Raw genomic sequence first — 72,089 nt, 5'->3', positions numbered from 1 at the left:
TTTAATCTGAATGTTAATTCTCCACACTGTATCGGTATGATTAGTTTAGTGTAAAAGTCAAGGGATGTGGTCCAGACTGTCCTCACTTTGGGACGTACAAATGTACTTATGGATTGCAGAGGAACACTGTCAGGGACAGGAATGTCAAATGTGAAGAAAGAGGGAAGAGGATGACAATGGAGGGAATATAGAGATGTACAGTTAAATTGGGAGACATTTGAGGCATTGAATGGAAACCTAATGGAACAGAAATAAAAAAATATTTTTTTTAATTTTTTTGTCGAGGTAACCAAAGATTTATAGCTACAAGGACAGAAGATAAAACATTGATTGGGGGTATCTATGTGAAATTTCAATAATAAGAAACTCACAAAAATTATGGATTTAACTTTCAATAAACCTATAGTACAGATAATGAAATATATAGTCCTTAAGGAGAGAGATGTGAATATCTCTGTTGTAAACATAAATGTATTATATTACATACATTATATGTGTAAAATAATCTATTTATTTGTTTACATTTTAAATGCCATTTCCCAAACTGGTCTTTCTTTCTTGAATCCCCTAAGATACTCTGATCCTCATTTTTCTAATATCTGTCTTATCTGCAGGCACATCTTGACATCTGGAATAGTCTGAGGATTTGGAGTCTGTGGATGAATTTGTTCTTCTGGTCGAGTGGTCTCTGGATTGCTTTTCCTTCAGTCTCTGCTCCTTTTTTGTCTTTGCATTTTTTTAGTCTATGGACATTTATAGGTTAAAGATTTTGAACTGTGTGGGCATCACCTGCTCTCCACAGGTGGGCATGTCTAGCTACAGGAGGCAGACTCTTGTGGTTATATCTCTTTGCTGCTTAGTATTTCAACTACCATCATCCCAGGAAATTTATGGGCCCCTCTTGCATCCTGGCATCTGCGACTTTCCTGGGGATACCCAAGTTCACCATGCACCACTGATGCTTATTGCTATTTATTCGAGTTTTCCTCTAGAATTCTCTTTTTTCTCTTTATATTGTTTCTACTCCCTCCATTTTGTCCATCCTTCTCTACTTCTAGCAAGGTCACTCCATCCCTCTGTCTTCCATTATCATTTTGTTCTCACTTCTAAGTGGGTTGCAAGAATCCACAGTTTGGCCTTCTCACATTTTACCCTCCATGTGATAAATGATTTGTGTATTGGGTATACTGATCTATGGAACTAACATCCACTTTTCACTGAGTACATCCCATGTTATGTCCTTTTCGATCTCTGTTACTTCAGTAATTTCCAGGTCCATCTCTGCCTACAAATTTCTTGGTTTCCTCATTTTTAATACCTGAGTAGTATTTCTCTGTTTAAATATAGCACATTTTCTGTATTTATTCCTCAGTTGAGTTCACGTATATCACGATTGTTTCCAGCATTTGACTAATATAAGGAAGGCTGCCATGACATGTTCAACCACATGTCACTGTTATACGTGGATCAAGTTTGAATATTTGCGTTGAAGTGAGTGGTAAAGCCGGGTCTTCAGGCAATGATATTTGCAATATTCTCTGAACCTCCACATTGATATCCAAAGTGGTTGTACAGATACCAATCCCACCAGCAGTGGAGGAGGGTTCCACTTTCTCTACATCATAGCCTACTCTGCTACTGCATTAGTTTTTTGTCTTGGTCACACTGATTGGTGTAATGTAGACTCTCTAGTTCATTTCAGTTTGCATTTTTCTGATAACTGAGGATGTTGAACATTTCTTGATATGCTTCTCAGCTATTGAGATACCTCAGTTGAGAATTCTTGGTTTAGCTCTCTAACCCAGTTTAAAAGTTGGGTTACCTGGTTGTTGGGGAGTTTAACTTTCTGAATTATTTCTATATTTTTATTATGGGACTCTACCAGATATAGGGTTGGATAAAGTCTTTTCCAAATGTGTAGATTTCTGTTTTCTCCTATTGGCAGTCTACTTTGCTTTGAAGAAAGTTTTCAGAATGATGAGATTTCATATATTGACTGGTGATCATAGAGTCTGATCCTTTGTTACTTTGTTCTTAAAATTTTCCCCAGTGCAACTGTTTTCTAGGCACTTTCTGACACTTTCCCTTCTATTGACTTCTCCTTATATGGTTTTATGTCAATTTCCTTGATGCACTTGGACTTGAAATTTGAAGAAAGAGATAAAGTGGATCAATTGGCATTCAGCTACATCCAGATCAGCATTTGGGATACCATCATTTCTTAAAATGATTTCAGTTATGTACAATATACTTAGTCATCAGGGAATTGGAAATCAAAACAAACGTAAGATTCCACCTCACATCAGACAGAATGACTAAGATCAAAAACTCAGGTGACAGCAGATGCTGGAGAGGATGTGGAGAAAGAGGAACACTCCTCCATTGTTGTTATGATTGCAGACTGGTACAACCTCTCTGTAAATCAGTCCTCAGTTTCCTGAAAAATTAGACCTTGTAGTGCCTGAGGAACCAGATATACCTCCCCTGGGCATATACACAAAATATGCTCCAACGTACAACAAACACACACGTTACACTATGTTCAAAGCAGCCTTATTCATAATATCCAGAAGTTGGAAAGAACCCAGATGCCCTTCAACGGAGGAATGGATACAGAAAATGACATATATTTACCCAATGATTACTACTCAGCTATCAAAAACAATGAGTGCATAAAATTCATAGACAAATGGGTGGACCTAGAAAATATCATCCTGAGTGAGGTTACCCAATCACAGAAAAACACACATAGTACACAATCATTGAAAGGTAGATATTACCCTAAATGCTCAAATTACATAAGATACAATGCAAGACCACATGAAACTCAAGAAGGAGGACCAAAATGCAGATGATTCACTCCTTCCTTAAAAGAGGAACTAAAATATCCAATGTTTTAGAAGACTGAAGGAATGGCCATTCAGAGTATGCCAGACATGCTGTGCATATATATATATATATATATATATATATATATATATATATATATATATGTGTGTGTGTGTGTGTGTGTGTGTGTGTGCATATATGTATGTATTTATGTATATACCAAAACATGATAAGATGGATGAAGCTAAGAAGTGCATGTTGACTGTAACTGGATATAGATCCCTGTTGAGATACGCAGCCAGAACATGTGAAACACAGAGGAGAATGCCAGCCGCAAATCAATGAACTAAGAACGGGACCCGCTTTGGAGGGATTAAGGAAAGGACTGATGGAGCTGAAGGAGCTTGCAACCCCATAAGAAAAAACTGCCAATCAACCAGAGCTTCCACGTACTAAACCACTACCCAAATAATTACATGAACTGACCCAGGGCTCCGACTGCATATGTTGCAGTGGATAGACTTATTGGGGCACCATTGGAAAGGGAAGCCCTTGGTCCTACTAAGGTTGGACGCTTCGTGTAGGGAAAGTACAGAGGGGTACTCTAAGGAAGGGGAATGGCTGTAGAGGGGATAACCATTATAGAAGGGGAGGGGAAGAATTTAGGACTGAAGGACAGGAAGCCCAGAAAGGAAATAACATGTCATATGTAAATAATAAATACCTAATTTAATAAAAATGGAAAAAAGTTTAATCTTACAGTTCTAAAATCTTACTGTTCCATAAATATAGCTTTTGAGATTTTAAAACATTTATTTCCTATGAAAATTAATATTGTATATGCACATGGAATACAAGTGCTCACCAATATATTAGTTAGTTATATGGAGCCTGAGAATTGAACTCGAATATTCTAGAACTATCTTTCAGAATCATTTTAAAAAGTTTTTGAATTATTTCTAGCTCTTATCTGAGCCTGAAACTTCTTTATTGAGTATGTCCAATTGTTTTTAAAAAGATACAGAAAAGTTTCTTATTCTTTGTACAAATCTTGTTACACATATTCCAGCACGGACCCATTATGAATTAGGGTGGTTATTATAAAGATATTATTAACCTATTGTCTTCATATAAAAATAAATTCTGTAACTATTTATTTATTGGATCTTTTGGTTTGTTTTATTGTATGAAATATCAAAATCTACATTTGCATCGCATTATCATTTACTTAAAATATTAATTTCATTGATTGCAATATGGCCCAGATGCAGGGGACAATGTGAGATATGTGAGGACTGTTGAGAAATGTACAGTCTCCTCTTTGTTAAGCTTGGCATGTATCAAAATCAGAAAGGTAGAGTGACTGATATTGATATGTATAAATGAAGTAATTACATATGGTGTCCTATGCTGTGAAAATGATAAGAAAGCTCAATATTTTAGATTTTTAATATGTAAAGGAAACAAAGTTATTTTAGATTGCTTTTTAATGGATGTCCTTCCGAGGAGATAATTGGGCCTTAGTAATCAATGCCCACAAATATGATACACTGCACTGCTTATTATTTGAAATTAATAATACCTGGAGTAGGCAAATCCTGGAAGAAGTTTCATCCATTATACTCCTGTCTGTTTAGAGATTGGATATGCCAAAGATGAAAAGGGTTATCTTTGGTTCCTTATCGAATTTTATTTAATTAAATGAACGCTTTCAAAAAGAAATATTAAAGAACATAGCAATACCTGAACAGATTTTTTTGTCACATGTTTATGTTATTGTTCTCACTCTGTGAAATTTGACTATAGGGGCAAGCGATATTGTTAGTATATATGAGTCATTCATCACACTTTATCATCCACTAAACTTCAGCAAGTCCAAATTAACAACAACCATATTGAAACCTGTACCAAATTTTAACTGTATTTACTTTTCTGCCCTAATACAATTTCATGACATTTTTTCTAGTATTTACCATGGATTTGTAAATAAACCTGCTTATGTAGCCCACTCAGAATCACTTGTAAATATTCTTCAATATTATGGAAGTTCAGGTATTTTACACTTTTTGTTTACAATTGCATGAAGCACTTCCCTGCACGAGGTCTTCTGCAAGCTCTGCTTTCTCTTCCAGAAGTGTTCCTCCTGTGCTTCCTGTCACATAGACAGCTTTCAGTTCTAGGTCTGAGTAGAACTAGCACTTTGTAACAACTTTGTTTTTCTTGTCTAAAGTTTCAATGGAACAAACTGTTGGTAGATAATTTATTAGGGGAACAAATAGAACATTTTATTTTCTCGTATAAAGAGCAACTATAAAATGGTTGATGTTGAAAATGGTACAGAAAACAGAGAAGTGGATAGTGATCCCATTGGTGACAGAGGAATAATAGTTACCTGTATGAGAGCAATGTTATTAAAGAGAAAAAATGATTCATCGTGATTAATTTTCATGAGAACACATAAGGATTTGTTAGAGACTTAAACATGGTGATAGGATTTGAAGGAGAATGCAGAGCAGTGTGGAAAGTAACTGAAGATTTGAACTTGGAGACAAACTATGAACAAAGTAAAAATATTTGCATTTATGTAACAAAGACAAGATGCTGGGAGATTTGACAGATTAATGTAAAGGAAGTTAAGTATTTAATGTCTGTTAACTACCTGAGGGGAATTTTTGAATAGACATTTTATTTTAAAGATTATGGCTGATAAGCTCCCTTTAGGTATTAAAATATGAACATAATTCACATTTAAAATTTGCTTCAAATAAGAATGTATTTTCACATTTTAATACTAGTTATTTCATTATCGATGATTCTGAGTATGTGTTATTTGTCTACTTTTCTTTTCTTTTCTTTTTTTTATTAACTTGAGTATTTCTTATATACATTTCGAGTGTTATTCCCTTTCCCGGTTTCCGGGCAAACATCCCCCTCCCCCCTCCCCTTCCTTATGGGTGTTCCCCTCCCAACCCTCCCCCCATTGCCGCCCTCCCCCACCAGTGTAGTTCACTGGGGGTTCAGTCTTAGCCGGACCCAGGGCTTCCCCTTCCACTGGTGCTCTTCCTAGGATATGCATTGCTACCTATGAGGTCAGAGTCCAGGGTCAGTCCATGTATAGTCTTTGGGTAGGGGCTTAGTCCCTGGAAGCTCTGGTTGCTTGGCATTGTTGTACATATGGGGTCTCGAGCCCCTTCAGGCTCTTCCAGTTCTTTCCCTGATTCCTTCAATGGGGGTCCTATTCTCAGTTCAGTGGTTTGCTGCTGGCAATCGCCTCTGTATTTGCTGTATTCTGGCTGTGTCTCTCAGGAGAGATCTACAGCCGATTCCTGTCGGTCAGCAATTCTTTGCTTCATCCATCTTATCTAGTTTGGTGGCTGAATATGTATGGGCCACATGTGGGGAAGGCTCTGAATGGGTGTTCCTTCAGTCTCTGTTTTAATCTTTGCCTCTCCCTTCCCTGCCAAGGGTATAATTTTTCCTCAATTAAAGAAGGAGTGAAGCATTCACATTTTGATCATCCGTCTTGAGTTTCGTTTGTTCTAGGGATCTAGGGTAATTCAAGCATTTGGGCTAATAGCCACTTATCAATGAGTGCATACCATGTATGTCTTTCTGTGATTGGGTTAGCTCACTCAGGATGATATTTTCCAGTTCCAACCATTTGCCTACGAATTTCATAAACTCGTTGTTTTTGATAGCTGAGTAATATTCCATTGTGTAGATGTACCACATTTTCTGTATCCATTCCTCTGTTGAAGGGCATCTGGGTTCTTTCCATTTTCTGGCTATTATAAATAAGGCTGCGATGAACATAGTGGAGCACGTATCTCTTTTATATGTTGAGGCTTCTTTTGGGTATATGCCCAAGAGAGGTATAGCTGGATCCTCAGGCAGTTCAATGTCCAATTTTCTGAGGAACCTCCAGACTGATTTCCAGAATGGTTTTACCAGTCTGCAATCCCACCAACAATGGAGGAGTGTTCCTCTTTCTCCACATCCTCGCCAGCATCTGCTGTCACCTGAGTTTTTGATCTTAGCCATTCTCACTGGTGTGAGGTGAAATCTCAGGGTTGCTTTGATTTGCATTTCAATTATGACTAAAGATGTTGAACATTTCTTTAGGTGTTTCTCAGCCATTCGGCATTCCACAGCTGTGAATTCTTTGTTTAGCTCTGAACCCCATTTTTTAATAGGGTTATTTGTTTCCCTGCGGTCTAACTTCTTGAGTTCTTTGTATATTTTGGATATAAGGCCTCTATCTGTTGTAGGATTGGTAAAGATCTTTTCCCAATCTGTTGGTTGCCGTTTTGTCCTAACCACAGTGTCCTTTGCCTTACAGAAGCTTTGCAGTTTTATGAGATCCCATTTGTCGATTCTTGATCTTAGAGCAAAAGCCATTGGTGTTTTGTTCAGGAAATTTTTTCCAGTGCCCATGTGTTCCAGATGCTTCCCTAGTTTTTCTTCTATTAGTTTGAGTGTGTCTGGTTTGATGTGGAGGTCCTTGATCCACTTGGACTTAAGCTTTGTACAGGGTGATAAGCATGGATCGATCTGCATTCTTCTACATGTTGCCCTCCAGTTGAACCAGCACCATTTGCTGAAAATGCTATCTTTTTTCCATTGGATGTTTTTGGCTCCTTTGTCAAAAATCAAGTGACCATAGGTGTGTGGGTTCATTTCTGGGTCTTCAATTCTATTCCATTGGTCTATCTGTCTGTCTCTGTACCAATACCATGCAGTTTTTATCACTATTGCTCTGTAATACTGCTTGAGTTCAGGGATAGTGATTCTCCCTGAAGTCCTTTTATTGTTGAGGATAGCTTTAGCTATCCTGGGTTTTTTGTTATTCCAGATGAATTTGCAAATTGTTCTGTCTAACTCTTTGAAGAATTGGATTGGTATTTTGATGGGGATTGCATTGAATCTGTAGATTGCTTTTGGTAAAATGGCCATTTTTACTATATTAATCCTGCCAATCCATGAGCATGGGAGATCTTTCCATCTTCTGAGGTCTTTTTCAATTTCTTTCCTCAGTGTCTTGAAGTTCTTATTGTACAGATCTTTTACTTGCTTGATTAAAGTCACACCGAGGTACTTTATATTATTTGGGTCTATTATGAAGGGTCTCATTTCCCTAATTTCTTTCTCGGCTTGTTTCTCTTTTGTATAGAGGAAGGCAACTGATTTATTTGAGTTAATTTTATACCCAGCCACTTTGCTGAAGTTGTTTATCAGCTTTAGTAGTTCTCTGGTGGAACTTTTGGGATCACTTAAATATACTATCATGTCATCTGCAAATAGTGATATTTTGACCTCTTCTTTTCCAATCTGTATCCCTTTGATCTCCTTTTGTTGTCTGATTGCTCTGGCTAGAACTTCAAGAACTATATTGAATAAGTAGGGAGAGAGTGGGCAGCCTTGTCTAGTCCCTGATTTTAGTGGGATTGCTTCAAGTTTCTCTCCATTTAGTTTAATGTTAGCAACTGGTTTGCTGTATATGGCTTTTACTATGTTTAGGTATGGGCCTTGAATTCCTATTCTTTCCAGGACTTTTATCATGAAGAGGTGTTGAATTTTGTCAAATGCTTTCTCAGCATCTAATGAAATGATCATGTGGTTCTGTTCTTTCAATTTGTTTATATAATGGATCACGTTGATGGTTTTCCGTATATTAAACCATCCGTGCATGCCTGGGATGAAGCCTACTTGATCATGGTGGATGATTGTTTTGATGTGCTCTTGAATTCGGTTTGCCAGAATTTTATTGAGCATTTTTGCGTCGATATTCATAAGGGAAATTGGTCTGAAGTTCTCTTTCTTTGTTGTGTTTTTGTGTGGTTTAGGTATAAGAGTAATTGTGGCTTCGTAGAAGGAATTCGGTAGGGCTCCATCTGTTTCAATTTTGTGGAATATTTTGGATAATATTGTTATGAGGTCTTCTATGAAGGTTTGATAGAATTCTGCACTAAACCCGTCTGGACCTGGGCTCTTTTTGGTTGGGAGACCTTTAATGACTGCTTCTATTTCCTTAGGAGTTATGGGGTTGTTTAACTGGTTTATCTGTTCCTGATTTAACTTCGATACCTGGTATATGTCTAGGAAATTGTCCATTTCCTGAAGATTTTCAAATTTTGTTGAATATAGGTTTTTATAGTAAGATCTGATGATTATTTGAATTTCCTCTGAATCTGTAGTTATGTCTCCCTTTTCATTTCTGATTTTGTTAATTTGGACGCACTCTCTGTGTCCTCTCATTAGTCTGGCTAAGGGTTTATCTATCTTGTTGATTTTCTCAAAGAACCAACTTTTGGTTCTGTTGATTCTTTCTATGGTCCTTTTTGTTACTACTTGGTTGATTTCAGCTCTGAGTTTGATTATTTCTTGCCTTCTACTCCTCCTGGGTGTATTTGCTTCTTTTTGTTCTAGAGCTTTTAGGTGTGCTGTCAAGCTGCTGACATATGCTCTTTCCTGTTTCTTTCTGTAGGCACTCAGCGCTATGAGTTTTCCTCTTAGCACAGCTTTCATTGTGTCCCATAAGTTTGAGTATGTTGTATCTTCATTTTCATTAAATTCTAAAAAGTTTTTAATTTCTTTCTTTATTTCTTCCTTGACCAGGTTATCATTGAGTAGAGCATTGTTCAATTTCCACGTATATGTGGGCATTCTTCCCTTATTGTTATTGAAGACCAGTTTTAGGCCGTGGTGGTCCGATAGCACGCATGGGATTATTTCTATCTTTCTGTACCTGTTCAGGCCCGTTTTTTGACCAATTATATGGTCAATTTTGGAGAAAGTACCATGAGGAGCTGAGAAGAAGGTATATCCTTTTGCTTTAGGATAGAATGTTCTATAAATATCCGTTAAGTCCATTTGGCTCATGACTTCTCTTAGTCTGTCGACATAAATGTTTAATTTCTGTTTCCATGATCTGTCCATTGATGAGAGTGGGGTGTTGAAATCTCCCACTATTATTGTGTGAGGTGCAATGTGTGTTTTGAGCTTTAGTAAGGTTTCTTTTACGTATGTAGGTGCCCTTGAATTTGGGGGAGAGATATTTAGGATTGAGAGTTCATCTTGGTGGAATTTTCCTTTGATGAATATGAAGTGTCCTTCCTTATCTTTTTTGATGACTTTTAGTTGGAAAATGATTTTATTTGCTATTAGAATGGCTACTCCAGCTTGCTTCTTCTGACCATTTGCTTGGAAAGTTGTTTTCCAGCCTTTCACTCTGAGGTAGTGTCTGTCTTTGTCTCTGAGGTGTGTTTCCTGTTGGCAGCAGAATGCAGGGTCCTCGTTGTGTATCCAGTTTGTTAATCTATGTCTTTTTATTGGGGAGTTGAGGCCATTGATATTGAGAGATATTAAGGAATGGTGATTATTGTTTCCCTTTATATTCATATTTGGATGTGAGGTTATGTTTGTGTGCTTTCATTCTCTTTGTTTTGTTGCCCAGACGATTAGTTTCTTGCTTCTTCTAGGGTATAGCTTGCCTCCTTATGTTCGGCTTTACCATTTATTATCCTTTGTAGTGCTGGATTTGTAGAAAGATATTGTGTAAATTTGGTTTTGTCATGGAAAATCTTGGTTTCTCCATCAATGTTAATTGAGAGTTTTGCTGGATACCGTAACCTGGGCTGGCATTTTTGTTCTCTTAGGGTCTGTATGAATCAGTTCAGGATCTTCTGGCCTTCATAGTTTCTTGCGAGAAGTCTGGTGTGATTCTGATAGGTCTCCCTTTATATGTTACTTGACCTTTTTCCCTTACTGCTTTTAATATTCTTTCTTTATTTTGTGCGTTTGGTGTTTTGACAATTATGTGACGGGAGGTGTTTCTTTTCTGGTCCAATCTATTTGGAGTTCTGTAGGCTTCTTGTATGTCTATGGGTATCTCTTTTTTTAGGTTAGGGAAGTTTTCTTCTATGATTTTGTTGAAGATATTTACTGGTCCTTTGAGCTGGGACTCTTCACTCTCTTCTATACCTATTATCCTTAGGTTTGATCTTCTCATTGAGTCCTGGATTTCTTGTATTTTTTGGACCAGTAGCTTTTTCCACTTTACATTATCTTTGACAGTTGAGTCAATGATTTCTATGGAATTTTCTGCTCCTGAGATTCTCTCTTCCATCTCTTGTATTCTGTTGGTGAGGCTTGTATCTACAGCTCCTTGTCTCTTCTTCTGGTTTTCTATATCCAGGGTTGTTTCCATGTGTTCTTTCTTGATTGCTTCTATTTCCATTTTTAATTCCTTCAACTGTTTGATTGTGTTTTCCTGGAATTCTTTCAGGGATTTTTGCGATTCCTCTCTGTAGGCTTCTACTTAATGTTTTCCTGTGTTTCCCTAAGTGTGTTCATGTCTTTCTTGAAGTCCTCCAGCATCATGATCAAATATGATTTTGAAACTAGATCTTGCTTTTCTGGTGTGTTTTGATATTCCATGTTTGTTTTGGTGGGAGAATTGGGCTCCGATGATGGCATGTAGTCTTGGTTTCTGTTGCTTGGGTTCCTGTGCTTGCCTCTCGCCATCAGATTATCTCTAGTGTTACTTTGTTCTGCTATTTCTGACAGTGGCTAGACTGTCCTATAAGCCTGTGTGTCAGGAGTGCTGTAGACCTGTTTTCCTCTCTTTCAGTCAGTTATGGGGACAGTGTGTTCTGCTTTCGGGCGTGTAGTTTTTCCTCTCTACAGGTCTTCAGCTGTTCCTGTGGGCCTGTGTCTTGAGTTCACCAGGCATCTTTCTTGCAGTAGAAAATTTGGTCTTACCTGTGGTCCCGAGGCTCAGGTTCGCTCGTGGGGTGCTGCCCAGGGGCTCTCTGCAGCGGCAGCAACCAGGAAGACCTGTGCCGCCCCTTCCGGGAGCTTCAGTGCACCAGGGTTCCAGATGGTCCTTGGCTTTTTCCTCTGGCGTCCGAGATGTGTGTGCAGGGAGCAGTCTCTTCTGGTTTCTCAGGCTTGTCTGCCTCTCTGAAGGTTTAGCTCTCCCTCCCACGGGATTTGGGTGCAGAGAACTGTTTATCCGGTCTGTTTCTTTCAGGTTCCGGAGGTGTCTCAGGCAGGTGTCCTGCCGCTCCTGAGCCCTCCCCCACGGGAGCCCAGAGGCCTTATACAGTTTCCTCTTGGGCCAGGGATGTGGGCAGGGGTGAGCAGTGTTGGTGGTCTCTTCCGCTCTGCAGCCTCTGGAGTGCCCACCTGACCAGGCGGTTGGGTCTCTCTCTCACCGGGTCTGGGAGCAGAGAGCTGCTGCGGGCCGGGATCCGCGGGTGTGGGACTTCCTTGTCTACTTTTCAATGTGATCTTTCATCTTTTAACTATGTATGTATGTATGTATGTATGTTTGTATGTATGTATGTATGAATGTATCTAGTTATCATTTTCTATCTATCTATAACTCTGATCTATCACATATAGCAATCCATTTGTTATATTTTTTACCTTACGTAGGTCTAGTATCCTGAAATTATATCACATGCTGGAAAAACTAATTAAGATATGTCACATGCTAAAATATATACAGTGACATTACTAAATTAAATCTTTGTGTTTTTATGAAATAGATGAGGAAATTTGATTGTATAATAATTAACTACCTAAATTGAATCTATTTTCTGAACTGTGATTTTAAAATGAATCAAAATGTATAAAGCAGCTTTTAAAATTCTTCAGTACTAATGTATTTAGCAATAAAGTTTCATAAAATTAGAAAATTGAGTGCATTTGTATGTTACATATTTATATGTATATACATGTACATATACACATACAAACAAACATATATATGTTTAATTGTGTCCACATACACATATAAATGTATATACATACACACATATATAAAGATATATATGTATGTCCATATGTACACATACACATATAGACTTACATACATACATACATACATACATACATACATGCTTTTTCAAATTAAAAACCATGCTTTTAAAGGAATTAGCCTAGGCATGACTTATATGGTTTAGCCAAAGAAGAGAAAAATGATGTTATTGCTAAGTGGCTCTGTCTGAGTACTCATTTTTGCTTGTTTAACATGATGATAGTTTTAGCGATCTGACTTCTATGTACTTGGGGATTGATAGGATGTCCTTTGCTTCTCTAATTCACTCATACACTTACTCCAAAAATAAGTGATTCCTTATTATGTATCCAGTACATGTCTAGGGAATAGACTTATAAAAATAAATTTGTCGTTTCTGCTTTCTTTCAAGGGATTCACCATCTAGTGAGGATATAATCAAGTATCATTATTTATTAAGTCTATAATCTGCACAAATTATTTTCTTCCTATTATATCATTCTGATCATCCAAAAATTCATTTAGTTATCAGTACGTTTCTCTTTTATAAATACAAGAAACAACAGTGTGAAAAAGTCCTCTTTAAAATAAGATATAATGGAGTTAAAATTCAAGTTCACATAATATATTGCTCCAAGTCATTTTTAAAAATTTATTATACTTGCTGCCTTGAGTCACCAAGTTCAATAAATTGTAACTATTTTGTTAGTAAAATATAAACCAAAATAAAATCTAAGGGAAATATATTAATAAGATGCAATTACAAATTGTTTTTCCACTCACATATTCCCTACTATATCTTTACATTTAACATAGAACTAGACGGGTGGAGATTTAGCTCAGTGGAAGAGTGCTTGCCTAGCAAGCACAAGGCCCTGGGTTTGGTTCTCAGTTCCAGAAAAAAAAAAGCATGGAACTAGAAAAAAATTAAAACCTTTAAGACAACTCCCACCACCCTGGGATCATGGTTTGGAATGGAATTTTATAGATGAAAAGTGAAAAAAAAATGAAAGTATGTGACCCTGCTACTAGATGCTTGAAAAAACATGTACACTTTGGTTGATGTTCTACAATATAAACCTGTCTTATCCCTACAACTAGATGGCTTGTGCTTTTGGCCAAACAGAACAAGAAAATTAACAGAGGAGCTCCATGTCTTATACACATTATATTGTAAATTTGCTTGAAATCGTAGTTTTGATAATTATCATATTGACCAAAGGCACCATCAGACTTACACATTCAAAAACACCTTGTTGTCACCTTCTGTTAACTAACTGTATTTTATTTCATGCAAGAGTAAGAATAAGTAACTGCTATTGAGGTGGTTTTAAGAGTTTGCAGTATCATTACAGCTCATAGGTTGTAAGTGTTTTTAAACTTTTTTATATTGGAAACATTGTCAAAGGAACTACACTGCCTTGATTTTTCTCCTCTGATCACATATTGGATTACCCATGTCAACATTAGCGGCAATAGCTGTAAATGATTGCAATAGTCTCTATGCCTCTGAGGAGAAAATGATGAACAGGATTACTCAGCTACAGTAATATATTTGTAGCAGCAGCAAACGTTTCAAACATCTTATACTTTTCCAAGGGAAATCCTGCTATATAGACTAAGACAAACAAATAAAGCAGCAGCAACAATGTTTGTGCATCTTGAGTCTCTGATGATCGTCAATTCCCTGAGAGAAGCACAGCATAGACCTTCTCTCTGTCCAGGTTACTGACAGAAGCCTGGCTGTTGTACTAGGTTGTGCCACTGCTGCTGTTTCCTGTTTGTTATGACAACTCTACAGAACTGAACTCCTAGTGTATTCATGAAATGTTTCCTAATGGAACAAGCTGCCTATTCCAACTTGAGAACTGAAATTCTGCTCTCCAGACAACACAGATGGGAGTTGCTCCAATGAACCTTTCTAAACAGGGTCACCACCTCACCCCAATGCCCCCCCATCCTTTCTCTTACCTTTGGTGCCTGGAGGGCTACAGGGAGGTCAAAGCTTTTAAGAGTCATCAGCAAATATTGATATTTGGAAAAAAATAAAGTTTTAGTTTGAAGAGTTATCAGCTGTGGGCTCTCCTTGGGGTGTAATATCACTCAGACATTTGACATATGCTGCATGGAAGGACGATGAGGATGCAAAGTTAACAGCAAAAAGACAGGTATTTTCTGGTTCTGCATATATCAGTGTATATAAAGTTTTTATCAACAATGGTAAGAAGCAGGAGGTGAGGGGTCTGGGAGGAGAGAGATGAAGGTGGTTACTATGTGTCAAATGCATGGCATCTCACCTCCATAAATTCAAAGTGATCTGGGTCAGAGAGGGAGTGACAGGCACACACTAGTGACGCTGAGCACTATACCAAAAATGGTAAAGAGCTAAGTTTTGTGCTGTATATATTTTGATACAAAACCAAAGGGAAAAAAAACAAATAAAGAACCATGAGTGTGTATTAGATCTGCTGGAAGAACTTTGTCTGAGGCCCTCAATTTTCAACACTAAATAAATAATCTAAAATAAATGATGACCCACTCACTCATGGAGCTGGCCACCAAGTAATATTGGCAATAGTATTGGGAAACAGCATTGAATCCCACGGAAAGTGTTCATTGCACAATATGTTGTAAATAATTGCATGCTTTTTTTTCTCAGTGCGAACCAAGCTCTGGTTACATGTGTGCATGCATTTGTGTGAACATTCAGCTTCCTGAGGTCCAGGCTCACTGTACATTGATTTCCTGCTGCAAGGACAGCACTGACCGCAGTGAATCATAATAAGCTGTTGTCCAGTGAATGAGGAATGAAGTGAGGGACTAAATCCCAATCAAAGAGCACACTGGAGGCATCCATGGCTTCAGCCTCATATATAGAAGAGGATGGCATATACCGGCATCAATAGGAGGAAAGGACTTGGTCCTGTGAAGTCTGGTTTCCCTGGTGTAGGGAAGGCCAGAGTGTTGAGGTGTGAGTGGTCAGGCAGGGTTGGTAGCAAACTCACAGAAGCAGGGGGAGGGTGGATGGGAGAGAGGGGAGCCAGGAAAGGGTATAACATTTGAAATGTAAATACATAAAAAATCCAATTAAAAAAGAAGGAAATGAGTGAGAAAAGGACAGGAGGCTAACCTCAAAGGAATGAGAGAGATTCTAGATGCTGGTTTAAGTTAAAGATTAAAGCATTTTTTTATGTATGAAAGGCAAGGGTCAGGAGACTATAGCATTTCATGTTTTTCAAGAAAAGTCATTGAAATAATGGTTCCATTTTCTTATATGAACACACAGAATCATTGGAAAGAAAAATAAACAGCTGGTTTTATTGGTTTTATTACTTAAAGAATCATTGGCATATCTTCCAACATACTTAAACCACTCTCAGAAAGATTTTTATGGGATAAGACAGCAATAGAGAATATTGTGTCAGTGTTGGGATACAGGTATCTTCCATGTATTTTCAGTCACATACAAACATCCATTTAACCTGGAAAAATATAAAATTATTAATTGATTGAATGAAATCCTAAGAATATAATTCCTTACATGAAGCAGTACTGTCTGTGTATGTGACTTTCACACTTATAATAATATTAGGAGATGAATTCATTTAAAAATTGTTAAAAGTGCTGTGGTATAGTGGTGGAATACAGCATCTAAATTCTTACTGTCTGGAATGGAATCCTGGCTCTCCATTATCTAATCGTAAAGCAAATAAGAATAGAGACAAGTGCCTCTGAGAAAACACTCACTATAAAAAATAAAATGCCCTTATACTTTGAAAAGAATACTATAAATATTTTAGATATTCTAATATGTCATAAGGATGATCATTTTATAATGGGTTCACATTGCCATACGATATATTTTATTTAAACTTTAAAGATCAAACATGTGAAGTTTTGTTTGGTCAGAACTGTTTTCCAGCTAGCATGCATTAATCTTCTACCTGACTTACTGCTTTAATTCTAGTTGACTAATTTTTATTGCAACCTTTTCCATTGTCAAATTTTTGTCTGCTCTGGAATAGCAACAACCATATGTGTGGGTGTGTATTTGTCAAATATGAAGAGCCAGAATAAATCTGATATGTCATGGTGAATGGAAATGCAACAATAGCTAAAGTTTACCAGATATATTTTGATATTAAGTACTGGCATAAAGGAAACTCTGTAGTACATTGATTTTTGCTAAATTGTTTGGAAATATTTTGAGATAAAAATGTAAAAGCATGTTATTTGAGAAAATGAGAATACCAAATTGCTAAAATGCCAGAAAATATAAGATACTTATTCTGAATTGCAAGGGAATGCAAAATCAAAAGTAACAAGAGTAATTTGATGGGATGGCTACTGTGTATGCAATATTTCTATGTCACAGAATTATACCCTTGCATTACTACTCCTTGGTACATTAAAAAGCAAAACGACCAAACTGCATTTTATTTCTTGTAGGACAGTTAAAAAAGAACCCAGAAGCTATCCTTTTAAATTATTTTAAAACTTATATTGCATTAGATAAATATCTCCTTTAATAAGAGTAGAATGACTTTTTTCTAAAGTACTTTGGCTAACTTGAGACATTAAAAAATTAATTTTGCTTTCTTTTTCCAAAAGCCAATACCAATGTACATGAAGAAAGTCCATCACCAGTGAGAAAGATAATTGCTGCAGTTCTTCAATAATCATTTCCTTAGGTAAGTGAAATTTTATCCAAGTGTTTCAGAATTAATCTAACTATTGTCATTTCCATCAGTAGATATAGAAGAAACAATGATGTAAAGAAATGGAATCCACAACTACAGTAAACTCATTAAAGGAAAACCACATCTGGAAGCTATAGGAACTTTTCCAAGCAATTCCAATTGACATTCTTACACAAACACTTTTTATAATAAATGTAGTAAACAAAATACTCCCATACAAAGAGTGAAATCTTTGGAGTTAAGTTCACAGTAAATTCAAACTTTCTCTCTAGATATAGAGTCTTATTAATTAATCTATTATTACTTTGGAAGGAATAAAAGAGAATATGGATTGTGTTGGATAGCAGGCACCAATCAGAAGCATCAACATCTTTGTGGTAATCTAATAGATATGAATTTCATTTCTTCCATGAATGTTTAAACACGATTCATCCCTTATAATATTCCCAGTCTCTTGATTTGTTTCTAGATATCACAGATCCCATAAGGGTTGGATTAAAAAGTGTTCATTATGTCATGATAATAAACTTAGTCTTAGAAATTCCTTATTTGTTGCTACTTCTGAATAAGGAAGTTTGAATCAGATCATGCTGCTTGACTGCACAGAGATGTCATCCTTCTCTAATTAGGATTTGCACACTTTTGTCCATAATACTGTGTCTTAGTGAGAGTTTCTATTGCTGTTATGAAATACCATGAACAAAGGGAAAAAAGAAAGTTGGGGAAGAAAGTGTTTATTTTTTTTTTTTTTTGTTCTTTTTTTCGGAGCTGGGGACCGAACCTAGGGCCTTGCGCTTCCTAGGCAAGTGCTCTACCACTGAGCTAAATCCCCAACCCCGAAAGTGTTTATTTTAGTTTACATCTTCTTTTTTTTAATTTTATTTAATATAATTTTAGAGTCCAGATTTCATCCCTCTCCCAGCCAATACTCTGACTGCTCTACATCCCTTACCTTCTCCCCTCATGCCCATCTGAATGAAGGTGTCCCCCACTCCACCCCAGTCACCCAGACCTCTCCACACCCTGGGGACTCCAGTCTCTTGATGGTTAAGTGCATCTTCTCTTGTTTCCAGACTCTGCACTCCAGCCTTAGAGGCCTCATATTAGCTGGTGCATGATGCCGCATTGGTGGCTCAGTGTCTGAAAAAAACACTGGGGTCCAGGTTAGTTAGCACTGCTGGACCTCTTGCAGGGTTGCTCCCCTCCTCAAATTCCTCCAGCTTTTCCCTAGTTCGACCACAGGGCTTAGCAGCTTCTGTTCATTGACTGAGTGTAATTGTCTTCATCTGACTCTTTCAGCTGCTTCTTGGGTCTGTCAGAAGGCAGTCATGTCAGGTCCGTTTTGTGAACATGACAAAGCATGAGTAATACTATCAGGAATTGGAGGCCTCTACTTAATGTGGTTCCCAGATATGGCGGGTCACTGGAATTCCTTTTACTCAGGCTCTTCTCTGGTTTTGTCCCTTTAGTTCTTTCAGACAGCAACAAATATGGGTCAGAGTTTTGATTTGTGGATGGCAACCTTATCCCTCACTTGATGCTCTCTCTTCCTCATGGAGGTAGTCTCTACAAGTTCCCTCTACCCACTCCCGGACATTTAACTGAGTCCTGTTAGTCTCTGACCTCTCAGGTCTCTGGAATATTCTAGAGCCACCCCCCACTCCAACATTTTAACTCCTGAGGTTGCCTGTTTTCATTCATTCTGCTGGCACTCAGGGCTTCAGTCCTTCTCCCCACCAATACCTGACCATGTTCCCCTCTTTCCCTTCCTGTCTCCTTTCTCACCCAGGTCCCTCACCCTTACCTCCTGTGTTTCATTTCTTCTCCCTCTCAGGTGGGATTGAGATTCCTCTTTGGCTGTTCAGCTTCTTAAACTTTTATTTATCCTTTATAAAAATTGGATATTTTTGTTTACATTTCAAATATGATACACTTTCCCAGTTTTCCAGTCATAAGACTCCTATCCCTTCCCCCACCAGTTCTTCTGTAAAGGTGTTCCCCCTCACCAACTACGCCCTATCCCAGCACCCCCTGACATTCCCCTACACTGGGGTTCCACCTTTGGTAGGCCTAACAGCTTCTCCTCCAATTGATGTCCAACAAGGCCATTCTCTGCTACATATGCAGTTGGAGCCCTAGTTCTGTCCATGTACAGTCTTTGAATATTGGTTTAGTACCAGAAAGTTATGGGTCGTTGTCACTGTTGTTCTTATGGGATTGAAAGCCCATTCAGTCCTGGTAATCCTTTCTCCAAATTTACTAACAAGATTTTCATTTGCTTTCCACTGGTTTGCCAAAAACCTTAACTTCTGTAGTTGGCATGCTCTACCTGGGTCTCTCAGAAAACATCTATATCCATTTCCTGGCAGCATCCACTTCTTAGCATCATCAATCTCATGTAGTTTTCTTGCAGATCTATCTATCTATCTATCTATCTATCTATCTATCTATCTATCTATCTATCTATCTATCTATCTCTATCTCAATATCTATCTACCTATATCTATATCTTTATATCTTTACTTATATCTATATCTATATCTATATCTATATCTATATCTATATCTATATCTATATCTATATCTATATCTATGTCTATATATGTGTATATTTGGTGGCTCCTACAGCTATGTGGTTAGGTGGAACTTTAAGATGGATTGTGTGCAACTAGGTAAAAAATGGAGAATAAGCAAAGGCCAATGCCTATCAGACTCCCTCCTGTTATTATGAACCTATTGAAGTTGAGGTTTCTCTGGACAACAAGTCAATCCTCTTCCTGACCATCTTCCTGATTCTTGTGTTTTACCTGAAGAAAGAATAATGGTAAAACATCCAAAACCCTTAAGTCTGGCCCAGGGAACACAGGATGATAGATATTATAGAACTGATATCTAATGGGACTAGAGATCCGCATTCTATAGTCCATGATTTCCTTTGCTTTACTGATGTTTCATAAATTTTTGGTAAAATAAGGATTTAGGAGTTTATCATTTGAATTAGGTACACAATATTTACACTGTTATATTCACTCTATAGCTGGGCAGCTTTTGTTGCTAATTCATTGCAAAAAATGGAATTGCAAAACAGAATTTTTGAGTAATCATATATATATATATATATATATATATATATATATGTGGTCTCCTATAAAGCAAAGTACAATACAAAAATGAAATACAATATTCAATCAAATAAATGCCTGTAGGGAAAATACTGGCCTTTGGGAAACAGAGAAAACCTAGGAAATTGAAGTGTATGTCACAGGAATGGACCTGGGAATAAAATTATTTTCCAGAATAAACTCTTCCACCCCATGTTCCTTGAACTTTTTTACCCATGCCGAGCCTCTGACTAACTTTCTCCATTCAGAGCATGAAACCACTAATGAAGAAAAAAGAAGTCTCTAGCTTCAGAGAGATGGAGTACATAAAAGTGTCTTCTGAGTCACAGGAGACATACCTGGAAAAGGCACTCTCAAAACTGGTCAATGTAAAGAAAGCTGTTTAGAGGTAGGCCATGGTGCTTCTCAGTGACATCAACATTAGGCCCTCCCTGAAAAATCTATTGTATCCTGGAGAGCCCTAGCTTCTTCTGTGATGTCACAAGTGTTGTCCGGACATCAACTGCACCTCAGATATTCCTTCAGTACCACTAGGGTTTACTAATTGGCCTCTAATGCATTATAAACAGCCATTTGAGAGGGAGAACACAGAGGATGAAGTGATCAGACATGGGGAGTAGGAAGCTGGTCTTCTGTCTTAGTATAAAAAGGGAAGAAATACGTGGTCAATGGGAAAGCTCCTTGAGTCTTGGGTAGGGGTTGAGTAGGTTTACTGAAGAGATAGCCTTGATCTGAGATTTCCACATATGGAATCAGGAGCTGGGAGCCTCTCAGAAGCATCTGGACTTCCTTGCTTGTTGTTTTTCTTGGAATTCAGATAGTTTATATAATTCATTTCTTTATCCCAAATGCCAGGTGTTGGGAACGGCACTATAATTTTTCCTGAGAGCTCATAGCTTTTACCGTTTTACCAAGAAGGAAAAGGTCCTAAGGAAGAAAGATAAGGCAAGTATTGTATTTGACATTCTCTAGCTCTGCCTCTCAGTAAATACCTATATCTGTTTCTTCTAATCACGCAATTCTAAAATTCATCAATCTTATCTAGTTGTGGTGGCTGATCTATCTATCTATTTCTATATGTATATCTATCTATCTATCATATATATATATATATATATATATATATATACATATATATATATATTCTATAGCTATGAACTTAGATGGAATTTTAACAAGGATTCTGGGAAACAAGGTCAAGGAAGTAGAATCCACAATTGACAGTGCCAAATAGATTCTCTCCAGTTCTTATGAACCTAATGAAGCAGAGGTATCAGTAGACCTCAAGCCATTCCTCATCCTGCACATCCTCCTGAATCTTATGTTTGGCCTGAAGAAAGAATCAAGTTAAAACATCTAAAAACCTCAAGTCTGGGAACACAATAAGGTAGATAATGCAGAACTGATATCAAATGGGACTAGAGAAACAGTGAATTCCATTGTCCATGTTGTCCTTTGCTTGCTGATGTCTAGTAATTTTGGGATGAAATAAGGATTGGGGAGTTTATCACTTCAAGTAGGTACACCATATTTACATTGTTATACTCATTCTATAGCTGGGCCACATTTGTGGCCAAAATCATTGCAGAAAATGGTATTGGAAAACAGAATTTTTGAGTACACATTCAGCAATATTTATAAAGTCCCATATCGAGGAATGTGCAATAAGAAAGTGAAATACAATATTCATTCAATTGACGGTCTGTAGGGAAAATACTTGCCTTTGGGAAACAAAGAAAACCTACAAAATTGAACTGTATTTCATGAAGTGTACTTGGGAATAAAATTATTATCCAGAAGAATTTCCTCCACTCCATGTTACAAGATCTGTTGTACCCATTCCAAGCCCTTCACTAACTTTTTAAATTCAGAGCATGTAACCACTAATAATCAAAGAGGAGTCTCCAGCTTTAGAGAGATGGAGTACATAAAGGTTTCCAGTGTGTCACAGAAGACATACCTGGAAAAGGGCACCATCAAGTCTGGTCAATGTAAGGAAAGCTGTTCAGCAGGTAGGCCATGGCAGTTCTCAGTGACATCATCATTAGGCCCTGCCTGAAAAATCTCTTGTAACCTGGAGAGCCCTGGCTTCTTCTGTGATGTCACAAGTGTTGTCCTGACTGCAACTGCCTCACAGATATTCCTTCAGTACCTCTAGGGTTTAGTAATTGGCATCTAATTCAGAGAAAATAGCAATTAGGGAGCAAAAACAAAGAGGATGCAGATATCATAAATGGGGAGAAGGAAGCTGCCTTCTGTCTTTGTCTAAAAAAAGGTAGATATATGTGTGCTTGTGAAAGCTCAGTGACTCCTTGGTAGGGGTTGAGTGATATTGCTAAACAGATAGCATTGATCTGAGCCTTCCACATAAGGGAATCACGAGCTGGGGACCTCTCAGAAGCATCTGGACTTCTCTGTTCTTATGGTTCCTGGAAGTCAGAGAGTTTATATCATGCATTTCTTTATTCCAAAAGCCAAGTGATGGGAAGGGCACAGTTGTTTCCTGAGAGCACGTGGCCTTTACTCTTTTTGACCAGAAGAAAAGGGACCTAAGGAAGAAAGGAAGGACACGTATTGTGTCCCTAACTCAGAGTAAACTCCTCCATGCTTTAGATATCTACTGTGCAGTTTGTGTTTGACACTGATATCTGGGAGAGAGAAGTGCTCCTAGTTGAAACTTCACGATCTCAGTCTTTCCATTATTATACCGCTATTACCATTCCCTGACATTGACCAATTAGATTTCTGAGTCAACAGCTCTGTATAGGTGGCAGTTACCTTTTCATTTATTTCTTAAATTTTTATATTTACATTTTTTGTTTTTTTAAACAAATAAATTTCTATATTTGCATTTAAAATATTATTTCCTTTAAGATTTTGCTCCAATAAGATCCCTAACTGGTCCATTTCCACTTCTTCTATAAACCACCTTACTGTCCCTTCATATTTCCTTTATCTGCGAGTCACACCAAGGGAGGATCAAGGCCTTCTACTTCCATTGGTGCCAAACAAGTCCATCCTCTGCTACATATGCAGTTGTATGAGTAGGTCTGTCCAAGTACAGTTGTTGAATATTGTTTTAGTACCAGAAAGCTCTGGTTCATTGGCATTGTTGTTCTTATGGGGTTGAAACCTCCTACAGCTCTTGTTATCCTTTCTCAGAATCTACCAACAAGAGGTCCATTTCAGGTCACAGGTTTGCCACTAGCATTCACTTCTTTATTTGACATGCTCTAGCCCTGTCTCTCAGGACAAATCTATACCTGTTTCTTGGCAGAATACACTTCTTAGATTCAACAATCATATCTAGTTTTGGTGCCTGATCTATATCTATATCATCTATATCTATATCTATATCCATATCCATATCCATATCCATATCCATATCCATATCCATATCTATATCTATATCTAATCTGTATCTTATCATCTATACATATATATATATAATCTGTATCTTATCATCTATACATATATATATATATATATATATATATATATATATATATACCTTTGGTGGTTCCTACAACAATGTATTTTGATGGAATATTTACATGGATTCTATGTAACTATTTGAAGAATATATTATCCAAATAGGATCCATTCGACAATGTCAAATAGATTCCCTCCTGTTCTTATAACCTATTGAAGTTGAGATTTCACTGGACCTCAAGCCATTCCTCTCGCTGCCCATAACCCAGCAGCTGATGTTTGTCCTGAAGAAAGAATCATGGTAAAACATCCAAATTCCTCAAGTCTTCTCCTGGGAACACAGGAAGGGAGATATTAGAGAACTGATATCTAATAGAACTACAGAACCCCATTCTTTAGTCCATGTTGTCCTTTGCTTTACTGATGTCTGGTAATTTATGGATAAAATAAGGATTTGGAGTTGATCATTTTAAGTAGCTGCACAATATTTCCACTCTTATATTCATTCTATAGCTGGGACAAGTTTGTTGTCAAATTCATTGCATAAAATGGAATTGGAATAATGAATTTTGGAGTACTCATGCAGGAACATATATAATGCTGCCTGTCCATGAATTTACAATCAGAAAATGTAGCACAATATTCATTCAATTAAAGGTCTGTAGGGAAAATACTGGCACCTGGGAAACAGAGAAAACCTAGGGAATTGTACTTTATGTCACAGGATTGGACCTGGGAATAAAATTAATCGCCAGAAGAATTTCCTTCTCTCTGTGTCCTAGATCCTTTCCACCCATGATGAGCCCCTGACTAACTAACTTTCTTCATTCAGAGCATGTAACCACTAATGAGGCAGAGAGAAGTCTCTAGCTTTAGAGAGATGTAGCATGTAAAGGTTTCCACTGTGTCACAGGAGACACTCCTGGAAAGTGTTCCCCCAAATCAAACCAGTGTAAGAATAGTTGTTTGTAGGTAGGTCATGGTAGTTCTCAGTGACATCATCACTAGGCCCTCCATGAAAAATCTCTTGTATCCTGGAGAGCCCTAGCTTCTTCTGTGATGTCACAAGTGTTGTTGTGACTGCAACTGCCTCTCAGATATTCCTTTCATTCATCTATGGTTTACTAATTGGCCTCTAATTCAGAGTAAAGATCCATTTGGGAGGGAGAACAAATAGGATGAAGAGATCAGAGATGGGGAGAAGGAAGCTGGTCTTTTGTCTTGGTATAAATGAAAAGAAGAAATATGTGGTTCTTGGGAAAACACCCTGGGCAGATGGCTTTAGTTCTTTAGTTCTATGGGTTAACCGAGCTCTTGGAGAAGTTGCTGAACATCCTAAAGACCTTTTGGCAGATGGTAAAGTTTCTAGATACCCCTTTTTAGATTTTGTTGGTCCTGGGAATTTTATGTCTGATGGTAAATGTTTCCAGGGAAGAGTGCTAGAGCCAGATTGACTTTTAAATGCTTTAGAAGACATGGAATTTTTCTGATATACTTTGGCTAATGTCACAAGGTCTAAATGATAATTTCTATGTGGACATTCCTTCAGACCTTTGGGAATATAAAAATGGTATTGTATTTTTGAAGTCTAATTTGCACAAGGACAAATCACTTTGAGCATGGAGAACACTTTCTAGATCCCTAGAGAAGGGTGCAGATATTCCCTGAAAACCTAGGGCAGATGGTGAACATGCCATTTTGGTAGAAGGAGGAGTTACTTGAGCATCTTGGGACAATATGTAATGTCCAGCATGCCCTTGTAAAGATTGGCAACATTCCACAATTCCATCATCATTTTTGGAAAATTCTATGGTCCTTTGGACAGAAGGAGAAGATGTAGGACTCACCTGAGGAGTAATTGTAGGTTTTGGTGTCTCTTTGGCAGCAGAAGATGGCACAAGGTCCCTTTTACCAGAAGGGGGAAGGTTGAAACTGTCTTCCTTAGAGGATAAATTTCTCAAGACTCCATCAGAAGGATCAAATCTTAACCCTTTGTTTCTAGAAACTGGATGCCTGTCATCCACTTTGGTAGAGGGAGAATGTCAACTATTTCTCCCCAGAGTGGACATGTGAAATAAATCTACTTGGGTAGATGGGGATAGTTGTAAAGCATGCTGTTCAGATGGAGTAGATCCTAAGAAATCCTTCTCAGATGAGGAAGGTCTTAATGTACCGTGTATATGTGTAGAAATCCTGACTGTGATGTCAGAAACGGGAGTAGGTATTAGAGCTAACTCTGAAGATGTGACCTCTCCTAGAGCATCATGGACTTTTGTGAAAGGTCTGGGAGCCTCATGAACAGATAAGGATGTTTCTAGATATTGTTCTGTAATTGTGGAAGTTCCAAGAAAAATTTATTCTGCTGGAGAAATTGAAACAGACTTTCGTATAGAAGTGTCAGGTTCCCTATCCTGCTTGATAGGCAAAACAGGTTCCAAGGCACCTTCAGAAGATATGGTAAAATCCAGAGCCTTTGAGGTATTTGGCAGATGTTCTGGGTCTGCTTCTGGGTATAAAGAAGGACTGGAAACCGTTTGTGAATATTTGGATTTGTGTAGCATCTTCTCTATTTGGGGAAGACGGCTGATCTTGAGGAGATTAAGAAGTTCCTATAGTCTCCTGTGAAGCTTGCGGAGGTCATATCCATTCTTTTGCACAAAGGGAATCCATGGAATCCCTTTCCTCAGATGTCGAGGATGCTACAGACACTGGTGTTTGCATATCATGTTCCCCCACTCCTCGTTCACATATGGTTGGATCCATAATCTTCTCTACAGATGGAATATGTCCTAGAACATCTTTTGTACATGTGTCACATCCACAAGCCATTTCCAAAGATGTGGCTGTGGGTAGAACTCCTTTTGTAGATGTGTCTTGTCCCACAGTCTCTTTATGAGATAGAGTACTACTCAGAGAAACCTGTTCAGTTTTGGGAATTTCTAGCATCTCTGATGTATATGTGGAAAATTTTGGAGCCTCTCCTTACAGGACAGAATGACCTAGACTCCCCTGAGGAGGCAGGGGATGTTGTATCTTCTCTGCACATTGTATAAATATGGTGTCTGCATGGCTCATTGACTATGTGTTGTGATAAACTTGGCTCTTTTGGGCCTGATGACATGTCAGGAGGGTTCTTTTTGGTGGTAGAGAATATTTGAATAATTCTCTGTTGTATAGGGACATTGGAAGTACTGGGGGAGATGGTGAGGGTGCTAGATCATATTTATTATGTGCAGAAGGCACAAGAGTCCCTTGGGAGGACTCAGAATTTTCTACCACATCTTGTGTGGGTGGGAAACTCTCAAGAGCACCTTCTGAAACTTTCAATGGTCCTTGATCTAATGGTGTACATGAAGAAAGGTTTGTCTCTTCTTGGGCTGGTATGTGTGTTATGAGGTTCACTTGGGGATTTGTGACTCCATTTTGTCACCCTTGGACCATATATGATGATTTAAATCCATTTTTTAATAGTGGAGGACTTTGAAGGTCCTCTTGGTTTAATAGGGAAGTTCTGAAATCCCCTTTGTCAGCAGAACCAGGTTTCAAACTCATTTTACCCAAAGCAGATTGCATAAGGCACTTTGTTGAAGATGTGTGACATCTTTGTCTGTTTTTCTGAGTGGACATAGCCCTCTACCCTGCTTTGGGAGTTGTCTACTGTATTAAAGTCTGCTGTGCAGAGTGGGCAGGTCTTAATCCATTTGTGGAACATGAGAAATGACTGAGATTACCTTTAAGAGAAGAAGTTTTGCAGCTCCCTTTGTCTGAGGGACATGTTGTACCTCCCCTTGATGAGAGGGGTCTTGTCAAACACACTTTGGAGGAGAAATGGAAAGCTTAGAGACATACAGGGAAGGGAATGAACATTTGAAACTCCTTTGGAAACTCTGTGGGAGAGAATGCTGATCACCCAGAAGAGTGGGCAATACTGAGACCTCAGGGAAGGAGAGACTGCCACTTCTGCCCACCTGGGCACAAATACCTAGCCCAAGAGGAAACTGCAGAGTGCCTTTGGACACATGTATATAGGAGCAGTCAAGCAGCAGGAGACCTGCAGTCCAAACTGCACCTGGATCTGAACTGGTCCAATCCGCATCCTACACCCAAATCTCGTGTGGGTGGGGAAAACTTAGACCATCAGAGGGGCGGAAACCCCTGAGAACACTGCTCACATTCCTGACTCAAGAAAAAAATACCTAGGTCCATCTGGGACTACTGTGCATAGGGACCTAGGAGCAGTAGGGGCAGGACCTTTCTGCTTGCGGCTCTTTTGGAAAGTGGAAAGTCAGCCCGAGGAGTGACTTCAGGCCTGAGACCAGAGGTGAAACCAACTTTTCTGCTCCAAGTGTCCTGCCTGATGGACTCAGGAAAGGCAAAGGCAGAATTTCCATTGGGACTGGGCACTTCCAGTTTTACTTTACAACTCAATCTCGCTGATCTGGCCCAGAACTCCCTGCTCCTAGATGCTGTGGGAGAGAGAGCTGATCACCCAGGAGTGTAGGCTAAACTGAAGCTACAGGGCAGGAGAGACGGACACTTTTACCCACCATTGCCTACATCTCTGGCCCAAGAGGAAACTGCTTAGTGCCTCTGGACACAGGAATATAGGAGGAATAAAGCTGCAGGACCATCATGTCCAGACTGTGCCTGGATCTGAACTGAACTGATCAAATAGCTCCCTGCACCCAAATGCTGAGGGTGGGGGAACTATACCTTCAGAGTAACATGAACTCCTGGGAAACAAAAGGAGACTATTCTCTGCCCAGATTCCTGACTCAACAGGAAAACACCTTGTGCCATCTGTACCACCCCCCCCCCCACAGGGGAACCTAGGAGAAGTAGGTGCACGTCCTGCTGGTTCCTATCCACAGGGACAGCTGAAACCCAGTGAACAGGAGCAACTACATGCCTGAGAGCAGAATACTCTGTTCCCATAACTGGTATCTACATACATAAAAGAAACCTTACTAAATCTCAAAGCACACATTGCACCTCACACAATAAGAGTAGGAGATTGCAACACCCCACTCTCATCAATAGACAGGTCATGGAAACTGAAATTAGACAGAGACGTAGATAGACTAAGAGAAGACATGAACCAAATGGACTTAACAGATAATTATAGAAGATTCTATCCTAACGCAAAAGGATATACATTCTTCTAACCACCTCATGGCACTTTCTCCAAAATTGACCATATAATTGGTCATAAAACAGGCCTCAACAGATACAGAAAGATAGAGATAATCCCATGCATCCTATAAGTCCACCACGGCCTAAAGCTGGTCTTCAATAACAATAAGGGAAGAATGCCCACATATATGTGGAAATTGAACAATGCTCCACTCAGTGATAACCTGGTCAAGGAAGAAATAAAGAAAGAAATTAAAGACTTTATAGAATTTAATGAAAATGAAGGTACAACATACCCAAACTTATGGGACACAATGAAAGCTGTGCTAAGAGGAAAACTCATAGCGCTGAGTGCCTGCAGAAAGATACAGGAGAGAGCATATGTCAGTATCTTGACAGCACACCTAAAAGCTCTAGAACAAAAAGAAGCAAATACACCCAGGAAGAGTAAAAGGCAAGAAATAATGAAACTCAGAGCTGAAATCAGCCAAGTAGAATCAAAGAAGACCATAGGAAGAATCAACAGAACCAAAAGGTGGTTCTATGAAAAATCAACAAGATAGATAAACCCTTAGGCAGACTAACGAGAGGGCACAGAGAGTGTGTCCAAATTAACAAATTCAGAAATAAAAAGGGAGACATAACTACAAAATCAGAGGAAATTAAAAAAAAAAGTCAGATCTACTACAAAAGCCTATATTCAACAAAACTTAAAAATCTGCAGGAAATGTACAATTTCCTAGACAGATACCAGGTGCCAAAGTTAAATCAGAAACAGATAAACCATTTAAACAACCCCATAACTCCTAAGGAAATACAAGCATTCATTAAAGGTCTCCCAACCAAAAAGAGTCTGGGTCGAGATGTGTTTAGTGCAGAATTCCTTATTTATAATAGCCAGAAGCTGGAAAGAACCCAATTGTCTTCAACATAGGAATGGATACAGAAAATGTGGTCAATCTACACCATGGAATTTTACTCAGCTATCAAAAACAATGCCTTTATGAAATTCATAGGCAAATGGATGGAACTGGAAAATATCATCCTGAGTGAGGTAAACCAATCACAGAAAAAAACACATGGTATGCACTCACTGATAAGTGGCTATTAGCCCAAATGTTTGAATTACCGTAGATTCCTAGAACACATGAAACTCAAGACGGATGACCAAAATGCGAATGCTTCACTCCTTCTTTAAAAGGGGAACAAGAATACCCTTGGGAGGGAATAGGGAGGCAAAGATTAGAACAGAGACAGAAGGAACACCCATTCAGAGCCTTCCCCACATGTGGCCCATACATATTCAGCCACCAAACTAGATAAGATGGATGAAGCAAAGAATTGCTGACCGACAGGAATCGGCTGTAGATCTCTCCTGAGAGACACAGCCAGAATACAGCAAATACAGAGGCGAATGCCAGCAGCAAACCACTGAACTGAGAACAGGACTCCCGTTGAAGGAATCAGAGAAAGAACTGAAAGAGCTTGAAGGGGCTCGAGAACCCATATGAACAACAATGCCAAGCAACCAGAGCTTCCAGGGACTAAGCCACTACCTAAAGACTATACATGGACTGATCCTGGACTCTGACCTCATATGTAGCAATGATTATCCTAGTAAGATCACCAGTGGAAGGGGAAGCCCTTGGTCCTGCCAAGACTTAACCCCCAGTGAACGTGATTGTTGGGGGGAGGGTGGTAATGGGGAGAGGATGTGGAGGGGAACACCCCCCAAAAAAAAGAAAAAAGAAAAGAAAAACATATAAATGAAAATTCTACACTTACCATTAAAAAGAAAATCTGCCACATTTTTATAAAAAACTAATGAACAATAAATATACTTACAAAAATAAAAAAGAAAAGAAAAAGTAGAAGAATTATGGGCAATTGCATCCTAAACACGAGTATGCAATTGTATCTAAAACAAATGTCCTTTTTGGATGCAGGAGAAATAAACCTGTTTTCCTATACTAACTGATAGCCTGTATATTATTGGTGTGGGACAGTTAATGCTTAGCATTTTTTTTTTCGGAGCTGGGGACCGAACCCAGGGCCTTGCGCTTGCGAGGCAAGCGCTCTAACCACTGAGACAAATCCCCAACCCCTATGCTTAGCGTTATTAATGAGGAGTATTTATGAGTCTTTTTTATTTTGTTGTTGCCACATACTTTTTCCCACTACTGATGAATTACTACAGGGTTATTTACCATTTCTGTCCTCCTGAGAATATCCCTTATTTTCAGAATGCGGTTTCCCATTTTTAGACTAAGGTTGCTGAAGAGACATGGCTTCCTGGTGATTATGCTGTGTAAAGTTTCTCCTCTCGGGTTGGTGTGAACGATACTTTTGCTCAGTAATAAGTTCGAGGCTGGTATCTGTATTCTCTGACAATGTGTTGAAAGGTGATCCAAGCCCATTTATATTATAGATTATCCATTGAAAATTCAGGTGTTAGTCTAATGTGATCAGCTTTATGTGTGACTTGGTCTTTTTCCTTCACAGTTTTTGTATTTTTATTTCTCTGTTCACTTAGGCTTTGATGATGATTATGATGATAATTATTTTATTTTTATTATTATTTATTATTATAATTATTATATTTATTATTCTTTTTATTATCATTATATTATATTATATTATATTATTATATTTATTATTCTTTTTATTATCATTTTATTATATTATATTAGTATATTTATTATTATTTTTATTATCATTGTATTATATTATATTATTATATTTATTATTTTTTATTATCATTGTATTATATTATTATTATATTTATTATTATTTTTATTATCACCTTTATTACATTATATTATATTATATTATTATTATATTTATTATTATTTTTATTATCACCTTTATTACATTATATTATATTATATTATATTATATTATATTATATTATTATTGTTATTATTGTTATTATGTGTCTACTTGGTATTTTCTATGATTCTAGTACTTTAACAGAATATTAAAATTTGGGGAATATTGTTCTCAGAAAATCACATACAAATAGTTATTGTAGCTGATTTTATTCTCATGCTTATCATAGTTTCCTGAACTTAGGAATCAGGGACCCTGCCTCAGTTGGTCTGATTGGTAAATAGAGATATTGATAGCCAGTGTCTAGGCAGGGCAGACAGAGCAAGAGTCTCAGGACGCTTGGACAAAGGACCAGAGAGGAAGAAGGCATGGAGATTCACCAGAACAGAAGCAGAGGGGAGTCATTCAGGACAGAGAAGCAGCTGACATAGAAGAGCATGAGAATAAGCAGACCCAGGAGAGCTGCCCAATGGTGTCCAGGGCAAGAAAGATGGGATATAGATTTTAGCAAATAATAACGTGTGAATATCAGTGGGGGATAGTTTAGCCACTTGGAGGTTAGGAATTGGCCTTGCCATTGAGCTGTTAAAGGCATAAAAAAATATAAAGACTGTATGTGTGTGGCCGCCATCCATAAGCCCCCTATCCCTATCTGCTTCCGCTGCCCTGTCTTCTTCAAAGGTGTTTCCCCTCCGCAAAAACATCCCCTTGCTGTCTCCCCAGCATGACATTCTATTTCCTGGAAGGTCCAGCCTTGGCAAGACCAAGGGCTCCTCCCATTTGTGCAGAGCACGGTCATGCTCTGTTACATATGCAGCTAGAGCCATCAGTCTGTCCATGTGCAGTCTTCAGGAAGTGCTTTAGTCCCGCGGAGATCTGGTTTGTGACCACTGTTGTCCTTACTAGGTTGCAAGGCACTTCCGCTCCTTTAATACTTTCTCTATCTTCTCCAAAGGGGACCCTGTTCTCAGTTCAATGGTTGACTGGAAGCATCAGCCTCGGTGTTTGTCATAATCTGGAAGAGCCTCTCAGGAGACAGCTCTATCAGGCTCCTGTAAGCATGCACTTGTTGGCATCAGCAATATTGTTTAGGTTTGGGTCTGTATTATGTGGGCTGGATCCCCAGGTGGTGCAGGCTCAGAATGGCTATTCCTTCAATCTCTGCTCTAAACTTAATCTCCATATCATGTCCTATGAATATTTTTGTTTCCCCTTTTAAGACAGACCATCCTCACTTGGTTCATCCTTCTACTTGAACTTAAAGCGGTATGTGAATCGTATGTTGGGTAATTCAAGGTTTTGGGATATTGTGTGTGTGTGTGTGTGTGTGTGTGTGTGTGTGTGTGTGTGTGTGTGTGTTTATGATTTGGTTGCCTCATTCAAGATGGTATTTTATAGTTTCATTCATTTGCTTATGAATGTCATGATGTCATTGTATTTGATTACTGAGGGGCTCTCCATTATTTAGATGAACCACATTTTCTGTATCCATTCTTGTAGTCGAATCATCTGGGTTCTTCTTAGGTTCTGGCTATCATGAATACAGCTGCTATAAACAGAGTACAACGTGTGTCCTGGTTCTATGTTGGGGCATCATATGGGAATATGCCCAGGAGTGGGGTAGCTAAGTCTTCAGCATATACTATGTACAATATTCTGAGGAAAGCCCAGAGTTATTTCCGGAATATTGTACCTCATTTCAATCCCACCAATAATGGAGGAGTCTTCCTCTTTCTCCACATGGTGACCAGCATCTGCTGTTAACTGAATGTTTGATCTTAGCCATTCTGCCTGGTGTATCTTTCGATTTGCATTACCCTGATGAACAATGATGTTGAACATTTCTTTATGTACTTCTCAGCCATTCAAAATTCTTCTGCTGAAAATTCTTTGTTTAGATCTGTACCCCATTTAAAATAGGGCTATTTGACTTTCTGGAGTATAACTTCTTGAGTTCTTTATACATACTGAATATTAATTCTCTTTCAGATATAGGAGGGCAAAGACTTTTTTCAAGATATTAGTTGCCATTTTGTCATAATCACTGTGTTCCTTGCCTTACAGACACTGTATTTTTACAAGGTCCAATCTCTCAACTCTTCATCGTAAAGCATAAGCCACTGGTTTGGTGTTCTGTTCAAGAAATTTTCCATTGTTATCACGTGATCAAGCTTTTCCCCACTTTTTCTTCTATTGTTTTGTGTTTTTCTCTTTATTCTGGATGCCCTTAATCCACTTGGACTTCAGCTTGTACAGCGTGATAAGTATGGATGGATTTACATTAATTTACATGCTGACATCTACGTGAACCAACACAGGAGTTCTACTTGCCTGGCTCTGTACCAATACCATATAATTTTTATCACTATTGCTGGGTATTCAACTCGAGATTAGGGATGTTGATTTCCACAGAATGTTTTTTATTTTCAGAATACTTTCCACTTCCTTGTTTTTTTTCTTTTTCTAAATGAACTTGCATATTTCTCTTTCTAACTGTACGAAGAATTTTGTTGAAATTTTCTTGGGGACTGCATAGAATCTGTAGATTGCTTTTGGCAAAGGGCCATTTTTACTATATCAATACTGCCAATCCATGACCATGAAAGGTCTTTCCATCTTCTCAAATTTTCTTCTATTAGAGACATTAAGTTCTCATCATAAGGCGCTTTCACTTGCCTGGTTTGAGTTGCACGGAGGTTTTTTTTTGTTATTTGTGATTATTGTGAAGAATGTCATTTCAATAATTTCTTTCTCGGTCTGTTTATTCATGGAAGTTTATTGATCTGTTTGAGTTAATTCTATATCCAGGATTTTGCTGTAGCTGTTTATCACGTGCAGTAGTTTTCTGGTGGAAATAATGGAGTCACTTAGGTAGACTATCATATCACCTATAAATAGTGATATATTGGCCTCTTCCTTTCATATTTGTATCCCATTGTATTCCTTTTGTTGTCTGATTGGTCAGGCTAGCATATTGAGCATGATATTGAATAAGTAGGAAGAGAATGAATAGCCGTGTCCAGTCCCTGATTTTAGAGGGAGAGCTTCAAGATTCTCTTCATTTAATTTGATTTTTGGCTACTGGTTTGCTGTCCATGGTTTACTATGGTTGAGTATGGGCCTTGAATTCCTATCATTGCAAGGCTTTGGCTATGAAGCAGTGTTTTATTTTGTCAAATGCTTTCGCAGCATCTAATGAGATGGAAATGTCATTTTTTTTCTTTCAGTTTGATTATCTAGTGGATTATGTTGATGGAATTCCATATTGAAATATCCTTGCATTCCTGTTAAGAGGTCTCCTTGATCGTTATAGATAACCATTTTGATGTGTTCATGGGTATGGTTTGCAATGATTTGATTTAATATTTTTGTCAATATTCAAAAGGGAAATTGGTCTGAAGTTCACTTTCTTTATTGGGTCCTTGTGTGCTTTAGGTATAAGCGTAACTGTGGCTTCATCGATGGAATTGGGTAGTTTCCTCTGTTTGTATTTTGTGGAATATTTTGGACAATAGTGGTATTTGGTTCTAGGAAGTGTTGATAGAATTTTCCACTAAAATCATCTGGTCCTGAGATCTTTTCCCAATTGGGTGCCTTTTAATAATTGTTTCTAATTTTTTAGGATACGTTGTACAGTTTAGATATTTTATCTGACCCTAACTTAATTTTGGTAACTGCTCCCTTTATAGAAAATTGATCATTTGATCCAGATTTTCTACTTTTCTTGAATATAAATTTCAGTAATACAGTATGATGATGTTTTGAATTTCTGCAGATTCTGTTGTTTTGTTTTCCTCTCATTTCTGATTTTGTTATTTGGATACTTTCTCTGTGCTCTTTTGTTATTCTAGCTCAGGTTTAAGTACATTGTTGATTTATCTTGGATCCAGCTCCTGGTTTTATTGATTCTTTGTTGAGTTCTTTGTGTTTCTCCTTAGTTGATTTCAGACCCGAGTTTGATTATTTCCGGCCTTGTGCTCCTCTCGGGTGAATCTGCTTCTTTTTGCTTTTGAGCTTTTATATTTGTTGTCAAGCTGCTAATGTATGCTCTCTCCAGTTTCTCTTTGGATGCTCTCAGAGCTCTGAGTTTTCCTCTTAGCTCTCCGTTCATTGTGTCCCATAAGTTTGTTTGTTGTACCTTACATTCCTAAAATTTTAAAACATTTTTATTTTTTTAATTTTTTCTTTAGTTCTTCCTCTACCAAGTTATCACTGAGTAAAATATTGGTCAACCTCTATGAGTATTTGGGCTTCCTGACATTTTTGTTGTTATTGAAGTCCAGCCTTAGGTCATGGTCGTGTGAGAAAATGCTTGGGATTATTTCACTCTTTTGTATCTGTTGATGCCTCTTTTATGACCAACTGTATGATCAGTTTTGGAGAATGTGCTGTGAGTTCCTGAGAATAAGGTGTATTCTTTTGTTCAAGGATGAAATATTCTATAGATATTTCTTAAATCCATTTGGTTCAAAATCTGTTAATTTCTCTGTGTCTCCGGTTTCCCATTCCATGATCTGGCCATTGCTGAGTGTGGGTTGTTGAAGTCTCCCACGACTATTTCGTTAGCCTGAGCTTTAGTACGGTTTCCTTTAAAAATTTAGGTGTCGTTGGATGTAGTGTATAGATATTCAGGAAAGAGAATTGACCCTGGAATGTGTGCTCCAGGATGTTTCTACAGACCATTTTCTTGGAAAATTGTTTTCCCACATTTTACTCTGAGATACTATCTGTCTTTGTCACTGAGCTGTTTTTCCTTTATGCAACAAAATTCTAGTTCTTCTTTATGTTTGCGGTCTGTTAGTCTATGTCTTTTTTATTGGAGAATTGAGCATTGATGCTAGGAGATATTAAGGAATAGTTATTGTGGTTTAGTGTTATTATTTTTTGGTAGAGGTGGAATTATGTTTGTGTGACTCTCTTCTTTTGGGTTTTTTGCAAGAGGATTACTTTCTTGCTTTTTATGGGGAGTAATTTCCCTCCTTGTGTTGGAGTTTCCCATGAATTATCTTTTGTAGGGCAGGATTTGTTAAAATATACTGTATAAATTATGTTTATCATAAAATACCTTGGTTTCTCCAACTGTGTTGATTGAAAGTTTGGCAGGGGACAGTAGCCTGGGCTGGCATTTATGTTCTCGTAGTGTTTTATAAAATCCACTCTGGATCTGACTTTCATAGTATCTGGTGAGAAGTCTGGTGTAATTCCTATAGGTATGCCTCTATACGTTACCTCACTTTTTCCCTTAATGCCTTTAATATTCTTTATTTTTCTTTGTGCATTTGGTGTTTTGACTATTATGTGAAGGGAGAAATTTCTTTTTGGTCCAATCTATTTGGAGAAATGTATGATTATTTTATTATTATAGGCATTTCTCCCTTTAGGTTAGGGAAGTTTTCTCCTATAATTTTTTGAAGATATGTACTGGCCCTCTTATATGGGAATCTTCACTCTTTTCTATACCCATTTTTCCTTTGGTTTGATCTTCCCATTGTGTCCTGAATTTCCTGGTTGTTTTCCATTAGGAGCTTTTTGAGCTTTACATTTTCTTTGATGGTTGTGTAAATGTTTTCTACAGTATCTGCTGCCCCTGCGATTTTTATCTTTTATCTCTTGTATTCTCTTTCTGATGCTTCTGTCTATGACTTATGATTTCTTCCCTAGGTTTTCCACCTCCAGACTTGTCTCTCTTTGTGCTTTCTTTATTGCTTCTATTTCCACTTATTGATCCTAAATTTTTTTAAATATTTCATCTGTTTGAGTGTGTTTTCCTGTAATTCTTGAAGGAATTTATTGTTTCCCCTTTTAGGGCTTCTACTTTTTCCCCGTGTTGTCCTGTATTTCTTGAAGAGTTTTATTTGTTCCCTACTCAATGTCCTCTATCATCATCATGAAAAATGATTTTGAATGCATATCTTGCTTTTTCAGTTTGTTGGCATATCCAATATTTGCTTTCTTGGGATAAGGGAGCTCTAATGATGCCAAGTAGTTTTGGTTTCTGTTGCTTAGGTTCCTGTGCTTGACTCTGGCCATCAGGTTTTCTCTGGTGTTTCGCGGTCTTGCTGTCTCTGACAGTGGCTTCACCATCCTGTAAAACTCTTTGTCACTGTTCCTATGGACCTTTTTCCTCCCACCAAGATGTAGGTACAGAGATATGTGGGACCAGATCAGCAATGGGTGCAGGCAGAAACAGGAAGTGTCCTGACCCAGATTGCGCTTGATTTCTGTGTCCTGAGGCCTCCAGCCTGGTTGCTTGGAGCAGAAGTGTTGGTCTCGCCTGTGTTCTCAGTTGTGTTACTTTTCCTAGCCACTGGCTTCCATCTCTGGACACAGGTAGATACAGGAAGGATCCCCTCCCTTACTCTCCCGAGGTTCCTGTATCCATAGGGATCTAAGCAGCTTCCCCTCAGCACAGGAATGTGAGCAGAGGTAATGGTTTCCCCAAGTTCTCAGAATTGTCCATGATTCTGGTAGTCCAGCTTTCTCTCCCACCGTATTTGGGTACAGAGAGCTATTGTACTACATCATCTCTGGGCGCAGCCAGAAACAGGAAGCTTGTATCTCCTTGATAGTACCATCCTAACAAATGGGAATATCAGAAGGATAGGCATTTACTGTGTATGAAATATATATTTAGGGGGTTGTCACGGGCAGGTGGATACAAATAGATACAAAATACACTTGAATAACTGTGGTGTATTAAGATACATCCTGACTGGAATCTTTGGAGAAGAATGAGAGAGTCTGTATTATATAAAATGGATTAAGAAATTGAGTGGAAAAATTCTTCTAATAAACATAATATAATTTTAAATTGAATCTACTTCATCATTTATTTATATAACACATCTTCACTAGGCATCTAGAATTTCATTGATTATGATACATTAAGGATGCAAATAAGAAAAAAAACGAATCTTCCATAAACAGACACTTTAGATTTTTTGTTGCATCTTAAGCAGAACCATGGATAATTCAGAGAACATAGGGGAAACCATAAGTTCTGCTCCCTTAATGTAAAGGAAGAGAAAGAACTTAGAGTGTTTTCAAGCATGTGCTCACAGGTACTTACTTATATTATGGGTCCATGGTCTTTATTTTCAGTCAGCTTGGTTTTGGTGGGGGCTATCTGAGTTTGACTTTTGTAATTTTTTTCTGTGTTTTATAACTTATTTTACTATATCATTTATCTTTTATAAAGATTTATATTGTATTCAGTTTTTTTATTTTATTTATATTTCATTTCGGCATTTCTGCTGAGATTAGATCACTCCAAAGTAAATGAACTAAAGAAACTGATTTTGATATTTTACTAACATACCAGATTACCGCAGACAATGTGGCTATTTGATATTAGGAGAGCACTAACTATGCTTCTTTTGGTTTAGAATATGAAGATGAAACCAAAACAAAAGTTAATTAATTCAAATAAGGTATTAGATATAATGGTGAATTTTGTAATTGGGTGGATTCACTATCATTATAATTAGACCTGATAGGATGTAGAGAATTACAAAGAGCTAATATGTGACTATTTCAATACAAACACCTAATATACAGTGACTAATATCAGTTTCACTGACATTTTGGTTGGGTCACAAGCTTTTAACAGCTGAGGTATTTTTGTAGCCTCTTATGTGGAGTTCTCATGCACACTAAATGTATTTACTCTATAGTATGCAGAAGAGTTCAGAAAGCATATATAACATAATAAACACAAGAAAAATAAAATTTTATAGCCATAATCATAGAAAGATTATTTGTCCTCAACATTTATGCTTTCATGTCAGAACAGGATTCAATGTACAATTGTCTTAACACTCTTCCATGCAAGTCACACATCCAGGGAGGGGCTGATGTGAGCAGATCCACACTGAGTTGTAGTGACCTAAATCTGAGCTGTTCTCGCCATACTGAACGTGTTACCTTTCATCCTCTGTGGCTAAGACCTCGTATGAACAACCCTAAGAAACCTAGGCTCTCCTGTTCTGTCTTCAACTCATTAAGTCTCTCAGAAACCACGTTAGGAACCCCATTGTGTTCCGTTACTATAACCTTTCTCTGCCTGAGGTATCTCATCTGTAAAGTAAGAATAAAAAGCCTCTTTGTTTAACAAAAACTTAATGTTGCTGACACCCGGGAGCTGTCCCAGGTGATGAAAACAGGGTACAGCCAGACACAGGTTCAGTGCTCATGAGAGTTAAAAGCTGAGCTGGGAGAGATGCATAATCAATACGATTATATATTTATATAATGAAGAACTTAGTAGTGGAAAAGCTTGAAAGAAAGAAAAATAAAACAAGGAAAAGAAGAGAGAATCAAAACAGAAGGTACAGGTGTGGTTAGACTGGAAATCACACCCACTGCAAAACAGGCAGGATGGCACAAGTTCACTTCCGAAATAAATAACTCTAAAGTTCCAATTCTGTGCTCAGAAGAAAAAAAGTGCCTATTAAATATAAAACTTTTAAAAAGTTTTCTTTTTTCCCAGACAACATCTAATGGAATTGCTAACCAACTGAACTAATTGAAGAAATGTTAAAAGGCTGCCACAGAGACGACATAGTAATTAAGAATACAAACTGCTTTTACAGAAGATCTGAGTTTGGATTCAGGCTCTCATGTCATCTGACCCACAACCACTTGTAATTTCAGCTCCAGGGGATCTACCGCCCCCTACTGGCTTTCTTGGACATCGTGCTCATATGTGTATACAGACACACACACGCACACACACACACACACACACACACACACACACACATACATATACATGGACACACACAGAGATAATTAAAAATGAAAAAGTAGACTTTGAAAGAATGTTACAGAAGAATCATTTAAGGAGATGAAATAATGAGTCAGAAATTCATATCCATACACAGAACTCAGTGCATGAGGAACAGAGTAATTAAAACAGGACTAAATTTAACATTTTTAGTCATGATTGCTCTGTAACATAAAATAAAAGAAATATATTTTCACATCTGAAATAAATATGAAATAGACAGCAAGCTAGAGCAGATGGGAAGGAGTAATTGGAAATATAAGATTCCACGGGCTACGTATTAATACAACTAAAGAAGTATTTAACTAGGGGTGCGTCTGGATTCTTTGACACATATTGTAAATACCAGGGTGTGGTGGGAACACATAAAACAAGTGCTTTAATTTTTTTAATACATTTCAATGCTGAGGACAAGGGATACCAGAACATCTTCTTACATCATGCTACTAGAAAAAGAGTGACCTCATCTTTAGTGCCCATTCTTGGGAAAGTGAAAAAAAAAAAAAAAAACCGGGTTATGTCTACTGGGTTTGAAGAACATGTGGACTTTCATGAGTTGGTAGCCAGAGTACCTGCAACATCTACAAAACACAGTACTGGGAGAACAGTGTAAGATTTAAAGAAGATCACACTGTGCCTGGCCCACCTTCTGCTGACTCTTCTACTGACAAACTTGGACAGGTAATGTCCCCACACATTCCAGGTTCACATAAACCTTCCTCTCTTGCCATAGAGATCTCGGATCTTCCAATTTCCCAGGAGTTTCTGGAACTATCCAAATGTTTCCAAGGATCTATTGGTCATTCCACATTTTCCCAGATGTCCAAAGTCTTCCCACAGATTCTGAAAAGAAATCATACATTCTCCTCTTCCAGAAGGAGTGTCTTTCTTTATTCCATCTTTATTAAATTGGGTATTTCTTATTTACATTTCAAATGTTATTCCCTTTCCTGGTTTCCAGGCTAACATCTCCCTAGCACCTCCCACTCCCCTTCTATAGGGGTGTTCCTCTCCTGATCCACCCCCATATTCTGCCCTTTCCCAACAATCCCATTCACTGGGGAGTTCAGTCTTGGCAGGACCAGAGACTTCCCCTTCCACTGGTTCTGGACTCCCAGCAGCCAAGATGGTTCTTTTCTGCGCATGTGCACACACGTGTGCTGATGAGTCCGCAAACCCTCTATTCCTCTGGGAGAACGTTGTCCTAGAGATATTACAGCCAGAATATAGGCATCGAGGCCATGGCAGCCTGAGAGTTCTGCAGAGGCTGACAGTCTCCACTGCCCCTTCTGTGACAATTAGTGTTTAATGTCTGGGAATTCTGAAGTGGCTTTTGTTGTATCGACTGACTTGTTAGCAGAAATGTGAGAGCATCAGTATACACAGAGGTGGCTCATATCTCACAGGTGACAGTCCTGGCACTTGTGCTTGCCCAGATGCCCTTTTATGTTGTGCATGTGTTTCTCTCCCTCTCCAAGAAGGCTTCGGTCCAGGGAAAAATTACGTTATCTCTCTCTCCATAAAAGGATACTTAGCTCTGGTTTGAAAGTCAAACCAACAGACATGTGTGCCATGGGACAGCAATGAGGACATATTCCTTTACGTATGCAAATGTATTCCGAGTGATACTTTGGATTTATAATTATAAGACTATTACCAGCAGGTAATGAAATTAAGATTTAAATATCGTGCTCCATTTAAATGTCAGGTAAGCTTTTGGCTGGATCAGGAATCAGCACATTGTTGGGTAAATACTAATCGGGCTGTGATGATATCCCGTAATTAGTTAGGGCTTGGGGGGGGGATAAGATTTCCTTTGCTACCTGCCATTTTAGCTCAAGGCAACTTTGAGGCTTCAGGGAGGACGCTCTCAGTCTCAGAAGGGTTTTCATTAGAAGGAGTAGATGGTTGAAGAAGTTCCCAAACTCCGGGTGAGAGTCTAATTCTAGACCTGGGTAATTAGATCAACATTTAGATCTAAGTGCAGACACACAATAGGATGGAGTTCAGGCTGATTAGCCACACAAAGCCATTAGGTGGATCAATGAAAAGTCAGCATTTCTTTTCCTGAGCAGAACAATCCACACTGGAGCTGGGCGTGGGTGACTGCAGGCTCGTGTCTCTACAGGTGCTCTCTGAGACACCTGCAGGTATAGGATGGTTTACAGTCTTTGTCCCAAGCCTACAGTGAAGAGGTTCTCATCCTGTCTCTGGGCTAGAAGGAACTGAAGTTCAGAGATGTCTTTGTTCAGGTCCGCACAGCAAAGGGCAGAGCAGAGAGAGATTCACTCTCGGTATGTCTGACGCTTTAAGACATCCTCAGAGACACTGCTGCAAATCTCCACCCCCACCCATTGATCCCAAAGCAAGAGTGACCATCAAGATGTCTAAGACGTGACTTCCAATGTGCACGGAGAAAAACTTCTGTACGAGGTGAGGTCTCTTCTAGGGTGCACAAGGAAAACCTTCCTCCAGGCCCTCCCACCAGCTCTGTGGTGACGGGAGAGGGAGCAGGCAGGGTCCCCCCATCTTGACAGCTGCAAGGCTGTTTCAGGCTCAGTCCCCACCTTCCGGGTTTAGGGTGGGTTGAGGGTGGGGGTTTGGAGAGACCTGCCTGGACTATCCGAGATTGAAGAACACACAGAGGGGCTCCAGGCCACGTGCTACCTGTAGCGCCAATCAGAGGGACGATATCTCCGTGAGATCTCACCTGGGAGACCTGCATCCACCTCTGACTTGGGCACAGCGGTATCCCTCCAATTTGAGAGGGCCACCTGCCCTTTGTAGGTCCATGAGTGCCTAATAGGGCTATAGGAAGAGAGTTTAGCTGCACAAGGTCTTGGATTGGGTCTTCAGCGCTACCTAAAGAACTAAACAGGGCATTTCGACCAACCCCTTTCTTTTTACATCAAAAACGGATAAATGGAGCCTAATTGCAGTTTCTACTTATGTATTTTATCTATCCATTTCCTCCTTTATTTCTCTCTTTCTCTCTCTCTTCCTTTCTTTCTTTCTTTCTTTCTTTGTGTGTGTGTGAGAGATATGTATATGTACTCATGTGTTTGAATGTGTATTGTGCAGACATGTGTGTATGTGTGATATGATGTCATAGATTTTCATTGCTTTCCTATCAGATTCTCTGCAGCAAGGTCTTTCCGTCAAAATCAGACTCATTGATATGACGAGCTCTGCTTGCCACTTTCCTCTCTGGATTCCCTAACTCTGCCTTCCCAGGCTTTAATTATAGGGAACCCACACACCCACCCCCTCTGACCCCGCCCTCCATTTATATGGGTTTCCAGGGGAGGAGAGTTGTACCTAGGTCTCTGTGCTTCGGTGGAAAGTGCTTTAGTTGTGGAGCCATTTCCCTGGCTTCTGTAGTGTATGTCGGATGCTCATATTTGACTGAGGGAGTGTTTTGAAATTGCAAAAGAAAGATACCTAAGCCATCTCAGGCCAGGGGTCCATGGCTCTTGGTGCATTTGGAATATAGGTGGGGGTCCTCAGCCTAATCAGTGTCTCTGATGCTAAAATTGTAACCTTTTGTTTTTCCTTCTTCATTTTTTTATATCAGTGTCTATTCATTATCCACAGTGCTGGGTTGCATCAAGACAATTTCCTTTAAACATGTCATGTGCTTTACCCTATCCGAACTTCCTGCTCACCACCATCCCCCAACCCCTGCCTAGTCTCCTTCCTTCTCTAGGCCTTTGTCTGCCTTCGTGACATATGGACGTATTTGGGTTTTTTTTTTTTTTTTTTTTTTGATCTGTTAAGAACCCATGAAGATTCTGTAAAGAATTACAGGACTCACAAATGAGACAAAAATTACAGTATTTGCTTCTAGGTGTCTGGTTGATTTTGCTTAATGCAGTGGTCTCCAGTTTTCCTACCAAAGACTTAATTCAATCCCTTTTGTGTCTGGATAAAATTCCATTGGTATGTGTACCAGGACTTATTCAATGGTCTATTGATGGATTCTCAGGCTGATTCCACATATTGGCTAATGAGAATGGTGCCACAGTAAGCATGGTGTGCAGGTGTCCTCTGATGTGTTGCCTCTGAGTGCTATGGGTATGGTGTCCAAATGCTCAGGTTGACTGCCATTCACCGAGAGGCTCTGAGCCTAAGATATGTGCTCTCTCTTTGGATGGTGGCTTTGCATGAGATGACTGTGTGTGTGTGTGTGTGTGTGTGTGTGTGTGTGTGTGTTCGGTGAATGATTGTGCACCCTTACATTGGGACTCTTCATGGAGTTTATGAAAGCTATAGCTGTGGTGGTGAGCAGTGGAGATAGATGTTTACAGCACCCCATCCCTCTATCACTCCTTACCCCTCTGCTTCCTTGCTCCTTTTCCCTTCCCCTTCTTCCTCCACTCCCCCTTTCAAGAAAGTGTCTCACTATATAGCCTAGGCTGGCCTCATGCTTGCAATGATTCCCCTGCCTCAGCCTTCCAAATACCAAGAAGTCCTTTCCTTGGAGGTAGAGAAAGACTTTCAGAGCTGCAGTTGTGGGCATGGATTGCCAGGAGAGGAGTAGACACCAGACTGTCTGACTTTGTACAAGGAAACTAGGACCAAAGCAGATAGCACTGGGGACAGTGAGGTTGATCACTTTGCTCACACCCTGTCCCCCGTACCTAGAACCAGAGCTCTGGCACGTCATGTTTTCTAAGGCATCAAGTCATGTCAGTGGTCAGATAGAACATGGCACAGGGATCCTTGGGAACATGTAAAGCAGAAAATACTACCTACAATTTCTAGTCTAGGAGAAGGAAGGGCACCCAGGTTGTGTGTGTGTGTGTGTGTGTGTGTGTGTGTGTGTTTGTGTGTTGGGTCATAGCAGGAAACAGGGTGGATAGCTGGATTTCAAGATTCTCTGAAATTGGAGTATTTTCCTGAGCTTCTGGGTAGGGATACGGCTGTGTGGGTCTGTTTGGTATCTGATCTTTTAAATAGAGAAGGGCTTACATTGGGAGGGCCCATCCCAAGCAAAATGGACAAATACCACATGGTTTCCCTCATTTTTGGGGCCCCAAAATTCTTTAAAGATTCATTGTGCTCATAGGAAATGGGAGAAGGAGGTCTCGGGGAGAAAGGGGTTGAATAGACCTTGCTGGATGCAGAGGAAGAGGTGCTGCTCTTTGTTAGCCAGTAGACTGGCCAGGACAGCATCAAGTGAACAGGCAAACCATGTTGTCATAACGTGGGGAACCATGGTGAGTTAGGATGAAAAGCATCTCTCCTGTCCCAAGCCAGATTCCCCAGTGCCTCTGGGCCATCTCAGACACTGACTAACAAAGGCATCAATGTCAGAGCTGAGAGATCCACATCAGAAACTAGTCACATTCCTCAGTTTCCCCTCTGGAAGAAACAGATCAATTACAGTCAGGACCAGCTTAGGCACAGCCTAAGTTCCAGCTGCCTTTTCCACCAACACCACCCTTGATAGTGAAGGTGATCTGGCACTGCTGAGTGGGCTGCATTCTTGGGTTATGGTTTTTTAATACAACCACTATAGGAAACATCTGTTGCTGCACATATCATCGTAGGCATGGCCATGCCTGGTTGGTTTCTATTAATATCATTCATGAATCACAGACTTAAGTGGATGGAGGGGTGAAAAGGGTTTGTGGCTGTGGGACCACTTCCCTACTCGGGACTTGGCAGGACTTGTTCGACCCTGGACTTTCTCCAGTATTCTCCCATTATGTGCTTTCCAAATAAGGTATTAAATCATCAAAAGAATGGGTCCAGGTGGTATCCCGGAGACCGTGGCTCTGACCTCACGGAACCATCATGTGATCAGGCTGAATTAGCATACACTCGATGTTCTCATGCTCTTCTTCAAGCCAGTGTCCTCTGCACTGAACCCCATGATTATTGATTAGTTTGTGAATGTAAGACTGAAAGGGGGTGGGGCTGCAGTATTGCCCTATACATGGCAGCCGGATGTCTTCCTGTTGGCAGAGCCCACATCGGAATGACTGTGGCTCCAGACAGAGTGCCCAGGGCTGAGAATTTAAATTATGATCCTTGAATCCCTAACGTAATGAGCCATCTCCCAGCCCCTGTTGTTTTGTCTGATGAGTCTGCAAGTTGCATGTTTAATATGTAAGGAATGGGAACTATGAGGAATGGGAAAAAGAGAGAGTTTGCCTCCTCTGCCCACCCTCTCTGCTCCCAGGGAGGTTGTGGCAATGGCAGGGTGCCCTCATCTTCTCACTGAACTGGACTTCGTGGATGTTCTCAGGACCTTGGACAGGGCCAGAGTTGCTGTTTTGTTCTGCAGGATGTTTCTGACTCTTGAAGGTTCTGGATGAATTCCAGGTGAATGGATACCTTTACCTCACAGAGAGGGAAATCAAGAGGTTCGATTATTGCACCAGCATCTGGAGTCTGTGGGACCCGTGGGGAGGGCTCTGTCCTTTGTCAGCAGTGGTGGGGACACTGGATACTGCAGGCAGAACCTGAGCAGTTCCTTTCCCACTCAGAGACCTCCATTCAGGTAAAGCTGGATCCCCTACTACATACACCACAGGGGGAAATCAGTGAGTTTATTACACAGAGAAGGTGACTGTCACTGTTTCTGATTTGAACATGGGCATGTAGAGAGAGCTTTATACACAATTTTTTTGGCTTTTCGGGCATCATTGTTCAAAACATATAATTTACAGCAAGGTTGAAGGACAAAGTGAAATTTAAAAATTAGGTAAAATATAGTGATTGAATATACTAGTTTTTATTTAAATATTTTTTTAGATTTATTTTGTTATTTTATATGTACCTGCACCTATGTGGGTGTGCTACATGCATACAGTACCCTTAGATATCAGAAGAGGATGTCTGATCCATTAAACTGGACTTATGGATGGTTGTGAGCTGCCAGGTGGGTGCTGGGAATGGAACTCGGGTCCTCTGCAAAAGCAGTCATTGCTCTTTAGGACTGACCCATCTCTCTAGCCCATGATTTGTTTCTCTTATGTGATTTTCTTTTTGAAAATAAAGTTCCAAGATGGTTTTATGAGTTACATCGTTTGGGTCTAGGGATGAGAGTGGATTAGTAACAGCATGAAACCAGAAGCCATATACTTCCTGACCCTCAGTAAGGACTTCAATTGTGTGTGTGTGCACGCACACGCATGCATGTGCATGCATATTGTTTGCAGATTCCCTTGGAGGCCAGAAGAGTGCCTCAGGTTCCCGGGAGCTGATTTACAGGCAGCTGTGAGCTGCTTAAGTGGACCCTAAGAACAGAATTTGGGTTCCCTGCAAGTTTGGAACATGCTCTTAACTGATGGGCTCCCTCTTCAGGCCCATGTGTTTCTCAGCCTCGACTGAGATATCTTTAGAAAAAAGTGCACTATCTCTGCAGGCAGCCTTGGCTGGGTCAGTTGTGTTGATGTTTCTGATGCTCAGCAATCAGGAGACAAAGATTAGACCCCAGAAGATAGCTTCTCTCCATTTTAGAGTCACCCTTAACTCTCCAGTTCCTCTATCCTGTCTTGTTCGAACCACAAGCACAATGCTGCTTCCTCCAGGACTCTGGAGGTGTGTTCTCATTGGTTTAGCAAGGACGTGAGTCTATGAATAAAGGACAGCGTGACTCAGTGCCTTTCGCTCTACTATTTATGAAAAGTTTTGGCTGGAATTAGGGCCGGGGCTGGTTCAGGTGTGTAAATTAGAGACAGCCTCAAAGTCTCTTGAGTTGAGCCTCTTTCATAACCTTAGAGGCTCTCTGGGGAGCACGTCACCAACCCCACCTTTACCCCCAAAAGGATGGCTGAACACAGGCTTTGGGGCCAAGATACTTCTGCAAGCTGTGAGACTGTGGAGTCAAACTGCTGTCGGGTCCTCACCTTCCCAGCTTCTGTCACATGCAGCTCTTCAGCTTGACATCACAAACTGGAGGGGAAGAGAGCTGGGAGCTCATTACCATGGGTGTCTTGGAAAGTTTGGGGGCGAGTTCTGAATTAATTAAACCTCATTTGAATAATGACCACATGCTATTTATTTTATTGGAGAGCTGCTCTGAGGGAAGCAGAGAGGCTTCTCCTACAGGAAGCCTGGTGGCCCCTGGGTCCGCCGCCCATCACTTGGGGGAGGGATGGGGAGGCAAGGGTGCTACTTTAAACTCTCTGTTATTGAAGGAAACACCCATAACTGGAACATTGTGGGGCGGTTTGTCAGCTGTTTCTGTGAGAAAAGGCCTGGGGTCAGCCAACGTCTTCTACAGTCCTTTCAACGCTGCTCTCTGCCGTGCATAGGAGATGGTCTAAAATCTGCCCATCACATCTCCCCAAATCATGTGTTCTTCTTCCTCTGTTATGGGGCTGAGCAGAATGGTGGTGAACTTGGGATCATGTGGCCACCTTAGTGGTCATGAGGGGGACTCCACAGGAAGAGAGTTGTTCTCACACCAAACACCCAGATCTGCCTGATCTTGCACTGGGTACTTAAGAAGGATGGGCATCTCTGCACCAAAAAGCAATGATTACTCTGTACATATGGATATTTAAATCTGCTTGGGGCTCATGATCTAGTCTAGGTAAAACAAGCTTCCTATGTTCATTTTCTCTGTGATTTTTTTTTCAATTGGCTGAGCAGAGTGACGTCCTCTCTCATGTGGTACAGGAAGAAATGAGCCAGATTCCTTCAGCTCTGTAATTAAATCACATACCTTCATGCCTTTGGCTGCACCCAGCAATCGTCCTTCCCGGAACTATTTGCCCATTAGTCTAGGCCAGAGTTCAGAGCCATAATCAAAAGTACAGAAGGCTCATGCCTGATTCTGTTGAGTGTGGGGCTCAAGAACTCACACATGCCGGCACTTACAGGCTGCACACTGGAGCTTCACACACTTAACAATATGATATTGCAGAGGATGGGAGGGGCTGTGCACACATGCCAATTTCATACTTCAGGATGATAAAGTACTTCATATTCTTGGGGTTTTAGAGCCACCAAGACCCAACGAATGTTCTACATGCAAACATCATGAGTCTTTAAGCAAGACTTTAAAACAAGGGTGCAGTTATCATATATGTGAAGAGACCCTGTGGTGGATTGAATGTGCACTGCCCAGAAAATGGCACTATTAGGAGGTTGGCCTTCGTGGATGAGGTGTGTCCCTGCAGGGGTGAGTTCTTAAAAATCCTTCTCCCAGCCATGTGGGAGACAGTCTGCTCCTGGCTTCTTTTAGATGAAGATGTAGAACTCTCAGCTCCTTCTCCAGCACCATGTCTGTCTGCACACTGCCATGCCCTCTGCCTTGATGATCATGGACTGACCCTCTAAACCTGTACGCCAGCCCCGATTACATGTTGTCCTTGGTCATGGTATCTCTTCTCAACAGTGGAAACCTAACTAAGACCCCAGACTGGATAGTTCATTGGATTGCCCAAATGTCCTTGGGACCATCACTCTTTTATCTTCTGCAATGGCCCAACCCAATCTCTCTCCAGTCCAGGGTGCTCCTCCAGTTTTGGTTCTCACAGGACTCCCCTATACAAGGCACTTTCCCCCAGAGTCTCCTAGTGTCTACAATACCACCAGCCATGGCATCCTCTTCATTGATAGGGTGAAGTCTATTCTCTAGGATGGTCACCAAGTCTCCCATGTGGTTTTGTAGAGTAGCAAAGCATCTCCAGGGAGAGGGCACAGATTCTGGGGCTTAGAGAGACAGCTCAGCCACGAAGACACTTGTTACTCTTGCAGAGGACCCAGGTTCTATTCCCAGCATCCATATGATGGCTCACAGTTGAACTGTTAGCCAGTTTCAGGAGATCTAATGCCCTCTCTTGGCCTCTTCAGACATCAGGCAGGCACGTGGTGCACACAGTTCCATGTAGCCAGAACATTCACACATTTGATAATATAAACACATCTGATTTTTAAAAGGTATGAGCTTTGGATTATGGGCACAGATGATGCTGAGCATGGATCCCAACAGCTCTCTTTTAAGGGGAGGAGGGACACCAGGAGTTTGGAACCTGGTGGCTGTAGGTGAGGGAGCACCGTATGGTCATGTCAGTATAATGCCTCCTGGTTTGGAAGTGCTCATCTCAGGGCTCTGATGGTGCCCATGAGGCAGAGGTCTCATCATTGAGATTGAGAACAGTCAGCACTGGGGGAAGGCGGCATGTGAATGACTATGTCTTTCTTCAAATACAATGAAAGAGGTTCTTTTCCCCGTGTTTTCTGTCATCATAGAGTTCTAAAAACCCCTGTGGTCCAGATGAACTTAATTTGAAAGTCATTACAATGGAGATGGGAGGGTGTGAGCTGACAGTTCATTAAGGAAATATTTGATGATCCAAGAAAAAAGTGCCAGAGTTAACATTATAAACAGGATTAATGAGCAGGGTGGCTGCAAAAATTCATAAAAGAAAATAACAACACAACACGCAGGCCCTCCTCTCTGTTGGCCTGACAGGCTTCTGTCAGTGTGTCCTCATTTGTTTGTGTTAAATGGTTGAGGCTCTATGCTTGCCCACATGGCCGATGTTGTCTCTCATCTGAACTTGACAGGAATAACTTTATGTTTTTGTGTAAACACATTCCTAATGCCTTAATCACTTAGCTGATGTGGGCTCGGTGTTTGCCAGCCAGTTAGGGATGAAGAGGCTTAATGTGTTTCTTCTTTAGAAACAACAACAACAACAAAAAAAAAAAAACAACAAGAACAACAACAACAGCAGCAGCAGCAACAACAAAACCCCAAAACAAACAAACATAAAACCAAGTTCATATTTTTTTTAAAAAAAAAACCACAACAACATCATATTCACCAGAAAAGTAAACTGGAATTTATGTTGTCTCGTGGGTACTTGTTCTTCTCTCTAGAGCGCTATTGTATTAGGGTTTCCAGAGAAACAGAAATGGCAGAATGAATACACATTGTCTTAGTTAGATTTCCATGGCTGTGAACAGACAGCATTGGCAAGGTAACTCTTTTTTAATTTAAGGCTTGTTTTATTTTAATGACTGATCATGTGAGGCCACAGTGAGGTCACTATGCACAGACATGAAGGAAGCTTTATTTCTTGGTCTCTTCCTCCTTGGACAGAGTCTTGATGGTCTCCTTCTTGGCCTGGAGGCACTCCTCCCACGCGTTTTTGTGCTTCCCTGGTCTTAGACCTGCGAGCCTCAGCCTGGTCAGCCTGTAGCTCCTTGCGGGTCTCGTCTGCCTTCTGTTTGAGGATCTGCTCATAAGAATCCATTGGTTTTTGAATATATTCCTTTTAACCTTCAGGTACAGGCTGTGATACATATGGCGGTCCATCTTCTTAGATTCCCAGTATCTCCTGAGAAGCCGGTGCAGGATCCTCATTCTTCCCATCCAGGCCACCCTCTCAGGCACCCAAGTGTTGGGAGTGCCCTTTCCCTTCCCTATGACCATATGCCTACCCTTCAAGGTGTGTTTCTGGCAGCGAGTCTGAGAATGGATAGTTACAGGCTTCCAGATGATCAAGCCATCTTCAATCAGCTTCCTGATCAGCTGACGGGAGTTGGCGTTGGCGACTTTATTGGTCGCATTGGGGTCCAACTGTTCCTTCTTTTTACCTCAGAGGAGGACACTAGAGGCAAGACTCTTCTGTAGCCTGAGCATGCTCATGGCTGCAGACACAGCAGCCAAGGTAACTCTTTTTTTTTTTTTTGGTTCTTTTTTTCAGAGCTGTGGACCGAACCCAGGGCCTTGTGCTTCCTAGGTAAGTGCTCTACCACTGAGCTAAATCCCCAGCCCCCAAGGTAACTCTTATAATGGACAAGATTCCATTGCAGCTGGCTTACAGTTTCAGAGGTTCAGTCCATTATCATCATGGCAGGAATCATGGGAGCATCCAGGCAGACTTGGTGCTGGAGGAGCCCAAAGTTCTGGATGCACAGACAGCAGAAAGGGACTGTCTGTACCACTGAGCATAGTTTGAGTATATACAGATCTCAATGCAAAGTCACCACAGTGGCACACTTCCTCCAACAAAGTCACACCTACTCCAACAAGGCCACACCTACTGCAACAAGGCCACACCCAATCCAACAAGTTCACACCAACTCCAACAATGCCACACCTACTCCAAAAAGGTCACACCCACTCCAACAATGCCACACCTACTCCAACAAGGTCACACCTGCTCCAACAAGCCTAACCTACTCCACCAAGGCCATACCTACTCCAAAAAGGTCACACCCACTCCAACAAAGCCACACCTACTCCAACAATGCCACACCTACTCCAACAATGCCACACCTACTCCAACAAGGCCACACCCAATCCAACAAGGCCACACCCACTCCAACAAGGCCACAGCTACAACAACAAGGCCACACCTACTCCAACAAGGCCATACTTCCTAATAGTATCCCTCCTCATTGGTCAAGCATTCAGACACATGAGTCTATGGTGGCCCACTACTATTCAAACCACCAAACACATCAAAAGGTAATTTGGCTTACAGGACACTGGATAATCTAACAAAGGCTGTCCCATACAAGGGTCCTGAGAACCCCATAGGCTGCTCAGTCTATGATGATTGATGCTTTAGCCATCTTAACCTGGTGCTGAAGGCACATGAGTTTCCTGGAGGTGTTGATCTTCAGTCTACAATGAGATATCAGAGAAGGTGGTTCGAATATTAGGAAAGGAATGCAGCAGCCACAGGAGAGATGAACTTGCCAGTGAGAGTAAACGCAGGCAGACAAAAATCAGCCTCCTTCTGTCACATTCTTAAATCTCGGTTGCCACCAGAAGGTCCCACCTACACTTAGGGCAAATATTCCTGGTTCAAAAAACCTGATGAAGAAAATCCCTCACAAGAGTGCCCAGATGCGTGCATTTTAATTGAATTCAGAGCCACTCAAGTCGGCAACCAAGATTATTGATCACGTCTGCCATTTCTCTCATACAATTTATTTTTCTTGTTTGCTTTATATTTTGGGCCTGAGATTAACCAAGCCGTGCCTCTCATATTGCTTAGCCTTGAAGCATTCGTCTGCATTCTGTTCTCACTAGAAATCAAGAAGCACATTGTATGTTCACCCCTCTCCTGTTTGATCCCTGCCTCACCCAGGAACCAGCCAGCTTGCTGTCACTCCAGTCTCAGAGACTGGATGGCTGATAATGAGGCTTCAAGTCCAAGAACAGAGCCCTGGCAAATTGACTGAAGCCTGCTACCTGGCTTGTAGATGGTGCATTCTGCCCATGTTTTACTGTGCTGAGAAGGTCCAGCAAGCTCTCTGGGTGTTCTTTTTAAACATAAGTGCACCAATAACACAAAGGAGGAGTCCATTTTTATGACTCAAGTCACACCCTCCAAGGTGCTGCTTCCCAATGATGTCATCTTTGGTGACATCTTCCTAGGGGTGGGGTAGGGGAGACATTAGATCACAGCAACCTCTACCGATGGAGATGGCTCTCATCCAGTTTGCACCGGCATCATCAGGCTTCTGTGTGGAGGCAGCACAGGCAATGTAAGTCCCAAGAATGTCCCTGTTATGTCTCCTTGGTCCCAATGTCCCCTGTACCATGACCCTCACCCTGTAACAGCTGCCCTTGTGTGCACCAGAGCTCAGCTTCCCTGATGTCAGGCACCTGGGATCTACCTCTATCTCCTTTTACACCCATTTGTTAGCTAAAGGATATGGGTCAGCAGATAAACTGCTTGCTGTACATGCATGGAGAACTTCGCTTGGATCCCCAGAGCCAACTTACAAGTCTAAGGTGGTAGCATGAACTCTGACCTCAGAATCAGGGAGACAGAGACCTGGGGACCTCTGAGGTTCACTGGCCGGGTATGCACAAGGTGTCCCATCTAATGAAACAGGAAATGGAAACGTTATGTTTCCCAATTTCAGGATGAAAATCAATGCATTCTGCTCTGTGACCTTGCACGTTCCTGCTTATCTTCAGAATTGATAGCCAGACAATGCTGTCACCTGGTCAATTGGAAGTGCCAATATGACATTGGGGTGGGACAGGGATGAGAGACAATCTGGTACTAGTCTACGCACAAACCCACAGCTGTAGGGAGCCATTACCCACTTCATTTGGCGTAGTAGGGACAGCATCAGAGGGAAAAGTCCCTCTTAAATAACAAACTAGCTTATGCAGTTTCATAGGAAATAAGCCGACACAAGTTTGGGTTTCTGTTGATCCTTGTCTTGAGTGAGTGAAGACACAGTTTTAAGATTTTCCTAATAGGCTCTGGGTTTCCTTTTAACATTCTCATCTCAATGCTCTGAAATCCCACTCTTTGTGTGTAATGCCCTTAAGGTGCTTGAATCACTCTGGTCAGGCCATTGGTCCTAATAGTTACTTAAGGTTTCCTTTTCAAACACACTACTTGGGATGAGGGAGACAGCTTGGGGTGGAGCCTGAGGAACTGGACACAAGGTAAAAACTAAGCATGGGTAAAAGTTCTTGTACCAAGACTTGGAGAATTCCTGGGATTTACTGCCAGCCATTCTGACATATACTGATGAGATTCAGGCCACAGAGAGACCCTGGGTCAAAAACAAGGTAAATTGGTCCTCTGACCTGCATGACACACACAAGAACACATACACGCATAACACATATGCATATATGCATACACACAAATGGAAAAAACATGTTATTAAACATCCATGCATGTAATGAATTTTCATCAGAAAACCCCAGAGCACTTTCTTTAAAGAGGAGATTGTTTCAAAAACAGATGCAAGGAAAAGGAAGTTGTAATGGAAACGAGTCTGACAGCCCTTCATTATATGGGGATCCATGTAGACTTAGATTTTTTTCAAACCTCCTTTAATAAGGGTTCTCAAATGCTTAGAGCCCCCTTCTAGCCCACTATCCAAATGTAGGGGAGAAAAGATGATAAATAGGGCAAGTGGATGTGGACCTGTTTAGAAGTAGTTCTTTGGGGCAAATCCCATCTGAGCTGTCAGGACACCGGCAGTCCAGTCCTGTAGTGTCAGAACACCAATAGTCCAGTTGAAAAAAAAATGTCACCAAACACAAAACAGCACTGGTAGCACAATCTTGCAGAAACAGTCGAGCCTCCACCAAACTGGCACTAGTCAACATTAGTGACCAGAAACAACTGGAACACCAGGAGCTCTTTGCCACACCTCAATAAAGTGAAGGTCAGTGAGCATCGAGACCAAGGAGGGATTGCAGGGCAGACAATGCAAGCACCTCATCAGTGTCTACTGACTCATCTTCATAATCTCTCCCAATATCACGTGACTCGCCTTAATGAAACCCCACATGAGTCTGCATCACAGGACAACCAGAAATTTCCACCTCAGACACCAGAGTGTGAGGAAGGAGAGAGAGACTGAGACATATGGAACAAACAAGGTTATCCCCTTGAATTGTAACCTGTCCCCAAATGATGGGAAGGGAAGATATCTCTTTGCCGAGCTGCTAAATTGCATTTAAATCACAGTGGCCTCCAACTGGCTGGTTTCCTAAAATTGTCTCTGTTGTTACCTGATACACACGCCTTATACTTTGTGGCTGATGATGGACCTTCATTCAATAGCTCTAGCCATCCTTTTGCTACTTTGTTGGTTCTCCTTTCTTTCACATTCAACACCCTAACATTAGACAGGAGAGAAAAGAGGAGAGAGGGAAAGGGGTTCTACCACCATTAGACGACCTCCTGTTGATTAGGGGCATCGAGTTCCTTGGGGGGGCAAGTTTGATCTTCATTGTCAGGATGTTTAGTTTCTTCTTTGGGCGTGACTATTTAACAAACTGCAACCAACAGCAGCCCACCTCTGGGGCTCTAGCATTTATATGTTCTCTGAAAAGTCTCCAGCATCCCAAATGTTACACACATGCAGAATCTATCTGCTGCTGGCAAAATCTTGCCCCTGCTAGAGCACGAGGCAAATCATAGTCAGCCACTGTTGACAATCGGAAGCAACCCCATACCCCACAGCCTGGATTGAAACAAAAACATACTCTTATAATATTTCTATGTTTTTAAATACACCAAAATTCTCACTGCAAATAGCCAGTTTCATTTGGATATTAGTATAACTGACTTTCTATCCTTTAATCCACAGAGGGCATCCTGATTAGCTTGAATCAGTCATGCTAGCTTTGTTCTGTGCATGTCACTGGTGTTGAGGTGCATTAGAAGACTCACTGAGTCACACCAAAAATCTTCTGAGGAAAGATTTTTTTCTGCCTGTCAAAAATAGGGAGTTATCTAAGACAGTTTCATCTCTCTTCCTCCTCCTCCCATCCAGGGTTGGAGTTCTGCTGTGGAGGAGTGTCATGTGTTCACTGGGGATGCAGCCGCCATCTTGTGACTACATTATACACAATCTGCTGAGGGCAGTAAGATGAGAAAGACAGATGAGCCAAGAGTCCTGTGGGATGGCTGGGCTGTTGAACTGATGCTTGTGTGCTTTGGTGTTTCTTCCCAAGTAAATCACAACCTTGGGTTAAGGGATACTGATTGGTTTTATATTACTGTGACCAGACACATTTCCAAAAAAAAAAAAAAAAGTGAGGATGCAAAGATCTATAGGATCCCTGCCACTTGCCCTTGCATTCAACATTTCATATTTAAAAGCACAACAACCACCACCAACGACAATAGTCAAGAACAAGGCATGAATACAACAGATTGGCAGAGAAGACACTAAGGGGCATTACATACTTGTAACCTCACTTTCTCCCCTAAATCCTCATGTATTGAGCCGATGGATTTTGTTGTCAAACCCTGATGATTAATCCCTTGATCGGAGCCCCATAACACTGTAATGAATGACACGGTGGCCGATGGGATAGTCAGAGCTTATGATTTTCTTTCCTTGTAAAATCAACCCAGTAGGGAACTAATAACAACAGCTCATATATATCAATAAAAAAGACTTTCACTCTGACGATTGGAATTGTTACTATATATCCCCGTTCTTTGCATTTTACTTTCATTAGTGTGTTGTTTTCAGCACCATGCTTGCTACATAGAAAACTGTGCATTTTCTACACTATGTATCTTTTGGGAGTGCACTCTGTAAGCTAAAGACTAAATCAATCCATATCAAAGGGTTCCTCCCTGTCCTGTTTACAGAAGTGAAAATAAACTGTTTTTACAAAACATTTAGCACTAGCCAGGCTCATTGTCATTAGGGCGTGAGTGTGAACTTTCCCCACAGTCTCAGCTATGGGAACACTTTGTCTCAAGTACTGTCTAGGAAGGTTGTGGAATTTTACAGACTGTGCCCTTCCAGAAGTAGGTTACTGGGGCAGGAAGGAGGGAGCTGGCTGGTTCGGACCGAACTCTTGACTGCCTGATCCACCCAAATATAAGCAGGGCTCAAGCAGGCTCTCAGTGACACAGATCAATACACTGTTGCCATGTGGTCATTGCCAGGAGAGTCTGAACCCAATGACTGTGACTGTGTGCCCTAAACAAACCTCTATTCCTTCATATTGATTGTGTCATGAATTTTGACACCTTGACATAAAAATAATGTAAGTGTGCATCTGCATATGTGAGTGTGTGTGTGTGTGTGTGTGTGTGTGTGTGAGAGAGAGAGAGAGAGAGAGAGAGAGAGAGAGAGAGAGGAAGAGACAGAGAGACAAGAGATAGATAGAGACCAAAAGAGGGAGAAAGTGCATTACATTAAGTACGTATAATTTGTCCCTTGAATCATAAGGCAGTCAATTGGTTTGATTTATGTTCAGTATATGAATGCTTTAGAGTCACACAGCCTTATATTACATAGCTAAAGCTAATGGTATAAATTTTCTATTAAATAATAAATTGTCTTTATCCTTGAGAATTTCTTACATGTATACAATGAAACATGGCCATAACCTCTTCCATTTCACCCTCTGCTCTGCCCAAGTTCCCTGCCAATAACCATCCCTCAAAATTCATATCCTCTTTCCCAACCTATAACCACTAAGCCCAATTAGCATTGGTTATGTACTTATGGGTGTGTGACCATCTACAAGAATGTGGGAATTCTACCAGTGACCAAACCCACAGAGAAGAATGATTCCTTTACCCCAGCAGCCATCAGCACCCGAAAACCTCCTCAGTAAGGGATTCTGTCTAGCTGGTGGACCTTTATAGTCCTATGCAGGTGACCACAGCTGCTGTAAGCTCACGATTGCAGCAGCCATGTCCTGTCCTGAAGGCAGCAAACCACAGCCCTTCTTCCCACCCTCTGGGTCTTACACTCTTCCCACCTCCTTGTCCAAGATGCTTCCCGAGTCAAAGGAGTTTAAAGAGACTGAGTGCTCATCCATAAATGGGGCATCTTTATTGCTTCCCACGCTAAACTGCTCTCTTAAGAAACTTTATTTTAGGACTGGAGAGGTGGCTCAGTGGTTAAGAGCACTGACTGCTCTTCCAAAGGGGCTGAGTTCAATTCCCAGCAAACACATGGTAACTCACAGCCTTCTGTAATGGGATCTGATGCCCTCTTTTGGTGTGTCTGAAGACAGTGACAGTGTTCTTACATACATGGAATAAATAAATAAAGCTTTAAAAAAAAAGAATCTTTATTTAAATTTTAACTGGGACCTGAAACTTTTTTTTATTAACCTTTATAACATTTACACTCACACACACAAACACACACACACACCCACACAGACACACAAACAGAGAGAGAGAGAGAGAGAGAGAGAGAGAGACAGAGAGAGAGAGAGAGAGAGAGAGAGAGAGAGAGAGAGAGACAGAGAGAGAGATCTAAAGGAATAAAATATACTCCTAAGTCAAAGATAAAGCCCAGACACTTGTGAACAGGATGTTGCAGAGTTAAGGGTGAGATGACCGTGGAGCCTCCAGAAGGCAGGAACCAGAGACAGTGGCTCTACCAGGGAGGGCGTCTACTGTTTTTTAATGCCTTCATGACCAGATTGGTGAACTGCAGACTAGCCGTGTGGGTGTCAGCCTGCAAAGTGCACTTTGTATGGAGACTGACGTGGGCTGCCCAGGCTGCCTTGGTTCCCTCTCACATCTAGGATTCCTGGGAGAGTAGGAAATGTTTCACCAGGTTCAGTGAAGCTTGTGAATCTGGAAGCTTGTGCTAAAACTGGACACTTAAAAATTACTAGTTATTAGAAATTGTGTTTAAATTTAAAAACCATTTCTTCATTTGTGTGGGCTCACCCGACACGTGTAGGCAGTGCTTACTGATTGATCACGGCGCGGTACACTTCCGACGTCACACAGACTACGACAAGGATTACTTCCGGTGCTGTGTGAATTATTTCTTCTCCTTCCAATGAAGGTGCAGACTTGAGCCATTTCCGGTGTCAGCACTGAAATGACCTAGTTCCGGTTTCTCACAGTCTTACGTCATCTAGGTTGAGTCCTTGACATGAGACATCCGCCGCACGGCACAGCGTTCAGTCGGGCTGAGCAAGAGGGATCTCTGGTTTGGATTGTTTTCTCTGCCCAAAGAACACGGGATTAAATTCGCAGACCCCGTGAGTCTATAGTGGCTTCTGTGAACTCTCTGTGTTATTATCTTTTCAAATCCTCTTAGTTCTTGGCCTAGTCGCTGACAGCTGCCTCGCTCTGTGAACTGGCTGCCGTCGTTCTATTACAGCGATTTGATCGATGTGTCGCCTTCATTTGTTAGCTCCCCTAGCTCCATTTTGTGAGAAAGGCTACTTCCTTCTGTGCGCATGGCCTCAGGTGTTGGACGCTAGGTATTAGGAGGTCTCAGGCCCTTCCTCTGAGGCCCTGCATCCCTGCAGACAAGGAGCTAAAGTCTTTGAAACAAACTTCAGTAACTCCATGGGGGCTTTTTCATGCCTTTTGAGAAATCCGAGGACAAGTCTTTCCACTGGCAGCTATTCACACACGTTACACTCTTTTTTTTCGTTCTTTTTTTCGGAGCTGGGCACCAAACCCAGGGCCTTGTGCTTCCTACGTAAGCGTTCTAACCACTGAGCTAAATCCCCAGCCCCACACGTTACACTCTTAAGTCGAGAAATCCAACCTGCGTTTTAATCCTATTATCAACAAACACATGAGTTACCAGTAGATTTATTGAAAGAATCAAGTATGAGTTTGGACAGTCCTTTTTCTCTCTCTCTCTGGAACACAATTTTTCCCCTTTGAAAGCTAAAATTTCTAATTTTATTCAAGTCTATTAACAATCCACATTTTTCTTAATTTTTGGATGGGAATGACTTTAGTTATCTACAGACTGACCTGCTCCACCCCCCTCTTTCCATGACTCAAATGAAGGCTATTTTAAAAACAGTTCTGCCTAATGAAAACCTAGTTTTTTCTTTTGTCAAATATTATTTTTTTTACTTCAGGAATATTTTTTAATACCAATAAGGCACCAACTGTTCTCTAGATGTCTCCCCCACCCCCATATTATGTTATTCTTTGGTAAACATGGGGTGAGCCCCCTCTATGATCATTATCAAATGCTTCTGATTCGATTTGTGGACAAAAGCAACCTACCGTCTGTCTTTTTCTAGTGGTGCTCCTTTTCAGGGAAAGAGAAATACCAAAGCCTGCCTGAGAATTAGGATTTTTCAAAAGTCTCATCTCATTGTGGATTCCAATTTCCAAAGTTGACATTCATTAAGGGGAACGGATATGAACTTCCCATCACGTTTTGGATGTGTATTATTATTTCTTGTTATATTTATTTTCCCTTTGTGACTTGAGATTTAAGCTACCCACAGACAAAAAGAGCTATCGAACCGAGTTCCCATCTTCCCCTCTCTGTAAGTTGAGATTTCTAAGGCTGAAGAGGAGAATAAAGCAAAATGAAGCGAATCTGCAGATGTTGTCCACGTACTTCCTAGAACAAGAAACAGAGAGAGACATGTTCCATGAACACGTTTATCAGATGGACCAATGAAACTGCAGGGGCCCTGGCTAGATCTAAAATCCCTGTAAATAGTGTGTGTGTGTGTATGTGTGTGTGTGTGTGTGTGTGTGTGTGTGTGTGTGTGTGAGTGTGTAAACCTAGATGTATATGTATATGTATATATGTATGTATGTCTTAGGGTTTTACTGCTATGAAAAGAAACCATGATCAATGCAAGTCTTACAAGGACATTTAGTTGGGGCTGGCTTGTAGGTTCATAGGTTCAGTCTATTATCATCAAGGCAGGAGCACAGCAGCATCTAGGCAGGCATGTGCAGGAGGAGCTGAGCATTCTACATCTTCCTCTGAAGGATGCTAGAAGACTGCCTTCCAGGCAGCTAGGGTGAGGGTCTTAAAGCCCACGCCCACAGTGACACGCCTACCCCAACAAGGCCACACCCACTGCAACAAGGCCAAACCCCCTAGCAGTGCCACTCCTATTTGGTACTATTTGTCTTTAAACTTTAAACTTATTCATAAAACTGTTCAACGGACAACAGGTAACTTTAATGAAATAAATACAGAAGTATTAGAAAGATAGAAAGGAAGATGTGTGCCTTAGTTACTGTTCTATTGCTGTGAAGAGACACCGTGACCAAACCAATTTATTACAGGAAACATTTAATTGCCGTCTTACAGATTCAGAGGGTGAGTCCGTGGACCATCGTGGTAGACCACCATGACAGCAGGCTGGCAGGCAGGCAGGCCTGGCTGAGTAGTTCCTGAGAGCTCTCATCCTGCTCCCCAGATGAGAGAGAGAGAGAGAGAGAGAGAGAGAGAGAGAGAGGGAGAGGGGGAGGGAGAGGGAAAGGGAGGGGTAGGGGGAGAGGGAGAGAGAGAGGGAGAGGGAGGGGAGTGGGAGAGAGAGGGAGGGAGAGAGGGAGGGAGAGGGAGAGGGAAAGAGAAGGGGAGGGGGAGAGGGAGGGAGGGAGAGAGAGGGAGAGGGAGAGGGAGAGAGAGAGGGAGAGGGAGGGAGAAAGGGAGGGAGAGGGAGACGGAGGGGGAGAGGGAGACGGAGGGGGAGAGGGAGACGGAGGGGGAGAGGGAGAGGGAGAGGAAGAGAGAGGGGGAGAGAGAGAGTGAGAGGGAGAGAGAGAGGGAGAGGGAGAGGGAAAGGGAGATGAAGGGGGAGAGGGAGAGAGAGGGAGACGGAGGGGGAGAGGGAGAGGGAGAGAGAGACGGAGAGGGAAAGGGAGAGGAAGAGGGAGGGAGGGAGGGAGGAAGGGAGGGAGGGAGGGAGGGAGGGAGAGGGAGAGAAGCCTGGTGGGCTTTTGAAATCTCAAGGCCCCCACCTCCCATTGACACATCTCTTTTAACAAAAACACAACTCCCAATCCTTTCTAAACAATCCACAAACTGGAAACCAAACACATTCAAGTATTTGAACCTCTGAGGGACACACTTATTCAAAATCCTAAAATATGATTTTTTTTTCTTTTGGAAGAGTAATGAGTGTCCATCCCATTTGGTAATATATTTTATCGTTACATTTTATTTCTCAGAGGTTAGGGTTATTTGCATAACAAGTATCCAATCAAGCCATCACTCTCCCATAAGCCAAAGGCATCATACCTCCCCTCTTTCTACTTGATTATCCACATAGGGGTTACGGAAACATATCCCTTCATCCTGATTTAGTTCAAAGCATGGGGAGCTATTGATGTGCAATTAATTGCTATTCATAATGGGATAAAACAGAAGGCAACATGATTGAGTCTATTGTTCCTGGGAGCTGAAGATTTCCCTTCCATTTAATAAAACGTGATAAATATGATTTTAACGCAAGCCTAGAAACCCCAACAAAGGCTTTAGTTTATATTTTTTTTCAGTATTTCCAGATAATTCTCTGTGATACACAGGAACCTAGAGGAGGAGAATTGTGTGGAGTCACTGACACACACTCAACAAAGGATTCATTTGCACAATAAGGAGATATATCATGTCCTATGAGAGTTGGCCCCAGGACTCCCAATGATCTAAAAGTCCTCAGGTTCCTTGGATAAAATGACACTGGATTTGCATATAACCTGTGCAAGCCTCTCGTATACTCTAGTCATATTTATATGTGTGTGTGTGTGTGCGTGTGTGTGTGTGTGCGTGTGTGCATAGAGACATGTAAGATCAGAGGCTGGGGGAGGGAAGAGTGTGTTCTGCTCCTTCACTAACTACTGTATTCCCTTGTGACAGGGTCTGCTGACGAACCTGAGGTGACACTTAATGTCAGGAAGTCCCGGTCTTCCTCCTGTTCCCATACCAAGCACTGGTGTTTGCATGTGTGACCACACACTTGGCTTTACCCCTCTGCCGTCTCCCCAGACCCTGCTACATTTTAAATAATCTCTGAATTACTTTTGTACTTAATGAAATGAAATCATGAGGGGCTGTTACTTAGGAGATGACAAGAAAAATGGTTTGTATGTGTTCAGTACAGATATGGTATTTTAAAAACCACTTTTATTAGTTCCTTGAGAACTTTGTACATTATATAATGATAGAATTTACTTCTCATGTCTCTTCCTAACTACTCCCAGATCCATCCACACCTAATCCCTTCTCCCAAATTCAAGCTCTCTTTCTGCCCTCTGTAATAACCCACTCAAGTCATTTATGCTGCCCATAAACTCATGGGCTTTGGGCAAGCCTCTGGAGCCTGGCCGACTTATCACCAGCTATATCTTTGTAGAAAACTGACTCTCCCTTTCCTGTCAGCTAGGGCTGAGGGATAGTGGTCCTGTCATGTATAGAAGACACTGCTTTGTTCTGGTTCACGCTGACATCTGTATCTTATATTTCCACTCCCTCTTCCTTGAGGGTTCCTAAGACTCAACTCCTTCCCTTTTTGCCTCTCTCTGCGAGTCTGTGTATATGCGTGTGTGTGGGACATGTCTTCAAGGGTGTTTTTTTGTCCTTGGTCTCTTCCTGTGTTGATGCTTCTTGGATGCCAGTGAGGTTAGCAGTTGAGCTCTACCGTGCCCCTTTCATGGTCATGTGACCACGGACCGAAACCTATGAAACCATGAACCAAAAGAAGTTTGTTTACTGTGTGAGTTGCTAGGTAACGTGTAAGAGTGATGAATGGGATTAACATGAAAGTGGCCAAAAGTGATGCTGACCATACCAGGTTAGGTCTGGATTTAATTTTGGAGGACCCAAGACTTAATCCTTTAAACTCTTTGTCTGGAGGCTCCACACTAAGAGAAGACCCAATGTTTCCCAAGTGGTTTTATCCAGAAGATTCTGCCAATGTATCTGTCGTCTTAGCAATCAAGAACCTCCTGCTTCCCACTCTGGTCCTTCTCCTGACTTCACTTCTGTGTTTTTAATAGACTTCGATATCATATGAACTAGTGGGAAATGAGTATTAAAAAGGTATGGAAGTTATAAATTTTGCTGTAAAATCATTAAATTACACACTTAAAATAAATGGATTTTTTAAGTATGTAAATTATACTTCAATAAGGCTGCAGAAAAGGCTTGTCCAACTGTGATGCTTGTCGTGTGATTTGCTATTTGTCATAGTTCCTGTGACTTTGATCTTAATAGTAGTGGGTTTTATTACAGATGACTCAGACACCAGGGTAACCATGCAGGGGGAACAGTCCATTCTGTCAGGGAAAATAAAATCAAGTCAAATTCATTGGCTTTCTTGATGAGGGTTTTTCTGGTCACAGCTGAGTTGGCTGGAAGTTGTACAGCTATAGGCTGAGAGCAAAGATGGAGAGAGCACAATGTTTACGGGGATAACTGAAGGTTGTGCTCACGAAAGGGGCTGAGTCTCACGGAGTGCAATTGCAGAAGCTCCAGCGGATAATGGAGCTGAGGCCTAGGAGCCTTGCAACACTGCCATTATACGTTTTGTGATGTCACGGCCGAGTGCGAGATAAGGCTAGATGAAGTGGGAAAATTTTGGTTTCTTTGGAAACTCACTTCTGTCACAGGATGTTTTTCTGGAAGCTGTTAGGAGAGGATGTTTTGCTGAAGCAGACACATGAGAAGGCATGTGGTATTTCGCTGGAGCACACGCTTCAAGGGGGACAAGATGTTTACGGAGAACATAAATGTAATCCCACAGAGAGGGAGAGGACATTTTCACATTGCTACACCTTGCAATATTTCGATGGTCTTTGCTGGTCTTCGTTCCGTAATGAACCTGTGCTATCCGGGCTGCCTCTGGCTGCTTCTGCTGCTTCTTGTTGGTATATTAGAGCCTTGTGTTCTCTGCCAGATCAAGGCACTGCTACTGATTCATGTTTTGCGTTTGCTATTGGATCGTACTGCACAATGAAGATTGAAGTTTCCCCAAAGAATTACTTCTAAATTGGTCCACAACTCTCTCCTTTTTCCTATCAACTTTCTCTCTCTGCTATCTCTGGTTGGTGGGCTAGAAGGTTTAAGAACCCTAAATAAAGTAGGTTTTGAAAAAATCTAAGCCTACAGATAGATTCATGGGTTTTGAGAAAGGGTTATGTCTCCTGCTGAGAGGAGATGATATGTAGGTTGTGACTTTTTTGTTCTGTGGTCTACTGTGACCCATTAAATGGCCAGTGACTGACAGTCTCCCAGTAAGTGCAGCACACGCTAAAATGCTTTTGCTTGGCAGTGGGAGCTGTAGAATGTATTCATTTCTTGTCATATATCCTCGAGTATTCATGTTGGTGACAATAGTTACTCTTCAGTTCTGCCATACAGGGAAGTGGGTCTATACACTAAGAGAAGAGAATGGCTGGTGGTGAGTATGTAACATGGAGTAAGAGAAACATTGCAGTGCTGGGTCTCTCGCTCTTTTTTTTTTTTTCCAATTTGACAATCTGGAGTCAACTAAGAAGAGAGAACAATTCAAGAACTGCCTCCATTAGATTAGTCTTTGGGTAAGTCTATGGAACATTTTCTTGATTAATGATTGTTGTGGGAGGGCCCACCATTGTAGGCAAGTTCATCAGTAGTCATGTGTAAAAAGAATAGCCTTTTAGGGTGTAAGAAAGAGTAATGGAGCAGCCATGGGGAGTGTGGCGGACTGAATAAGAAAGGCTCCCACAGTCATATATTTGAATATTTAGTTAACAGGGAGTGACAATATTTTCAAGGATTAGAAGGAATAAGAGATGGGCCTCATTGGAGAAAGTGGGGGTGTCGACAAGGGTGGTGTTTGCGTTTTCAAGAGCCCCATGCATTCCCAGAGTTTCTCTCTCTCCCTCTCTCTCTCTCTCTCTCTCTCTCTCTCTCTGTCTCTGTCTTTGTCTCTATCTGTCTCTCTCTGTCTCTGTCTCTCTCTGTGTCTCTGTTTCTGTCTTCGTTTCTGTCTCTCTCTGTGTCTCTGTCTCTGTCTCTCTCTGTCTCTCTGTCTCTCTGTCTCTCTATGTCTCTGTCTCTATCTGTCTCTCTCTGTCTCTCTCTCTGTCTCTCTCTGTGTCTCTGTTTCTGTCTCTGTCTCTGTCTCTCTCTGTGTCTCTGTCTCTGTCTCTCTCTGTCTCTGTCTCTGTCTCTCTGTCTCTGTCTCTCTCTGTCTCTATCTGTCTCTGTCTCTCTCTGTCTCTCTCTGTGTCTCTTTTTCTGTCTCTCTCTCTGTCTCTCTCTGTGTCTCTGTCTGTCTTTGTCTCTCTCTCTCTCTCTCTCTCTCTCTCTCTCTCTCTCTCTCTCTCTCTCTGTCTCCTTACAGAGCAGTAGCTCTCTATTGCTCCATGCTCCCTGCCATGATGATGGACCAGACGTCTGAAACTGTAAGGGAGCCTCCAATTACATGCTTTCATTTATAGTAGTTGCCTTGACCATGGTGTCTCTTCACAGCAACAGAACAATGACTGAGACAGGGAGCAAGCCAACAAGCAGTGCTCCTTGTTAACGCTTCAGGCTCCCGTTCTGGTTTCCCTTAGTGATGGTCTGTAACCTGTAAGGCAAATAACCCTTTCCTCCCCATGTTAATTTTGATCATGGCATTCATCAGGGAGAGAAGGAAGCAAACTAGAATGTCACAGGTCAGTACATGAGCAAGTCTTACCTTTAAATTAAAACAAAGTGTCTATACGTCTCTATTTGTGGTTATGAGGTAAGCGTCTGTGGCTCTACTAGACACACTGTTTCTATAAGACATTGTCTTACTTAGGGTTCCTATTGTTGTAAGGAAACATGGTGACCAAAAGCAAGTTTGGGAGGAAAAGGTTTATTCAGCCTACACTTCTACATTGCTGCTCATCACCAAAGGAAGTTGGGACAGGAACTCAAACAGGACAGGATCCTGGAGGCAGGAACTGAGGCAGAGGCTATGGAGGGGCACTGCTTACTGTCTTGGTCCTCATGTCTTGCTTAGCTTGGTTTCTTATAGAACCCAGGACCACCAGCCTAGGAATGGTGCCGCTCACTGTGGGCTGGGCCTTCTCCCACCAATCACTAAGAAAATGCCCTACACTTGGATCTTATGGAGGCATGTTCTCAACTGAGGCACCCTCTTCTCTGATGACTCTAGCTTGCGTCAAGTTGGCATAAAATCAGGGCGGTGGTTACAATGTGATTGTCCCATGGGTAGTGTGGCACAAGTAGGAGGTGTGGCCTTGTGGGAGTAGGTGTGGCGTTGTTGGAGGAAGCATATCACTGTGGGGGTGATATGCTTCTTCTCCAACACCATGTCTGCCTAGACGCTTCCATGATTTTGCCTTGATGAAAATAGACTGAACTTCTGAACCTGAAAGCCTGCCCTGATTAAATGTTGTCCCTTGGGGTTGGGGATTTAACTCAGTGGTAGAGCGCTTGCCTAGGAAGCACAAGGCCCTGGGTTCGGTCCCCAGCTCTGAAACAAAAGAACACCAAAAAAATGTTGTCTTTTATAAGTTGCCTTGATCACGGTGTCTTTTCGCAGCAATGAAACCGTCAGACAACCAGCCAGTATAAAAACCCCCAAATAGCAGAATTAATCAACGATAGAAAGTATTTTCAAGTCCTGCAGTGAGAAACGTATTCTTGAGAGAAGAAACAGCAATGAATGAGTCCAAGAAAAGGTTGTCTCCAAAGACACTCTTGGAGTGTAGATGTGGCTCAGAGAGACCCCATGGAGTGCACAGGGGCTTCTCAGGAGGAGAGAGCTACATGGTCAGGAACCACAAAGCATTTTATTTTATTTTATTTTATTTTTTTGGATCTTTTTCTGGGAGCTGGGGACCAAACCCAGGGCCTTGTGCTTCCTAGGCAAACACTGTACCACTGAGCTAAATCCCCAACCCCCGCAAAGCATTTTAACGTCACGGAAAATGGCATAGGAAAGAGCTCACCACCTCTGCATTTGAGGCACCTTCAAGAGTTTCCTGAGGATAAGCTTACATGTGAGTAAAAGGCGGGAACTTCATGGGGCTAGATACAGTAACAGGGCCCACAGGTGTGTAGGAAGGCATCCAGTCGAAGGAGAGCCAGGCAAGACAAGCCAGTGCAGGAGCTCTTTGTGGTCATCTAGGGGCATTGAGAAGAGACCTCAAAAAATATTACAGGATGCAACAGAGTCTAACGTGCTCAGGGAAGCTAAACACAGGATCCACGTAACACCTGACAGAAGCTCACGGCATCCTCATCTTCCCTTTTAAATTACTTTTTACTGATCATACAAAATAATGAGCTTTATGATACTTTCAGGAATCGATAGATATAAACTGAGTTTGGCATTCACTACTCTTGAGTTATCCTCGTCAAAATGTCCTCCGGGGAAGCCTCCCCCTCACATCCACCTTCTGTAGTGATGGCTTGGCTGTTCTTTAAGGAACCAAAGAGACCAATATGGATGCAGCCCAAGTTCAACTCATTCTAGACCCTTTCTGTTCTTCCTGGTCTCCTGCTTCACTTTTTGAGAACTCCATCTTGGAATTCCTTCATCCCTCAGTGTCCTCTACTCCCTCTTGTGTTCTTTAGTCTTTCTTCCACATCACCATCAATTTAATCTTTCTTACCCTCATCCTGGTCTCTTCTCTGCATGTGAAGGTTGGATGTATTTAAAAATATGACTTTAGGGGCCTGGAGAGATGACCAATGGATCAAGAGCTCGTCTGCTTTGAAAGAGGATGAGGATTTGTTCTTTGAGCTCATGTCCAATGGCTCCCAACCACATTTAATTCCAGCTCCAGGGGACCTGACTATTCTTTTCTCTGTGGTCTCCTGTGTTCATGCCCTGCCCCTACCCACATAATTAAAAATAATACATCTACAGATGAGAAACAGCTTTCATTAGGTTTCGTTAGTCAAACAATCCCCGATCTTCTCTGATTCTCAGTCTGCTTGGACCAGTTTATTCGGTTTCCCTGTGAGTTCCAAGACCACCTCCCTGTTCCCTCCCACTCTTTCCCCAATGGACTGTTTCTCCCTCAAACTTCACCTCAGAGAGACTATTTCTGGCCCCTCTCCACTGCTTCCTAAACATCCATCTTTTTTTCCCCCATGACATCCCTGCTCCTCTAAGCCTCATCTCCAGTTCTTTTCTCTCCCTAAAGACCAGACCAACTCAGTCCTGTTTGTTTTAGTCTATGTGACATTAGACTTACTGTTCACAGCCTTGACCTTTCCGGCTTCCTCTCCATGTTCCATCCACCACAGCCCGTCTCCTCCACCAAAGTGTTCACCCACAACACGTCACATTGCACATTTTAATTTTTAGAGCAAAAACAAATTCCCCGGGAAAAGATACTGTGGTTGTCAAAGGCCCTTGTGTATCTGAAACACAGAAAAACAAACATTTTCCCCCCAATCCTATAAATTTCCCATCTATGTCACCCACACTTTGTGAATTTCACCTCAACGGATCTTTTCCACCAGATTATAGACGTAGATGTGGACGTCGCCATCGAACTTGATGAAGTACATGGAAGGCTTGGGTAGAACTTGGTAAATGACTTTGCTGATCTTTTTGGAGCCGTCGCTTATGGTGAACTGCACACATTGACCTGTTAAGATGTCACTGTCAACGTCTGACTTCACCTCTGCTGGAGGAGTCTCTGGAATGATACGGAGGTTACCTTCTGTGTAATCATCCAGTAGCAGGTAGATATATAGGACTGGATCTTTCTCGTAGGTGATGTAAAACCAGTCCTTCATGATCGGCACCTGGGCTAGGACCACCCTCCTCCATTTGTCCTTAGATCCATATTTGCCCTCAAATTTATGCTCCACCGCTCAGCCAACCATGGCACTTGAGAGATGGGCGTCTTTCACTTGAGGAAACACTACTTTGTGAGGCAAGACCTTAAGCTTTAAAATCCTCTCATCGCTGTGAAGTGCCAGTCCGTAGATACAGTCAATTCCGTCATACTTGACCAGATAGAGAGAAGGATTTGTTGGCAGTTGATCTAGAACGATGGCCTTCCATTGGGTGACGGGCTCATCACCTTCCTTCCATCCATGAGAAATTCTGCAGCCCACAATGTCCCCCAGGGCCTGGGGAGAAGGCCTCCTCCTCCTCCGCTTCTGGAAGGATGGTGTGCTCATCCTCCTCAGAGACACCCTCTTCTTCTTGGCTGTAGACCTAGTGTGGTAGGGCACGGCATCCTGGTCCACTGTCTTGTGGCTATCGTTCTATGTTCAGGCTTCATACCTGCCCATGGCCTGCGTTTGAAAAGCTCACCTGCTTAAATAAGACACAATGCTGTTGCCTCTGTCATGTGAGTGCCTGCAAGAACAATGGGGTGGGGTGGGGAGGGCGCTGCACCAAGGCTTTTGTCTAAGAGAACTTTGGAACAGGTGAGGAAGGCGATGGCAAACAGGTTTGAGCATCTGAATCTAATTCTGTCATAATCAGAAGTACATAGGAGGGATGGGCAATGGTGGAGCACACCTTTAATTCCAGCACTCAAGAGGCAGAGGGAGGCAGACCTCTGTGAGATCAAGGCCAGCCTGGTCTACAGAGTTAGTTCCAGGGTAGCCAAAGCTACCCACAGAAAAACCCTCTCTCAAAATTCAAAATCTAAAGTTCAAAGGGAAATGAACAAATGGTTCTCTACAGCTCAGAATAACATATTCAGACACATTTCTTCAGCCTGAGGCACTTTGCCTCTGCTGAGGAACCTCTCCTTGAATGGCTAGGTCAGTGTGGGATTAAGTATCCCTGTCCACACTTTAAGCAAGCAGAACAGAGAAAGGATAGCATAGGAGCCAGAAGGGTGGCCACACCCCTCTTCTACCCTCTAACTATGAGCTATGTGGCAACATCCACAAGTGTCTGCCCAGAGATACAGAACAGCAGTCCACTGGCTTTCTGTACTGTGCATCCTGACGCAGCCCCAGGTTTAATCCGCGACACTTTTGCATCTTTGACCGCAACAAGAGTCTTTTGTGTAGGCAACAACAGCCATTTAGAAATAATATCTCCTGGGTTTGGGATTTAACTCAGTGATAGAGCAGTTGCCTAGCAAGCACAAGGCCCTGGGTTCGGTCCTCAGCTCCGAAAAAAAAAAAAAAAAAAAAGAAATATTATCTCCTAAAATGCACAGGCACAGAGAGGATCTTTGGCACTTTAGTAGGATTATGAATTAGATATTGTTAGCAAAGTATAATAAACTCAGGAAACTGACTAGCCTAGACCATCCGCCTAGCTCTCAAACGTGGAAGACATTAGAACATACGGTTACTAGCTGTACG

The 72,089-nt window shown here is 41.1% G+C and overlaps 1 long non-coding RNA gene and 1 pseudogene across 1 annotated transcript; both read right to left on the bottom strand.

Moving 5' to 3' along the window:
• Positions 1-15,929: 15,929 nt before the first annotated feature.
• Positions 15,930-22,486, bottom strand: LOC134484327 (uncharacterized). The gene is made up of 4 exons (XR_010061728.1): positions 22,413-22,486; positions 20,791-21,379; positions 19,136-19,217; positions 15,930-16,113 (listed from the first exon to the last, which is right to left on the bottom strand). It is a non-coding gene; the product is annotated as an uncharacterized LOC134484327 (long non-coding RNA).
• On the bottom strand, positions 51,669-52,247 carry LOC103694710 (60S ribosomal protein L19 pseudogene; annotated as a pseudogene).

Source organism: Rattus norvegicus, chromosome Y, assembly GCF_036323735.1.
Source record: "Rattus norvegicus strain BN/NHsdMcwi chromosome Y, GRCr8, whole genome shotgun sequence".
Taxonomy (NCBI): Eukaryota; Metazoa; Chordata; class Mammalia; order Rodentia; family Muridae; genus Rattus; species Rattus norvegicus.
Note: the sequence above shows the minus strand (reverse complement) of the source record. Positions and strands in the feature narration are given on the sequence as shown.